The sequence below is a fragment of the Zingiber officinale genome, chromosome 5B (assembly GCF_018446385.1).
Source record: "Zingiber officinale cultivar Zhangliang chromosome 5B, Zo_v1.1, whole genome shotgun sequence".
Taxonomy (NCBI): domain Eukaryota; kingdom Viridiplantae; phylum Streptophyta; class Magnoliopsida; order Zingiberales; family Zingiberaceae; genus Zingiber; species Zingiber officinale.
In genome coordinates this window covers 67,325,851-67,397,939 of record NC_055995.1, presented here as the reverse complement: position 1 = coordinate 67,397,939, position 72,089 = coordinate 67,325,851, and positions in this window count along the sequence as shown.

Below are 72,089 nucleotides of genomic sequence, written 5' to 3'. Positions count from 1 at the left end.
TGTCTATCTGTCTGCGGATGGAAAGCTGTACTGAATCGGAGCTGAGTGCCCAAGGCCTGCTGCAGACTCTGCCAGAAACGAGATGTGAACCGGGGGTCTCTATCCGAAATAATACACAAAGGAACACCATGTAATCCGATGATCTCTCGGCAATATCGATCTGCCAATCGATCCAGAGAATCAGTCTTCCGGATCGCTAAGAAGTGCGCAGATTTGGTTAATCGATCGACGATTACCCAAATCGCGTCATGGCCTCGTCGTGTCCTCGGCAAACCCACCACAAAGTCCATAGTAATATGTTCTCATTTCCACTCGGGAATAGGAATCCGCTGAAGTAAGCCGGCAGGTCTCTGGTGTTCAGCCTTCGCCTGCTAACAAACAAGACATCTAGCTACAAAATCCGCGATGTCTTCCTTTATGTCGTTCCACCAATAGAAACATCTCCAATCTCGGTACATACGGGTACCGTCTGGGTGGACAACAAATCATGAGCGATGAGCCTCTGGAAGTAACTCCTATAAGACCGGATGAGACTGAAGTACGCATAATCTGCCTCGGAAGTGTATAACACCCTCCTCGTCTCGTGTGAACTCGGTCTGCTGCCCGGAAGCAATCTGGCTGCAAATAAATTGTAAATACAGCAACCTAGGGCTCTCGGATTCTCGTCCTGATTGACGACTGAGCAACCATGGTAACCAGAGTACCCTGCTCTGTCTATCCTTATCCCTCAAGGCCCAACTCGGAGAAACCTTGAATCAAGTCTGTGACCACAACTCGGTGGCAAGCTAAAGTCCCTCTGGACTTCCTGCTAAGTGCATCGACAACCACATTAGCTCTCCCTGAGTGATAGCTAATGGTACAATTAAAATCCTTCAGGAACTCCATCCATCTCCTCTGTCGGAGATTAAGTTCCTTCTAAGTAAAACAGATATTTGAGACTCTTATGGTCAGTGAGAATCTCAAATGTAACGCCATATAAATAATGTCGCCAAATCTTCATGGAAAAAAATAATGGCGACTAGCTCCAGATCATGTACAAGGTAGTTCTTCTCCTTCTCCTTCAACCGATGAGAAGCATAGGAGACTACTCTATCGTGCTACATCAGAACAGCGCTCAAACCTTGAATAGATGCGTCGGTGTAGAGGACATATCCGTCCTCTCCAGAAGGTAAAACCAAAATCGGAGCCGACACTAGTCTCCACTTCAGCTCCTAGAAGTTGGTCTTACAATCCTCAGTCCAAGTGAACTTCACGTCTTTCCTGGTCAGGCGTGTAAGTAGCATAGCAATCCGTGAGAAACCCTCAACGTATCTCCGGAAATATCGAGCCAAATAAAGGAAGTTGCGAGCCTCTTCTATAGACTCCGTCTACTCCCAACGGTAACAACCTCGATCTCCTGTGGAACCACGGTATACTCCTACTGGTCACCATGTGTTCCAAAAAATCTCACAGAATACAATCCCAAAATGCACCACTGAACTTTGCATATAGATGTTCCCATCGAAACATATCTAGAACTATGCAAAATCGTGTGCGTGACTCACCGCGGATCCGAAATAGATCACAACATCGTCAACAAAGACAATGGAAACCGATCCAAACATTCTGGGAATACCAAAATCATCAAGTCTCTGAAAACATCTAAGGCTCCGCAGGCCCTAATGGTAAAACCGAGACACATAATTTCCGTATCACAGACATTCCTAACCATAAGATCTCTGATAATAAATCGGAAATCTAATCACCAACAACATAAATCACCTAAGAATAGATCCTCTAGTGTGAGAGCAACGCTCCATCACACAAAATACCACATATATGGGAGCAACGCTCTACCACAAGAAATCCTCCATATGTGGGAGCAACGCTCAACCACAAATAATCTGAAATAGGTATCTGTAATAAATATGGGAGCAATGCTCCGCTACAAACAATCCGCAATATGTGGGAGCAACGCTCCACCACAAACAATCCATAACATGTGTGGGAGCAACGCTCCACCACAACCAATACATAATATGTGGGAGCTACGCTCCACCACAAACGATCCATAAGTGCTCAGGACACCTAACTATCTAGCTAGAGACTGCGTGAGGTCACTCTATCACAGATCACTGTGGGCAGCCAAGGGTATAACACCCTAATAAGCAAATCAAATCCATCGTCAACTGTATCATCATCCTAGTGGGTCGGCCACCCACTAATAGGAGAATTAATTGACAGGGTAATACAACCAATAACATAATATAGACACTCACATTCTACATTCAACATAGGTAGAATCATCATGATGCTACCAATCATACACCCGGCACACGTGCACACACAACATATGTATAATCGACATAATCCTCCAACTAGTACACAACAAACATACTCACAACATAGGTATAAATCATCGTGATACCTCCAATGATGCATACCAAACCCGTGTGCACATATCAATATAGGTATAATCGACAATACACCTCAAACAACATTCACTTGACATATATACACCTATGCCAAGAGTATAATCAACATATACTTCCAGTAAAGCATACTAAACTCAGGTGCACTCACAAATCAAACCTAATCAACAAGATACTTCCAATAAGACACTCACACCCATGTGCACATACCACAACACAGATTTAAATCGATAAGATACCTCCAATAAAACAATAAGACACGGGTAAAATCTACTAGAAACCCACAACAATCAGAACTGGAAAAGTATACCCACAATAATCATCATCTGGACAAATATACACCCATTACATGCAATTTAAACCGTCCATCATAACACTCCTACAACACATAATAATCATATGTACACCACATAGATATGCAGAATCAGCATATTTAATCCAATCAACCTGATATTCCATATGCTACCTTCTATGTTATCCAACTAGGTGCATACAGTCTAAAATAAAAATCCACATGGAATAGGATACATCGATCCTCTATAGACTGACCAAACCGATAATGGTATACGGCTAATTCAGTCTTTTCCACGTCAGTACGAGTCATGTACCCAAATGTACTCTAGATATCTAACTAAGCACAAATAATCAAAAGATTCGAACCTCTAAAAATAGAGTATGACTGTCTTCTACTGATCAAACCAACAAAACTAAATCAGTCATCTACTAACTAATCAAGAATACCTTAATCCTCCACAAGCAACTAAGGTATATCAATATACGACTACCCAAATCAACAAGTGTAAATCAGACTTCTACTGACCAATCTAACAAGAGTAAACCAATATTTACTGATGAAATTAACTAAGATAACATGGTATACTACTGGCTAGGTCAACATAAAGATATAGATACTATCCACTACCCAGCTAATAATAGTAGAGGCTGGTATGTGCCTCAATCTGCTAACCAACTAGTAATAACAGAAGCTAAAAACTACTGGTGTATGATATGATAAATCACCAGAAACTGTAACCCTTAATCTCTATTAAGGTCGATCATCATCAGGGTTTTACCTAATACATAAAATATATGCTATCTCAACTAGGCAGGTACTAGTAAAGAGTGCTAATACATGCCATAAATTGTAATAGTCAACGGTGCATATACTAACAAAAAGGTAGGATAAAAGTATACCGACATACCTCCTATAGCTTGGAGATGTCTTGCCGCTGCCAGGTCCCAAAATCCGAAAAGTCACATCGAGAAAACCAAAACACGAAATCCGAAACACCGAAAATAAGACTCGTAATCTGAGCTCTGATACCAAATAAATTAGTATCAGATAAATCTGAAAATCCAGAACACATAGCAAGTATCGTATACCTGCTCTGATACCACGAAATTGTCACGCCCCGGGAAAGTCCCTGTCCGAAGAAATTTCGGCAGCACCTCCCCTGTATGGGTGACAATCTGAAGCATTTCTACAATCATAATATACATCAGCCACAGGCGACTGGAATATACACACAACCACATAGTTATATATATATCATCAGCCCACACGGTTGGAACAAAACCAACACAACAGAAAATGACAGAAACCCAATACAAACCAAAGCACAAAAACTGCTAGCTGACTAGGCTTACACAACCAACAACCAATATAAAATATCACATAACAACATCAACACTCCAAAAACAAAACCGGAGTACAGAGCTAAACAAAATGATACATAAACAAACAAAACATAAGTGAAACCGATAAGTCTTCTGATGTGACGTGGGGACCAGCAGACAGGAACATCATAATACCTGAAAAATATAGTGTACACGGGGGTGAGTTCAACAACTCAACAGATACCTAGTTGACATGTATAGTAAACTATAACAAATAGTAAAAACTATGGAGTACAGTCTCCTGAACAAAAGAAGGTAATGCATAATAGAAAAGGCTGAAAAGTACTGTACTCACCAGGGCCACCTATCAGAATAATCAGGTCGTCAGACCGGAAGTGTTATAAATCCTGTATGCATGTCAAACATATGCATCCATCCAAATGTAGCATATAAGTGCAGAAAACACAAGCAGTAAATACATAAATGCGTATGATGCCAATGATGCGTCCTGGTCACCCCTGACGCCAGTCAGTCATCTCACACACAATGGTGAGACTGAGTGGGTAGGGCTGTGACAACCGTGCACTCTACCATCACTACACCTAATGAGTGACTGAGTGGACGGGATGCTGTCGGAGTACTCCTATCGTCTGACCCCAAATCATAAATGGGGGAGCTCAATGCTCTCATCTCCCGGTACATGATGACGGGGAGGTATCTCTGCCGGCTACCACGCTGAGTCACTTGACCAACGGAGCCAAATAGAGTCCACCGTCTGTCGGCTACCACACTGCTACACTAAATACCGTGAGCCAAACAGAGCGGAATCGCCACGGCTACCACCACACGACCAATAGATCTAAGCAGAACCTCCACAGACCGATATACCACTAATCCATGAGTGGTGGTGTGTGCAGATACATGTATGATGTGCTCAACCATAGTGGAGCCGACAATCACGCAGCATGCAATCATGATGCATGACACTAAGCATAGCAATAAACTGATCAGCATAACCATATCCATATATATAAAATGAGTACCATAATATCGATGGTCAAATACGAAGATCTAAAGTACACAGGTCAGATAGGATATCAAAAACCTAAGTCCTGAATATAACAAGCATGGTATGTCACTACCTCTCTGAGCATATATATATATAATCATATGGGTACTAGCATAAAATGCATATCAGGTGAGCAAACAAGCATGTAACAGGTATCCGGTAGTGACGTACCGAAACAAGGACGAACATAATTATTACTAAAGGCTATAACCTACTAGACATATCAACATGACATATCAAAAAGATAAGTCAAGGTACCCGCCTCCGATAAGAGGATCGTATCCGAATAGATCCCTCTTCGAGACACCGTCTCGAATCAACGTCCTGTAATAAATCGTACAGTTTAGCTAAGTTCTATTTTAACAAAATAGCTAAACAAAGAATCCTATTAAAAAAAAAATAACAATTGATTAGCTAATCCCTCTTGCTAACATCATGAGTCGGATCTAACCCAAACTTAGGTTAGATTCCACATTTCAACCACAATTACCTCCTCTGAATCAGTTATCCCATACCATACAACATTAATTCATAGTAAACTAAATCAGAAATGAATTTCCAGCCCTTACCCTAGTGCAATGTCGTCCCTGTGGACACATGGTTAGGAGATGCAGATGCTGGACAATGCTAGCCGACTGCCACAAACTCGTTGTCGACACTACAGAGAAACCATTACTCTCTATGTCAAACATCCACAATCAACACCTACTGGACAGAAACAACAACCTACTGACCTTACCTGAAATGGAGCCCCTCGTTCCCTCTACTGGCAACAGGTAGATGAGAAAAAAAAATATATCGGCCCGATGATGAGTCTAGGGCACGGAAGGTGAGACTAGGGCTCGGCTCCTTCGTGTAGAAGGGGAGATTGCTCTAAACCCTAACTCGACGCCGGTGATCTACGTTGAGATCCTTTGATGGTGCGGCCGCAACTCACGAAGAGGGAGAGGCTCGGCAGTGGCACGACTGTGGTGTTAGGGCACAGGGGAGGGTCGGCCACTGGAATCTCCCCGGCGAGTGGTGACGGCAGCAGCACAGTGGAGATCGGAGAGGGCGTCGGCGTCGGTGGCACCTAGGGCAAATCGGATGATGTGTGGACTCGCCTTGGTCGATCACCTTGTACACGAGAGAGAAGGTGGTGTTGCGGCGCCTGTTGGGAAGGGAGGTTAGGGCACGGGTGAGGAGTTGGGAGGAGAAACGGCGAAGAAAAAGAAAAGCAGGTGGGGAAGAAAAAAAATAAGAATAAAAGAAAAAGAGAATAAAAAGGGAAAGAAAAATAACTTTTCCTCGCTTAAATGGGGTAGCCTAAACAGGCTTTCCCGGACCCAGTTTTTTTTATCCCCGTAACCGAAGCCATACGGTCTCCGAAAAATTTCCAGAAAATTTCCAAAAATTCCGAAAACTTCCCTTATCATTATTCACCATTTTTTGGTATTTTACAGTATTACATTGATTATACTCTTGGCATAGGTGTATATATGTTAGGTGAGTGTTGTTTGAGGTGTATTTTCGATTATACCCACGTTGATATATACACACGGGTTCAGAATGTATTTTTGGAGGTATCACACTGATTTATACCTGTGTTATGAGTATGTTTGGTGTGTACTAATTGGAGGATTATGTCGGTCATACCTATGTTGTGTGGGCACATGTGTCAGGTGTATTGTGGATAGCATCATGATGATTCTACTTATGCGGAGTGTCTACATTATGTTATTTGTTGTATTGCCTTGTCAACTAATTCTCCTATTAGTGGGTGACCCACTACAGTGTTGATAGAGTTGACGATGGATTTGATTTTCTTACTGGATTGTGATACCCTTGGTTGCTCACAGTGATATGTGGTAGCGTGATTCGTGCAGTCACTAGTTGGATAGTTAGATGTCTTGATCACATATTATGGATTGATAGTGGTGGAGCATTGGTCCCACATATATTAGATGGTTGTGGTGGAGTGTTGCTCCCACATATTTTGGGTTGTTTGTGGTGGAGCGTTGCTCCCACATGTTATGGATTGTCTGTGGTGGAGCGTTGCTCCCACATGTTATGGATTGTTTGTGGTGAAGCGTTACTCCTACATATTTTGGATTGTGGTGGTAGAGCATTGCTCCCATATATTTTGGATTGTTGTGTTGGAGCGCTGCTCCCATATAGGTTGCCTTGTTGGTGGTAGAGCGTTGCTCCCACATATATAGTATTTCTTGTGATGGAGCGTTGCTCTCACATGAGATGATCTATTCTTTGGTGATTTGTAGTTAGTGATCAGATCTCGGACTTGTTATCGGGGATCTCTAGTTAAGAATGTTTGTTGTACAGACATTATGAGTTTTTGGGTAATGCCATTTGGGCTTACCGATGTTCCAGCGGTATTTATGGTTTTGATGAACCACATCTTTATGGCGTATCTAGATCAGTTCGTTGTTGTTTTCATCGACGACATAATGATCTACTCGTGTTCCAAGGAGGAACATGCACAACATCTTCGCATAGACTTGGAGATTCTTCGACGACATCAGCTATACGCGAAGTTCAGTAAATGTGCTTTCTGGCTATCTTCAGTCGGTTTTCTAGGTCATGCATGTGGTCTCTAGCCGAGGTATTTCGGTAGACCCTCAGAAGATCGAGGCTGTCACCAGTTGGGAGCAGCCGAAATCAGTGCAGGAGATCCGCAGTTCTTGGGATTGGCAGGAAATTATAGACCTTTCGTCGAGAGTTTCTTCCGTCTAGCTATTACGAATACGAAACGCGTGAAAGCCACGAGCGCTATTCAACCCCCCCCCCTCCCCCTCTAGCGCGATCTCGATCCAACACATTGATGGGGAAAGGATGGAGTTTGTTGCTTATCACATATAAGGCCATAGCACCACTTGGTGGAAGGTGCAGAAGATGACATTCAGGGAACAAAGGATTACTTAGTGATTATTTTGAGAGGCTTTTAAGAGATAGAGCTTCTCTACCTCCTTTTTGTATAGCTCATCGTTAAGAGTTCCTTAACTTTAAGTAGAGCAACCATAGAATAATTGATTTCAAGGCAGAGTTTAGTCAACTCGCCGAATGTGAGCCCCACTTAATAGCTCAAGACTATGTACTCTTGAGGCAAACCTAGTTAAAGAAGACCTATTCATGGAAGCAAATTGATCATGATTTATGCTTCATCCGAAAGGTACTTTCATGCATCAAGACCTAAAATGCTCCTACTGATGGAACGATATAAAGAACCTTGCTGACTTTATAGCTCGTCAATAAGTGAAGGTAGAACATCATAGTGATGCACCAGAAGTATTGTGGGCCATAACCCACAAAGAGCGTTAGAGACTAGCAGGCTTAGTTCGGAAGATTTTTATACCGAAGTGGAAAGGGAAATATAGTATGATGGATTTTAGAGGGTGCATGATTTAAATTGGATTATCATTGATCAATTAAATAAGTTTGACCATCTTCTACTAACATGCTAGACTGACTCTTTGGATCACTTGGTGGAGTTTCCAATGAGTCATGTGTACAGAACTTCATTTTTATTCAAAATTTTAGATAGACATACGAAGCACACTATTCACTAACTAGAGGACTTATTTCGAACATCCGCAAGGGACTTTGGAGGCAGCTAGAAGATCATTTATACCTAGTGGATATCATCCACAACGGTTAGTTAGACAGGAATGTGGGAGTAGCGGAAGTATGATGGGTTCATAACCCATAGAATGATGATTGTTTACTTTAGTAGTAGATTAGGTAGTATATTAGGGATCCTAGATTGTTATAGACTTTTTGAGATTCTAGAATGAACTAGTATAGGGGTGTACTGCATAGTTGTTATCATTAGATGAAAATACCTTAGTATTATAGCTTCAGTAGCAAATTTAGGGATCAAATTTTTATTAGTGAGGGAGAATATAATGTTGGAACCCCAAGATTATTTTGATGTGATCAAACAAGTTAAGTTAGGTCATGTTTGATTTAACCCTTGTGTCTAAGTGTGCAAGAGCTTAGGAGCACAGGAGGTCGAGTGGAAGACACGGCTAGCGAGAAGGACGACACGGGGAGAGAGCCGATGGGCTCGGTGTGTCCAAGGGACGAGGTGCCGCGGAAGAGTACACCGGTGGACGAGAAGAACGTACATGACGTTCGAGGGATGAGAAACCGGAAAGGAATGCTGCTCGAGGAGAAGGCCGAAACTTGGGTTCGGGTGAGCCCTATTCCGAATGGCTGAGATCACCCAAGCTAGCGGAGCAGGAGTGGAAGACCCAGATCGAGGCGAGCTGAATTGGAGCAGAGGGCCCGAATGGAAAAAGTCAACTCTGTTGACTTTCTTGGTTCGGGCGCTCGGAACCATTCCAGGCGTCCTGGACTGGGACCAGTCCGGGGCGCCCAGAACCCTTTCGGGCGCCCGAACCTATGTTTTATCCAAATCACGATCAAACATGATTTATATGAAAAGGGATAAAGTTTTATCCCCTCCCAGGCGTTTGGAACCCTTCCAGGCACCCCGACCAAGGCTATAAATATAGCCTTGGTCCAAGAAGCTGAACAACAACTTGTAATCCATTTATGTGTGTTCTACTTTTGTTTGTGTGCTGTTAACGCTGTAAGAGGATACTCCGCCCGAAAGAGATCTTTAGATAGTGCGCTTCATTCTCCTTGGATTAGCAATCTTCTGATTGCAAACCAAGTAACTCCTTTGTGTCTATTTCATGTTTAAATTAGTCTCTTTATTTTTTATTACAAGTATTCTTAATTTAGTTATAAGTCGAGAAAGGGTTGATTAATTTTTTTAGGGCAATTCACCCTTCCCCTCTTGTCGGCCTCCAAAGGGACCAACAAGTGGTATCAGAGCAAGGATGCTTCAGAAGGACTAACCGCCGACCGAAGCAAAGCAACCAATGGCCGGACCAAGCATCGTTCCACCAAAATTTGAGGGAGACTTCGCACACTGTAAGCTTCGTATGGAGGTATTTCTGAATATAGATTTTGAAATTCGTTTAATAATAAAATATGGTTTTGTAGCTCCTAATCAAAATGGAGAAGAAAAAGAAGAAAGTCTTTGGATGAAGAAAGAACAAAATGATTCCGTAGCAAATAACCGAGCAAAATATCACTTACTGAGCGTGTTGCCGCCTCAAGAAGTCAACCGCATCGGAAGCTACTCATCGGCCAAAGAACTCTGGGAAAAATTCCTGGAACTCCACGATACGTCTGGAAAAAGGTGAGAAGGTAGCCGATCTACACGCAAAGGTAAACATCCGTCTGGAAAAAGGTGAGAAGGTAGTCGATCTACACGCAAAGGTAAAAGAACTAATCACCAGACTCGAAAACCTCGGAGAAACATTAACCAACCGGGACACGATACGCTACGCACTCAATGCCTTTCCCAGGACTCCAGATTGGACCTCAATAATCGACGCTTACTACTTCTCAAAAGACCTGGAGGTAAGTACCCTAGAGGAACTTTTTTTCACTTTAGAATTACATGAAACCAGATGTGCAGGGACAACAAAAGAATCAAGTCAGATTATGACGCTAACTGCAATCAAGAAGGATGAACCCGAGTCAGACTCAGAAGAAGATCAAGAAGCTTATATGGTAAGGAATTTCAAAAAAATCTTTAGATCTAATAAATTTAAAGAAATGCAGAATAAGAAAAAATACAAGAAATAGAAGAAGGGTTTGTTGCTACCAGTGTCAAAAGGAAGAACACTTAAAAGAGGATTGCCTAGAACTCAAGAAGGATAAAGTCAAGATACCCAAGAAGCACAAGAATCTAAAAGCTACTTGGGACGACAGTTCATCATCTGAGTCCGAAATACAAGAATATGCCGGACTAGCACTGATGGCAAGCTATGAAGGGCAATGTACATTAGAAGCCAACATCGATGAAGGAGGAGCGACTTCAGATGAGTGTAGCGAAGTAGGGGGAGAGTCAGGCTTCAAGTCTGATATGGTAAGTGAGGTATGCCTCTTATCTCCTGATCAACTTTATTTTGAAATTAAGTCTATGGCAAAATCTATGTACAAATTAAAAAGTAAAAATAATAAATTAAAGAATGAAAACTTAGAAATAAAAAGAATTTTAGCAAAATCATGTTTGATAGAAGATTTTGATAAAGTAAGACTTGAAAATGATAAATTAAAAGAAGAAATAGAAAAGTTGAGAAATTCTACTTATTCAAATATTTCTACTTTTAGAAACTATAGAGGATTAAACTGGTACTATAGGTTTCACAAAAGTCAGATTAGAAAAATATCAAAGGCTTATATACCTAGAAAATACCTGATTAACCCTGTAGGACGGAACCTATATTAGGTTCCAAAAACTTGTTTAAATTGAAAATGAAATTAGACTTAGGGCTTTCATGTAGAAAATTGAATATTTGAATTCATTAAAAGGCTTTGTCTAGAAGTGGTTGATGATCCAATAACTAAGAAGGCCTAGTGCCTCGCCACAGCCTAGAAGCCAATTTCTGAATTAAATATTTAATTGACAAACTGATAAGCATAAAATAATTAATTGCTTTCAATATTTGTCAATGGTTTAACACTTATTAAAATTTCTTCTAAAAATTCACTTAGAAAAATTTAAATTTAAAATATTTCTGTTAATTTTTTTGTTATTTATTCCATTGCACAAAATTTTTTATTAAAAATTCTTACTTAGAAATTGTGTTACTTAGAAATTTTTCTGCCTAAAAATTTTTTCCCACTTAGAATTTTTTTTAGCACTTAAAATTTTCTAATTTATTGCATTTTTTTAAAAATAACCTTAGACTTATTAAGGAACCCCATCTTTTATGTGATCAAAGGGAGAGAAGGATATATTAACTCTAGGGGAGGTGGTATAATCTAATTTTAACTGAAAAATCTATTTGCACTTATTTTTAAAATTAATTATCTTTACATTGCATTTGTTTACCCTAGCTTAACTTGGGCTGCTCACATCAAAAAGGGGGAGATTGTTGGAATCCCAAAATTGTTTTGATGTGATCAAACAAGTTAAGTTAGGTCCTGTTTGGTTTAACCCTTGTGTCTAAGTGTGCAGGAGCTTAGGAGCACAGGAAGTCGAGCGGAAGACGCGGCTAGCGAGAAGGATGACACGGGGAGAGAGCCGATGAGCTCGGTGTATCCAAGGGACGAGATACCGCGGAAGAGTACACCGGTGCACAAGAAGAACGTACGCGACGTTCGAGGGACGAGAAACTGGGGAGGAAGGCTGCTCGAGGAGAAGGCCGAAACTTGGGTTCGGGTGAGCCCTATTCCGGATGGCCGAGATCACCCAAGTTAGCAGAGCTGAAGTGGAAGACCCAGACCAAGGCGAGCTGAACCGAAGCAGAGGGCCCGGACCAAAAAAAGTCAACTCTATTGACTTTCTTGGTCAGAGCGCCCGGAACCATTCCGGGAGCTCGGACCAGTCCGGGGCGCTCGGAACCCTTCCGAGCGGCCGGACAGTTCGGGGTGCGCCTAGACCTGTGTTTTATCTAGATCACGGTCAAACATGATCTATGTGAAAAGGGATAAAGTTTTATCCCCTCCCGAGCGCCTGGAACCCTTCCAGGCACCCCGACCAAGACTATAATGTTATAAATATAGCCTTCCACTACAAGAAAAACCCTTATAGACATCGGTGGAACAATAGTGATTTTAAGCAAATTTCGGTGCCTTTGAGTATTTTACACCGTTTTTTCCAAAAATCGGTGTCTATGAGCGCAGATTTTCGCTCATAGACATCGATTTTTTTAGCCGATGTCTATGAACACCTTTTTTTCGTTAATAGACATCGATTTTAACAGTGGTTTTTAAAACCCAATGTCTATGATAGCTTCCTTGTTCTATCTACGAAATCGCATAGTAAAAAACCATTGTTAAAAGTGGTATTAATGAACCAAAATAAAATAATTTAATTTTCCCACCAATACTTAGTCAAAATTTGCAACAATTCACTCTTCCCTCCAAACCTAAACCTATATCGCGTCGTCCACCGTATACCATCACGATGCCACCACCACTTTCCTCCAACTACGCATGACGCCCTTGCTTCTCCGTCCATCGTACACACACACGACGCCCTTGCTTCTCCGTCCAACTACACCGTGCACACGATGCCCTTGCTTCTCTGTCCAACCACACCGCATCTCCTCCAACTCCTCCCTTTGGGTGAGAAGAGGAGCCCTTCTTCGCATTCCGTTAGTTTTTCCTTCATCCATCTCTGGTCCAGCATTCACTGCCACCGCTAGAGTCCTTCACATTCCAGTAATTTTTCCTTTATCCATCGTCGCTACTGAGGTCCTTCCTCATCTTCGACAGTTTCATCTTCTTGATCTCTTGATTGCAAGTATTAATTGATTGATGCATGCAATGTGTTTGATGAATTTCCTCAAACACTACCCTAAGTTGATTTTATCATTTTGTTTGCTAGATTGAGGAGTTGTTATTTCCTGTTGCTAAGTTGGTTTTATGTATTCCTTGAACTATCAAGTTTCTTTTATGTCTATGTTAATTCTTTTCACTGATATGCCATGTTTTCTGGTTTATAAATTTACCTCTTTTTGTTGTTGTTGTTTCTATAGGATTTTATGAATTTCTGAATCCATCTGAATAGTTCCTAATACAGTTTAGGGTTTAGGTGATGATTCATGAATGACTCATAGTTTATTTATTGGTATAATGATGAAGTGCAAATTTTGTTTGTCATACTAAGTTAATTGTTTCTTTTGAAAATATGAAATAGTATGTAATATGGCTCATTGTTGTAATTGTCTTGATATTTTTGATTGATTTTAGATTCATTAGTACAACAAAATGGACAAAGCATGGATGGCAAAGGATAGATTATCACATGAGTTTGAACTTGGACTAGAATCTTTCTTGCAATTTGTTCTGCAACATGCTACTAATCCTACTAGTATACCTTGTCCTTGTACGGAATGTGGCAATCTATGGAACAATAATATTAACAGCATAAGGGCACATGTGTACTGTAATGGTATAGACTTAACATACAAAAAATGGATATGGCATGGGGAAGAAGCTGTATTAGGAGATTTAAAGAAAGAGAATGATGCAGCTGGAGAAAGTGAAAACTATTTTGCTGATAAACCTGTAGATATGGTACACGCTGCATATGAAAGTTCAGAGAATCTAGATCAATTTATAAAATTACTTGAGGATGCTGAGAAACCTCTGTATACTGGGTGTACTAAATTTACAAAGTTATCTGTAATTGTGCAATTATATAACTTGAAAGTGAAATACAGCTGGAGTGATAATAGTTTTACTGAACTACTTGTCTTGTTTGGAGAAATGCTTCCCGTTGACAATGAATTGCCTTTATCTTTATATGATGCAAAGAAAAGCTTATGTGCAATGGGGATGACTTATAAGAAAAATACATGCTTGCCCTAATGATTGTGTCTTATACTGGAAGGAGTATGAGGATTTTACCGATTGTCCTACTTGTGGATTGTCAAGGTGGAAGTTGGCCAAGAATTTTAGGATAATTGAAGGATTCCCTGCAAAGATTTTATGGTACTTCCTCCTATTCCTAGATTTCAAAGAATGTTTCGGAGCAACGAAATATCTAAGGAGTTAACTTGGCATGCTAATAAAAGAGTATGTGATGCCTATATGCTACATCCAGCTGATGCACCTTGTTGGAGACTTGTGGATCATAATTGGCCAGATTTTACTTCTGAGACAAGAAATCTAAGATTGGCCATAGCAGCTGATGGGATCAATCCTCATAGTTTGATGAGTTCTACATATAGTTGTCGGCCAGTTATAATGATCACCTATAATCTTCCTCCATGGTTGTGTATGAAGAGAAAATATATGATGCTCACGTTGTTGATTTCTGGTCCTAAATAGCTGGGAAATGACATTGATGTGTACTTGGCGCCTTTGATTAATGATTTAAAAGAATTATGGGAAGTTGGTGTTGAAGCATATGATGCACACCGAGAAGAAAGATTCTTGCTTAGAGCTGTCCTATTGTGGACAATTAATGATTTTCCGGCATATGGAAACCTGGCAGGATGCACTGTAAAAGGATATCAAGCATGCCCTATCTGTGGTGAGAAAACTTGTGCAAAAAGGTTGAAGCACAGTAAAAAAATATCATTTGCAGGTCATAGACGATTTCTTCGTAGAGATAATCCTTATCGAAGGTAGAAGAAGGCATTTGATGGGACACAAGACTTTATTATGACCCCAAAACCACTAAGCGGCGATGAAGTTTTAAAAAAAGTAGAAGGAATTACATGCCGATGGGGAAAAATGAGAGCAAATCTTCAATCAAAGGAAAATGATGGTAATTCCTGTTGGAAAAAGAAATCGATATTCTTTGAACTTGAGTATTGGAAAGATCTACATGTTCGACATGTTCTTGATGTGATGCACATAGAGGAAAACGTTTGCGAAAGTTTGATTGGTACATTACTTGATATGCCAGGAAAGACAAAGGATGGAATTGCAGCAAGAAACGACCTAGTGGAGATGAAAATTAAGGGAGAATTAGCACCACAAAAAGGGGAGAAAAGGACATTTTTGCCCCTAGCATGTTATACATTAAGCAAGGATGAGAAAAGAAGACTTTGTAATTCATTGTTCGGAATTAAGGTTCCCACAGGTTACTCCTCCAACATCAAAAACCTTGTCTCAATGAAGGATCTAAAACTGGTTGGTCTTAAATCACATGACTGCCACACCTTAATTCAACTGTAACACCCCAAATTTCATTGTTTGGAGTTCTAAAAGTGCTTATAAATATTTAGAAATGCTTTAGGAATATTCTAGAGATTTTTAGGAATTTTTAGAGTATTTTTATGAAATATTTGAAGTTCATTTGGTATTTTTACCAAAAGAAAGAAGTTGTAAAAAATAAAGAGGTTCGACCGAGGTTCGAACCCGCGACCTCCGACCTGATCCAAGACTTAAACGAAGTACGATAGCCAAGCGCTCAAGCAAGTGTTTCATGATCAAAGTGATGGCGAAATAAATTTAAGTAATAACTGAAACCGAGAATACCCATTGGTATAAAAAGGAATCGGGTTATTTCCTCACGACAAAACCCTCTCATCCTCTCCTCTCTCGCGTGCGATGGCGCTGCTCGGGCGAAAACAAAGCCAAAGCTAGGGCTTCGTCTCTGGCGGCCGACCAAGGGGTAATTCCGTGAGCTCTTCACAGATTCGAGACCCTCTCGTTGAGGAGAACCCGTAGGCACGAAGAAGAGGCCGAGATTTCAAGCCCTCTGAAACCCTAGAAGCTTCTCTTCTCGGCTGTAAGTTCAAGAACACATAGGTAAGTGCTCTCGCCTGCAGTAGGAGTAGTTTTCGGATCTTTGTTCCCATCTTTAGTTTGAGTTTTTCAATAGACAATTAATAGAAGTCTAATTCCAGCAAGTTTAGATTTTCTTTTGCTATTTATGGGGTACGAACAACCCCTTACCCTTAGCACGTTAGTTGAGTTTTCTTGCTTCTTGATTATGCATGTTAGTATTTCAGTTTTTAGTTTTGTTACTTGATTAGCGAGCATTAACAACCTGTGTTTTAAGTATACCATGTTGGTTTGCTCTGTTACTGCAATGAATAAGAACAACTTTATTTGAACCATGCCGTTTAGACCTTTTCTGCATTCCAACTAGCACAGACAGCCTTACCTACGCTCCAGCATGTAGTTTTAGATGTTCCTTTAGCATCCTAGTTTGCTTGTTTTTAGTTTATGTTGAGATATTGAGCATGAACAGATCACATATTTGAGTAGTTATAAGTAAGAAAAGACCAAGGATTTAATTTAATCCCAAATTCCAGAACTTGAGATCAAACATACACCAAGTGTTTGTAGAAATGCTGAGGCACTTCATTTTAGGAGTATTTAAAGATAATATGTATTTTATTTGAAAAGGCTAGTACCCGACTTCTGAGGTTGTCGTTAAATAAATCCAGACGACCAATTCCGAGGTCTTGGCCCTGGTAAGACCAAGGTCTTTACCCTCATAGGACTGGTGGCTCGCTACCTCAGTTTCTATTAGGGAGCGCGCAATGGTACTAAGTCTGGGCCCAAAAGATTATTATTTTGAAGTATAAGAGTATAAGTTTGGGAATAAATGAAATAAGCTTCACAAAGGTTTAAAAACCAGCAAGTTTAGCTCTTTTATTCTAGCATGCTGTTTAGACTTTCTCACTGCTATTTGCAAGCATGAGCAGCAACCTTACATGTTTAGCATTTCAGTCTGTTTTGATTCCTCTGTTAGCTTAACAGGTATGACCAGCCGGTCCTTTAGCTTTGCAGTATTGATTTCTTTGTTTTCGGTTCCTTTGCTATTAGATGAGCATGAGCAACGTTTCTTTTAAAGCATTCAGTTTCTAGATTCCTTTTTGTACACAAGCATATCCGAGTTTTGCGAGTTAGATAGCACTTACTAAACATCCGCTTATAGTTGCATTTCCTCTTACTGCAGATAAAGAAAAAGGAAAGCTACAGTGAAGGAAGCCGACAAGGAGGTGTGGGATGGATGTGTGATGTCTGGACTATGGAAGCCTTGGGACCTTGCTAAAGAATTTATTAAGATTAATTCCTTATTTAAGTTGATAAGAAAATTTTGGAATCGGATTTTCTATTTCGTACTGCTAGGGGATTCATTGATTAGTTAACTATTTTCATTATTGTTAGCTAAGGTTGCCCAGAAATTTTAATATGACACAGTCATTACACTTGAATTGCATGCATTAGTTGTTATAAGTTACATGTTCTGTTCTTATTTTTCGGATCAGTTAAAGGGGGTTAAGTGTTACTATCTTTAGAGTAAGTAATATCAGTTAAGTAGAATGAGTAGTTAAGTAGCGTCCACCCTTAGAGAGTAGTAGTAAGGAGGGTGGTCGTTACAGGTTGGTATCAGAGCAGTCCCCATTCTCCAGCATCACACACACATCAGCATCAGCCTTGCCGTCTTCAAGTAAGAAAGTGCTTAATTTTTTTATTTATTATGGCTTTCCTTATTAATTGCAGTATAGAGAAATCCTTAGAAGTATTTGCTTATATGTGTTTAAGTAAGATAAAAGTTCTTATTTTTGTTTTCTTTCTATGTTTATATATATATATATGTATAGGGAGTATAGGGACGATTTCAAGTTTTCTCTCTCTGCATGACTAGATGGCAAGAAGAGGGCGTCCCCGTACCGCTCGTACTGAGGATCGAGCTCAGAAGAACGAAGAGCCCAGAACAACTGAGCCTAATCTCTCTGAAGTTGTTGCTCAACTCCAGAGACAAGTAGTAGAGCAGCAACAAGTAATCGCCAATCTGATGGCAAATCAGCAGCCAGTTCCTCCCCCTCCCCCAACTATCAATGTGGAGACCCCAGTGGTGGCTGAGGTTTCACCAGCTGTCCTGGAAGGCACCACAACACCTAAACGACAAGAAGCATACCTAATACAGTGGCTGAAGTTGAAGCCAGAAAGTTTCTCAAGCACGACTGAGCCCTGGGATGCCCAGGCTTGGTTCAAGATACTAGAGAGCACAATGGAGCTTCTTGACTGGCCAGAAGTCGAGAAATTCAAGTGTGCCTCCTTTTGTCTATCTGGAGATGCTCGTATGTGGTGGGAGAGAGTTAAGAGCAAGAGAGCAGCCAACCAGATGAGCTGGGCTGACTTTGAGACAGAGTTTTACGAAGAATTCTTCCGCCAATGGATCACCAATAAACATTATGAGGAGTTTATAGAATTCAGACAAGGTGACCTGCCAATAGAAGAAGCAGTCAAAAGATTCAATAGGCTAGCTAGGCTTTGCCTAGAGTTAGTGAGTGCAAAGAAGGAACGAGTCAGACTGATGCTCTGAATACTTAGACCAGAAATAGCACTTAATGTGAGTAGTGGAACTCACCGGCCACAGACTGGTGAAGAGTTGGTCAGCAGGGCATTAGTCACTGAGCACTATCTGAACAGCATCAAGGCACAACAAACGCAACTCAAGCCAATCAAGATAGAGGACAAGACAGCAGGGAGTCAGAAACCCCAGGCAAGTAAGCAGAACAAGAAGGGCATGGATAACAAAAGGAAATGATGGAATACAGGAGGCAGCCAAAAGGGAGGTCCAGTAGACAAGCAGGCCAAGTTCCCTCCCTGCCCTAAATGTGGGAGACTACAACCAGGTGCCTGTCTTTTGGGTATGACTGGATGTTATTCGTGTGGTCAAGAAGGACACCTGGCTAAGGCATGTCCTAACAAGCTCAAAGCACCTCAGCAACAGGCAGCGCCATACGGGAGCAAGCCTCAGTTACACTACATGCCTGCAACTCTGGACGGACCTCAGCTCAGTCAAGGAAGGTTGGAAGCCCCACCAGTTCCAGCCAGTGCCAGAGTATTCTCCCTCACTAAAGAGGAAGCTGCTAGTACCTCCACGGTCGTAACAGGTCAAGTAGTTATTTTTCAGCATTTGGCTACGGTACTATTTTATACTGGGGCGACCCATTCTTTTATATCAGTGGCCTTTGCCAAGGAATTTCAGGTGCCTACAGAGAGCATGAACTCCAAGTTCTTGACAACCCTACCTTTTGGGGAGGTCATGGAGTCCAACCAGTGGCTTTGGGCTGTACCAGTCAAAATTTCAGACTGAGAGCTATATGTTAATTTAGTAGTACTTGCGATGCAGGATTTTGATGTTACTCTGGGTATGGATTTCCTCAGCAAGTACAGTGCTTCGGTGGACTACCGCAGAAGGAAAGTGATCTTCAGGCCAGAGGGCAAACTACCCTTTGAATTCATGGGAGTCCCAAAGAGGAGGACTAAGAAGTTCCTATCTTCTTTAATAGCCCAGCAAATGTTAGCTAAAGGGTGTGCTGGCTTTCTTGCGTACATTGTGAATACAGAAGGACAAAAAGGACCCAAGCAGAAAGATGTTCGAGTAGTCTGTGAGTATCCAGAGGTATTTCCAGAAGAGCTACCTGGACTACCTCCCAACAGAGAAGTGGAGTTTGAAATTGAGTTGGTTCCTAGCACCGGTCCAATTTCAAAAGCTCCGTACTGAATGTCTCCAGCAGAGCTAAAAGAGTTACAAGAACAACTTCAGGAGCTACTTGACAAGGGTTTCATCCGCCCTAGTCATTCACCCTGGGGAGCTCCAGTGTTGTTCGTTAAGAAGAAAGACGGATCTCTGTGGATGTGCATAGATTATAGAGCGCTGAACAAAGTAACAGTTAAGAACAAGTACTCTCTTCCCAGAATAGATGATCTATTTGATCAGTTAAAGGGGGCAACAGTGTTCTCTAAGATAGACCTGCGCTCTGGGTACCATCAGTTGAAAGTGAAAGAAAGTGATATACCCAGAACAGTTTTCAGGACCAGATATGGATACTACGAGTTTGTAGTCATGCCTTTTGGTGTGACTAATGCACCTGCGGTCTTCATAGATTTAATGAACAGAGTGTTCAGAGAATACCTCAACAAATTCATCATTGTTTTCAACGACGACATTCTGATTTATTCAAGAACCCTAGAGAAGTATGACACGTACTTGAGAATTGTACTGCAGACCCTTCAGCAAAAAATAGCTTTATGCCAAATTCTCAAAGTGCGATTTCTGGTTGTAGCAGGTGGCGTTTCTAGGTCACATCATTTCTAAAGAAGGTATCCAGGTAGATCCTGTCAAATAGAGGCGGTCAACCACTGGAGTAGACCCAAGAACGCCAGGGAGATCATAAGCTTCCTTGGTTTAGCTAGGTATTATAGGAAATTCGTGGAGGACTTTTCCAAAATAGCCTCTCCACTAACATCCCTAACTAGGAAGAACAAGAAGTTTGAATGGTCAGATAAATGTGAGCAAAGTTTCGAAGCATTGAAGAAAAGATTGACCAGTGCTCCCATTTTGACTTTTCCAGAGAGTGACAAGAGTTTTGACATATACAGTGATGCTTCCAAGATGGGCCTTGGAGCTGTTCTCATGCAAGAGGGGAAGGTTATAGCTTATGCTTCCAGACAACTCAAAGACTATGAGAAAAACTACCCCACTCATGATCTTGAGCTGGTAGCTGTGGTCTTTGCACTAAAACTCTGGCGACATTATTTGTATGGAGTTCAGTGCAGAATCTTCACCGACCATCAGAGCTTGAAGTATTTCTTTACCCAGAAAGACTTAAACATGAGACAACGCAGGTGGCTAGAGTTGGTTAAAGATTATGACTGTGAAATCCTCTACCACCCAGGTAAAGCTAACAAAGTAGCGAGTGCACTAAGCTGAAAATCAAGTGCAGCCTTGATGCCCTTTTTATCATTAACACTGCCACTGCAGAATGAATTGTCAGACTTTGGAGTTGAAATTATTTATGGGCAACTCTCGGCATTGACCTTAGAGTCAACCCTACTTGAGGATATACAGAGAAAGCAAAGTGAAGATCCAGATATCCAAAAGATCAAGTAAGGGATATAAAAAGGAGAAAAATCAGAGTTTCGAGTATCAGACAGTGGAATCCTCTATCAGGGGAACCGCCTTTGTGTCCCCAACGATGAGGAATTGAGAAAGAAGATTCTAGAAGAAGCTCTTAGTACACCGTACTCCATGCATCCTGGTTCCACCAAGATGTATCAAGATTTGAAACAGAGATTCTGGTGGTCTGGACTCAAGAGAGATGTTTCAAAATGTGTCATTACCTGCCTGACATGCCAGAGAGTCAAAGCAGAGCACCAGAGACCAGGAGGAGTCCTACAGCCTCTCCCAATACCAGAGTGGAAGTGGGAAGAAATATCCATGGACTTTATAACAGGTCTTCCAAGGACCACTAATGGGTACGATGCGATATGGGTGATAGTGGATAGGTTGACAAGGTCTACCCATTTTCTAGCCATCAAGGTGTCTCACTCTATAGAGCAGTTGGTACAACTATATGTTAAGGAAGTGATCTGACTTCATGAAGTTCCGAAGTCGATTGTTTCTGATAGGGATAGACGCTTCACCTCCCATTTTTGGGAGTGTGTTCAGAATGCATTAGGCACCAAACTCAAGTTCAGCACAGCCTTCCATCCCCAGACTGATGGACAGACAGAGCGAGTAAATCAAATTTTAGAAGACATGCTCCGGGCTTGTACATTAGATTTTAAGGGCGGTTGGTGCAAGTATTTGTATTTAGTTGAATTCGCCTACAACAATAGCTACCAGACCACTATCAAGATGGCACCTTACGAGGCACTGTATGGCCAAAAGTGCAGATCACCGATTTGCTGGCAAGAAGTAGGTGAAAGGAAAGAAATGGAAGTGGAGTTGGGCATTCAGACAGAGATGATGGATGAGACCACTCAGGCTATCCAGAAGATCAGACATAGAATTGAGACTGCCCAGAGCAGATAGAAAAGTTATGCTGACACACGCTGTAGGCCACTTGAGTTCCATGTAGGAGATTCAGTCTTTCTCAAGGTCGCTCCTATGGAGGGAGTGATGAGATTTGGCAAAAAGGGCAAGTTAAGTCCTCGCTACGTAGGACCCTACCTGATCACAGCGAGGATTGGGATGGTAGCTTACAATTTGGACTTACCACAAGATATGTCAGCAATACACAATGTATTTCATGTCTCCATGCTAAAGAAGTGCCTCCACGACCCTAGCCAAGTGATTCAACCTCAGTCAGTACAAATCCGGAGGATCTTAGCTATGAGAGCAGACCTACACAGATAGTGGACAGAGGAGTTAAGAGACTAAGAAACAGAGAAGTGCCACTAGTGAAAGTCATCTGGCAGAACCAGAAGCATGAGGAAGTTACTTGGGAGCGTGAGGACAGTATGAGACAGAAATATCCAGAATTATTCTAAATTCGAGGACGAACTTTTTCTAAGGTATGGAGAATTGTAACATCCCAAATTTCATTGTTTGGAGTTCTAAAAGTGCTTATAAATATTTAGAAATACTTTATGAATATTCTAGAGATTTTTAGAAATTTTTAGAGTATTTTTATGAAATTTTCGGAGTTCGTTTGGTATTTTTACCAAAACAAAGAAGTTGCAAAAATAAAGAGGTTCGACCGAGGTTCGAACCCCAACCTCTGACCTGATCCAAGACTTAAGCGAAGTGCGATAGCCAAGCGCTCAAGCAAGTGTTTCGTGATCAAAGTGACGGCGAAATAAATTTAAGTAATAACTGAAACCGAGAATACCCATTGGTATAAAAAGGAATCGGGTTATTTCCTCACGACCAAAACCCTCTCATCCTCTCCTCTCTCGTGTGCGACGGCGCTGCTCGGGCGAAAACGAAGTCGAAGCTAGGGTATCGTCTTCGACGGCCGGCCAAGGGGTAATTCCGTGAGCTCTTCACAGATTCGAGACCCTCTCGTCGAGGAGAACCCATAGGCACGAAGAAGAGGCCGAGATTTCAAGCCCTCTGAAACCCTAGAAGCTTCTCTTCTCGGCTGTAAGTTCAAGAACACATAGGTAAGTGCTCTCACCTGCAGTAGGAGTAGTTTTCGGATCTTTGTTTCCTTCTTTAGTTTGTGTTTTTCAATAGACAATTAATAGAAGTCTAATTCCAGCAAGTTTAGATTTTCTTTTGCTATTTATAGGGTACGAACAACCCCTTACCCATAGCACGTTAGTTGAGTTTTCTTGCTTCTTGATTGTGCATGTTAGTATTTCAGTTTTTAGTTTTGTTACTGGGTTAGGGAGCATGAACAACCTGTGTTTTAAGTATACCATGTTGGTTTGCTCTGTTACTGCAATGAATAAGAACAGCTTTATTTGTGCCATGCCGTTGACCTTTTCTGCTTTCCAATTAACACGGACAGCCTTACCTACGCTCCAGCATGTAGTTTTAGATGTTCCTTTAGCATCCCAGTTTGCTTGTTTTTAATTTGTGTTGAGTTATTGAGCATGAATAGATCACATATTTGAGTAGTTATAAGTAAGAAAAGACCAAGGATTTAATTTAATCCTAAATTCCAGAATTTGAGATCAAACATACACCAAGTGTTTAAAGAAATGCCGAGGCACATCATTTTAGGAGTATTTAAAGATAATATGTATTTTATTTTAAAAGGAAAGTACCTGTCTTCCGAGGTTGTCGTTAAATAATTCCAGACGACCAATTCCAAGGTCTTGGCCCTGGTAAGACCAAGGTCTTTACCCTCGTAGGATTGGTGGCTCGCTACCTCAGTTTCTATTAGGGAGCGCGCAATGGTACTAAGCCTGGGCCCAAGAGATTATTATTTTGAAGTATAAGAGTATAAGTTTGGGAATAAATGAAATAAGCTTCACATAGGTTTAAAAACCAGCAAGTTTAGCTCTTTTATTCTAGCATGCTGTTTAGACTTTCTTACTGCTATTTGCAAGCATGAGCAGCCTTACATGTTTAGCATTTCAGTTTGTTTTGATTCCTCTGTTAGCTTAACAGGTATGACCAACCGGTCCTTTAGCTTTGCAGTATTGATTTCTTTGATTTCGGTTCCTTTGCTATAAGATGAGCATGAGCAACTTTTCTTTTAAAGCATTCATTTTCTAGATTCCTTTTTGTACACATGCATATCCGAGTTTTGCGAGTTAGATAGCGCTTACTAAGCATCCTCTTATAGTTGCATTTCCTCTTACTGCAGATAAAGGAAAAGGAAAGCTACAGTGAAGGAAGGTGACAAGGAGGTGTGAGATGGATGTGTGATGTTTGGACTATGGAAGCCTTGGGACCTTGCTAAAGAATTTATTAAGATTAATTCCTTATTTAAGTTGATAAGAAAATTTTTGAATCGGATTTTCTATTTCGTACTGCTAGGGGATTCATTGATTAGTTAACTATTTTCCTTATTGTTAGCTAAAGTTGCCTAGAAATTTTAATATGATACAGTCATTACACTTGAATTGCATGCATTAGTTGCTATAAGTTACATGTTCTGTTCTTATTTTTCGGATCAGTTAAAGGGGGTTAAGTGTTACTATCTTTAGAGTAAGCAATATCAGTTAAGTAGAATGAGTAGTTAAGTAGCGTCCACCCTTAGAGATTAGTAGTAAGGAGGGTGGTCGTTACAGGTTGGTATTAGAGCAGTCCCCATTCTCCAGCATCACACTCACATCAGCATCAACCTTGCCGTCTTCAAGTAAGAAAGTACTTAATTTTTTTTATTTATTATGCCTTTCCTTATTAATTGCAGTATAGAGAAATCCTTAGAAGTATTTGCTTATATGTGTTTAAGTAAGATAAAAGTTCTTATTTTTGTTTTCTTTCTATGTTTATATATATATATGTCTAGGGAGTATAGGGATGATTTCAAGTTTTCTCTCTCTGCATGACTAGATGGCAAGAAGTGGGCGTCCCCGTACCGCTCGTACTGAGGACCGAGCTCAGGAGAACGAAGAGCCCAGAACAACTGAGCCTAATCTCTCTGAAGTTGTTGCTCAACTCCAGAGACAAGTAGCAGAGCAGCAACAAGTAATCGCCAATCTGATGGCAAATCAGCAGCCAGTTCCTCCCCCTCCCCCAACAATCAATGTGGAGACCCCAGTGGTGGCTGAGGTTCCACTAGTTGTCCTGGAAGGCGCCACAGCACCTAAACGACAATTAGCATACCTGATATAGTGGCTGAAGTTGAAGCCAGAAAGTTTCTCAGGCATGACTGAGCCCTGGGATGCCCAGGCTTGGTTCAAGACACTAGAAAGCACAATGGAGCTTCTTGACTGGCCAGAAGTCAAGAAAGTCAAGTGTGCCTCCTTCTGCCTATCTGGAGATGCTCGTATGTGGTGGGAGAGAGTTAAGATCAAGAGAGCAGCCAACCAGATGAGCTGGGCTGACTTTGAGACAGAGTTTTACGAAGAATTCTTCCGCCAACGGATCACCAATAAACATTATGAGGAGTTTATAGAATTTAGACAAGGTGACCTGCCAATAGAAGAAGCAGTCAAAAGATTCAATAGGCTAGCTCGGCTTTGCCTAGAGTTAGTGAGTGCAGAGGAGGAACGAGTCAGACTGATGCTCTGAATGCTGAGACCAGAAATAGCACTTAATGTGAGTAGTGGAACTCACCGGCCACAGACTGGTGAAGAGCTGGTCAGTAGGGCATTAGTCGCTGAGCACTATCTGAACTGCATCAAGGCACAACAAACGCAACTCAAGCCAGTCAAGATAGAGGACAAGACAGCAGGGAGTCAGAAACCCCAGGCAAGTAAGCTGAACTGGAAGGGCAAGGATAACAAAAGGAAACGATGGAATACAGGAGGCAGCCAAAAGGGAGGTCCAGTAGACAAGCAGGCCAAGTTTCCTCCCTGCCCTAAATGTGGGAGACTACATCCAGGAGACTGTCTTTTGGGTATGACTGGATGTTATTCGTGTGGTCAAGAAGGACACCTGGCTAAGGCATGTCCTAACAAGCTCAAAGCACCTCAGCAACAGGCAGCGCCATACGGGAGCAAGCCTCAGTTACACTACATGCCTGCAACTCTGGACGGACCTCAGCTCAGTCAAGGAAGGTTGGAAGCCCCACTAGTTCCAGCCAGTGCCAAAGTATTCTCCCTCACTAAAGAGGAAGCTGCTAGTGCCTCCACGGTCGTAACAGGTCAAGTAGTTATTTTTCAGCATTTAGCTACGGTACTATTTTATACTGGGGCGACCCATTCTTTTATATCAGTGCCCTTTACCAAGGAATTTCAGGTGCCTACAGAGAGCATGAACTCCAAGTTCTTGACAACCCTACCTTCTGGGGAGGTCATGGAGTCCAACCAGTGGCTTCAGGCTGTACCAGTCAAAATTTCAGACCGAGAGCTATATGTTAATTTAGTAGTACTTGCGATGCAGGATTTTGATGTTATTCTGGGTATGGATTTCCTCAACAAGTATAGTGCTTCGGTGGACTGCCGCAGAAGGAAAGTGATCTTCAGCCCAGAGCGCGAACCACCCTTTGAATTCATGGGAGTCCCAAAGAGGAGGACTAAGAAGTTCCTATCTTCTTTAACAGCCCACCAAATGTTAGCTAAAGGGTGTGCTGGCTTTCTTGCGTACATTGTGAATACAGAAGCACAAAAAGGACCCAAGCAGGAAGATGTTCGAGTAGTCTGTGAGTATCCAGAGGTATTTCCAAAAGAGCTACCTGGATTACCTCCCAACAGAGAAGTGGAGTTTGAAATTGAGTTGGTTCCTAGCATCGGTCCCATTTTAAAAGATCTGTACCGAATGTCTCCAGCAGAGCTAAAAGAATTACAAGAACAACTTCAGGAGCTAGTTGACAAGGGTTTCATCCGCCCTAGTCATTCACCCTGGGGAGCTCCAGTGTTGTTCGTTAAGAAGAAAGATTGATCTCTGCGGATGTGCATAGATTATAGTGCGCTGAATAAAGTAATAGTTAAGAACAAGTACTCTCTTCCCAGAATAGATGATCTATTTGATCAGTTAAAGGGGGCAACAGTGTTCTCTAAGATAGACCTGCGCTCTGGGTACCATCAGTTGAAAGTGAAAGAAAGTGATATACCCAGAACAGGTTCAGGACCAGATATGGACACTACGAGTTTGTAGTCATGCCTTTTGGTGTGACTAATGCACCTGCGGTTTTCATGGACTTAATGATAAGAGTGTTCAAAGAATACCTCGACAAATTTGTCATTGTTTTCATCGACGACATTCTGATTTATTCAAGAACCCTAGAGAAGCATGACACGCACTTGAGAATTGTACTGCACACCCTTCAGCAAAAAATAGCTTTATGCCAAATTCTCAAAGTGCGAGTTCTGGTTGGAGCAGGTGGTGTTTCTAGGTCACATCATTTCTAAAGAAGGTATCCAGGAGGATCTTGTCAAAATAGAGGCGGTCAACCACTGGTGTAGACCCAAGAACGCCAGGGAGATAATAAGCTTCCTTGGTTTAGCTGGGTATTACAGGAAATTCATGGAGGACTTTTCCAAGATAGCCTCTCAACTAACATCCCTAACCAGGAAGAACAAGAAGTTTGAATGGTCAGACAAATATGAGCAAAGTTTCGAAGCATTGAAGAAAAGATTGACCAGTGCTCCCATTCTGACTGTTCCAGAGAGTGACAAGAGTTTTGATATATACAGTGATGCTTCCAAGATGGGCCTTGGAGCTGTTCTCATGCAAGAGTGGAAGGTTATAGCTTATGCTTCCAGGCAACTCAAAGACTATGAGAAGAACTACCCCACTCATGATCTTGAGCTGGAAGCTGTAGTCTTTACACTAAAACTCTGGCGACATTATTTGTATGGAGTTCAGTGCAGAATCTTCACCGACCATCAGAGCTTGAAGTATTTCTTTACCCCGAAAGACTTAAACATGAGACAACGCAGGTGGCTAGAGTTGGTTAAAGATTATGACTGTGAAATCCTCTACCACCCAGGTAAAGCTAACAAAGTGGCGGATGCACTAAGCCGAAAATCCAGTGCAACCCTGATGCCCTTGTCATCATTAGCACTGCCACTGCAGAAGGAATTGTCAGACTTTGGAGTTGAAATTATTTATGGGCAACTCTCGGCATTGACCTTAGAGTCAACCCTGCTTGAGGATATACAGAGAAAGCAAAGTGAAGATCCAGATATCCAAAAGATCAAGTAAGGGATACAAAAAGGAGAAAATTCAGAGTTTCGAGTATCAGACAGTGGAATCCTCTATCAGGGGAACCGCCTTTGTGTCCCAAACGATGAGGAATTGAGAAAGAAGATTCTAGAAGAAGCTCATAGTACACCATATTCCTTGCATCCTGGTTCCACCAAGATGTATCAAGATTTGAAACAGAGATTCTGGTGGTCTGGACTCAAGAGAGATGTTTCAAAATATGTCAGTAGCTGCCTGACATGCCAGAGAGTCAAAGCAGAGCACCAGAGACCAGGAGGAGTCCTACAGCCTCTCCCAATACCAGAGTGGAAGTGGGAAGAAATATCCATGGACTTTATAACAGGTCTTCCAAGGACCACTAATGGGTACGATGCGATATGGGTGATAGTGGACAGGTTGACAAAGTCTGCCCATTTTCTAGCCATCAAGGTGTCTCACTCTATAGAGCAGTTAGCACAGCTATATGTTAAGGAAGTGATCTGACTTCATGAAGTTCCGAAGTTGATTGTTTCTGATAGTGATGGACGCTTCACCTCCCATTTTTGGGAGTGTGTTCAAAATGCATTAGGCACCAAACTCAAGTTCAGCACAGCCTTCCATCCCCAGACTGATGGACAGACAGAGCGAGTAAATCAGATTTTAGAAGACATGCTCTAGGCTTATGCATTAGATTTTAAGGGCAGTTGGTGCAAGTATATGTATTTTGCTGAATTCGCCTACAACAATAGCTACCAGGCCACTATCAAGATGGAACCTTATGAGGCATTATATGGTCGAAAGTGCAGATCACCGATTTGCTGGCAAGAAGTAGGTGAAAGGAAAGAAATGGAAGTGGAGTTGGGCACTCAGACAGAGATGATGGATGAGACCACTCAGGCTATCCAGAAGATCAGACAGAGAATTGAGACTACCCAGAGCAGACAGAAAAGTTATGCTGACACACGCCGTAGGCCACTTGAGTTCCAAGTAGGGGATTCAGTCTTTCTCAAGGTCGCTCCTATGGAGGGAGTGATGAGATTTGACAAAAAGGGCAAGTTAAGTCCTCGCTACATAGGACCCTACCTGATCACAGAGAGGATTGGGAAGGTAGCTTACAAGCTGGACTTACCACAAGATATGTCAGCAATACACAATGTATTTCATGTCTCCATGCTAAAGAAGTACCTCCACGACCCTAGCCAAGTGATTCAACCTCAGTCAGTATAGATCCATGAGGATCTTAGCTATGAGAGCAGACCTACACAGATAGTGGATAGAGGAGTTAAGAGACTAAGAAACAGAGAAGTGTCACTAGTGAAAGTCATCTAGCAGAACCAGAAGCACGAGGAAGTTACTTGGGAGCGTGAGGACAGTATGAGACAGAAATATCCAGAATTATTCTAAGTTCGAGGGCGAACTCTTTATATGGTATGAAGAATTGTAACACCCCAAATTTCATTGTTTGGAGTTCTAAAAGTGCTTATAAATATTTAGAAATGCTTTATGAATATTCTAGAGATTTTTAGGAATTTTTAGAGTATTTTTATGAAATTTTCGGAGTTCGTTTGGTATTTTTACCAAAAGAAAGAAGTTACAAAAAATAAAGAGGTTCGACCGAGGTTCGAACCCGCGACCTCCGACCCGATCCAAGACTTAAGCGAAGTGCGATAGCCAAGCGCTCAAGCAAGTGTTTCGTGATCAAAGTGACGGCGAAATAAATTTAAGTAATAACTGAAACCGTGAATACCCATTGGTATAAAAAGGAATCGGGTTATTTCCTCACGACCAAAACCCTCTCATCCTCTCCTCTCTCGCGTGCGACGGCGCTGCTCGGGCGAAAACGAAGCCGAAGCTAGGGCTTCGTCTCCGGCGGCCGACCAAGGGGTAATTCCGTGAGCTCTTCACAAATTTGAGACCCTCTCGTCGAGGAGAACTCATAGGCATGAAGAAGAGGCCGAGATTTCAAGCCCTCTAAAACCCTAGAAGCTTCTCTTCTCGGCTGTAAGTTCAAGAACACATAGGTAAGTGCTCTCGCCTGCAGTAGGAGTAGTTTTCGGATCTTTGTTTCTTCTTTAGTTTGAGTTTTTCAATAGACAATTAATAGAAGTCTAATTCCAGCAAGTTTAGATTTTCTTTTGCTATTTATGGGGTATGAACAACCCCTTACCCTTAGCACGTTAGTTGAGTTTTCTTGCTTCTTGATTGTGCATGTTAGTATTTCAGTTTTTAGTTTTGTTACTGGGTTAGGGAGCATGAACAACCTGTGTTTTAAGTATACCATGTTGGTTTGCTCTGTTACTGCAATGAATAAGAACAACTTTATTTGAACCATGCCATTTAGACCTTTTCTGCTTTCCAATTAGCACGGACAGCCTTACCTACGCTCTAGCATGCAGTTTTAGATGTTCCTTTAGTATCCCAATTTGCTTGTTTTTAGTTCGTGTTGAGTTATTGAGCATGAACAGATCACATATTTGAGTAGTTATAAGTAAGAAAAGACCAAGGATTTAATTTAATCCCAAATTCCAGAATTTGAGATCAAACATACACCAAGTGTTTGAAGAAATGACGAGGCACTTCATTTTAGGAGTATTTAAAGATAATATGTATTTTATTTGAAAATGCTAGTACCCGACTTCCGAGGTTGTCGTTAAATAAATCCAGGCGACCAATTTCGAGGTCTTGGCCCTGGTAAGACCAAGGTCTTTACCCTCGTAGGATTGGTGACTCGCTACCTCAGTTTCTATTAGGGAGCGTGCAATGGTACTAAGCCTGGGCCCAAGAGATTATTATTTTGAAGTATAAGAGTATAAGTTTGGGAATAAATGAAATAAGCTTCACATAGGTTTAAAAACTAGCAAGTTTAGTTCTTTTATTCTAGCTTGCTGTTTAGACTTTCTTACTGCTATTTGCAAGCATGAGCAGCCTTACATGTTTAGCATTTCAGTTTGTTTTAATTCCTCTATTAGCTTAACAGGTATGACCAGCCGGTCCTTTAGCTTTGCAGTATTGATTTCTTTGATTTCGGTTCCTTTGCTATTAGATGAGCATGAGCAGCTTTTCTTTTAAAGCATTCAGTTTCTAGATTCCTTTTTGTACACATGCATATCCGAGTTTCGCGAGTTAGATAGCGCTTACTAAGCATCCGCTTATAGTTGCATTTCCTCTTACTGCAGATAAAGAAAAAGGAAAGCTATAGTGAAGGAAGGCGACAAGGAGGTGTGGGATGGATGTGTGATGTCTAGACTATACACTAGTAGAATTTTGTCTTTTTACTTCGTATATTCACCGAAGTCATAGATAGATAATTACCGAAGTAGACGCACGTGAAGTAATAGGGTACTATTTTACTTCATTCTATTACCAAAGTCGTATCCAGGAAAAAAGCGAAGTCTTTGACCGGTTCAAGGAGGCAAAAATCGGTTCAAAGTTGGACCGATGCTGAAGTAAAAAAACATCTTTTACTTCGTTTGTTTTGTAAAGTACCGAAGTAAAAAATGATATATAACTGCATGATTTAAATGGATTGCCGAAGTAAAATAATATCTTTTACTTCATCGGTTATGTAATGTGCTGAAATAATAGATGATATGTAACGTCACAGTTTATATTGATTGGCGAAGTAAATATAATCTATAACTTCACCATATTTTTTATTAATTGAAGTAGTTGGTATTATGTTACTTCATAGTTTATATTTATTAACAAAGTAATTGATTGTCAAGACTTCATTGTTTTGTATTATACTGAAGTAATTGATAAGATACGACTTCGTAATTATTAAACTGTGGTGAAGTAAATGTTACCTTTGACTTCGACGCAATTTTAATGTGACAAAGTAAAAATATATTTTTCACTTCATCAAAATTAAACAATATATATATATATATAACAAAATGAAAAATACCATAACAATCCAGACATTTATCCATCAATCCACAAGTATATATATATCCATAACTCCACAAGCATAACGAAAAAATACATCCACAAACCAAAAGTGTATCCACAGTATGTCCAAAAATCCATAATGTAAAATAAAATATTTATCCTAACCTACACGACCCATTTGGGCAACTAGATACGAGTAGATGAATTCACTCCATTCACTTCTGACTTCATCATATTGAGATTGGTTGTAATATTGATTCTTGATTGTTCCTGCAAACTATTATGTAAAAAAAAAATACAAAAATGCATTAGATCTATAAAATCTACAAAAATGCTTTAGATTTATAAAATCATTACATTCATTATATATCATAAAGAAGAAACTCACCATCTTCTCCAACTGTGGATTTTCACATTCAACTATCTCTTTCATGTACCTCATCGCACAATATTCACATTCAACAGAACCACTTTGTTTTAGATTACCCTATAATGTAATCAAAAAAGTTATGCAACAATTACAATCCAAATAATAAGAACTATCCATTCATGTGTTAATATATATGTACAATACATACCGTCAATTGCTTAAAACCTGGTGCTTTAGCAATACCCTTTGAGACATTGTACATCTTGACCCCACTACATTTGAAAAAGTAAAAAAGTTATATTTTTCATATTTATAAGTGAATGCATTCAAAATCAACACAATCTACTACCTACTTGGTCACCATAGTTTTCCATGCATCATCTCGGTTCCTATTAGACATAGAGTCCAATAAATATATCATATTTTTATCTTCATTAACAATAGTCAAGATCCAATGGTACCTGTAAAAATAAAAAATATAACATTGACTAATGTGTAGTAAGAATCGATAAATAATTAAAATATTACCCAGTGTTGTATGGGATGAGGCAGATGTTGTCTCTACACACTACTTCCAACTGATCGGCAATATGTTGTGATATGTCACGACCATCTTTACCAAGTGGGCATGTAGGTATGTTGCCGGGATCCACAAATGAAACATAATCAGCCCTGTCTTCATCACTCAAATATTTATAGAGGTAACTGCACTCAAAGATTATATAACTTGGTTAGAAATGTTTCAAAGTGTGGGCAAGTTCCAAATAAAATATTAAAATGCAAACAAACATTGTAAGTTAGACATAACATACCTCATGTAAATCAAAATTTGTCTGACACCTATCTCTCTCATCTCCATAAAGCACAAGATATCTTCTCTTAGCAACCGTATACTTTTAGGGCGTCCAAACATAGTGTCTTAAACTTTATGTATATGGTCTCTGATTCATTCATCAATTTAACAACATGTGAGTAGATATACTTGCATGCCATGGGTAATGTCTTTTCAATATCCTTGAACTTGTCACGATGACCAAGAACATCACGATGACCAAGAACATTCGATAGAGCAAATGGTTGAGGTTTTCCCTTCTTCTAGAATTTAGAATATTCATACAAGTTTTATAAACTAAACCATTGTCCAAGCAACGTATATAAAAACTGCAAACACAAAATCAAGTGAAACTTAAAGGACCTTTGTTATTGGAAAAATTACCAACTTTTTACGCCAACCAACAATGACTCCAACTGCATCTTTGATGATTCATGGTCCAAACTTAATTGGGATTGGAAGCTCTGCTTCTTCATCTAAGACAACATCAACAGATATCTAGAAAAAATTTAAAGGTCTGCCTCCTTCTGATATTATTGTGCCATACGCCATCACATTTTCAAGTTGTTTTACAGCTAGGTGGCATTTCTTTCCCTATTAAGAATAAAAAGATATTATATATATATAGGGAAAAATAGTAATTTGACTAGAAATCAAGAAATATAGAACCTTTGTATTTGAAATGTCGCATTCATAAAATTCTTCCACATCATCTAACACCTTTGAATCTTTCATATTTGAGCACTTGTTCGATACTGCATTCTCAGAACTTCGATCATTGATGACTGGCATAACACTAGCAAGTTGAGCTTTCAATTTCTCCAATTCAGCCTTTAACCTCTTAGTCTCTTCCAATTGTTCTTTGATGTTTTTGACCATAGTGTTTGGGATTGATTCCCTCTTCTTCCTTGGAGTTTTAAAGTAGACTTGAGGTTTTACGAACCCTCCCACACCTCGAACCCTTCCATAATGTTCTTGGCTTCCTAAGGCAGTGGTTAGCACATCATTCATTCCAGAAGATTTAAACTCTCCTTTCTCTTTCTTTTCCAACAAGTCATCCTACAATTAAAGACATAACAAATCAATCCAAAAACTACATTTTTATTTATCTAGGTAATATGGATATTGAATAAAACTAAACATTTGCAATTTTTTCTGCAACTTCTGACGTCTCCACATTTGTTATGTTGCCAGATTTGTCTTCCCGGGCTTTACGCCAAAGCACTGATCTATTAACTTCCTCGTCTTCAGCAATTATATTATTCTCTCTCTACAATTCAAAATTCATCAGCTTAAGAACATGAAAAACTTACTTAACATGCCAAATAGAATACTCCATAGCTTACCAGTTCAACCTCCAAGCCGATGTAACCCTTATGAGACATTCTGTGGTGATATTTACAATGCATGGTCCATTCTTTTTGTTTTTCATGAATAACCTACATCATTATGTTCTTTATTTAAGTATGGAAATTAATAGTTCTTAAAAGAAACATGACAATTTATAAATTATACCTCCCATGATGGATCCAGTCTCGCATCCACAAATGCTTTCCAATTTGTTATTGGGAGTTGATACTGACTTGGTGGAGAAATTAACTTTTCAGGATTTTTCCTATTCAGCCATACAAATCTGCTGGTCAATTTGCTTTTGAAATCTCACCACTTTTGAGTTGCTGAACTCATTACAGCAGACTCACTTTGTGGAGCTAGTTCGAAGACATTCTGCAAAAAAAAATATATATTAGTTTGTACTATTAAGACATGCTAAATTCTACTGAATTCTGCTAGTAATTCTACTAAAATAAATATTACAACAGACTCACAAGTATTACAGTAGGTAATTAAGACATGCTGAAATCTGTATATAGATAATGAAGATTTGTATAACAAGCATTACAGAGATGTTGATACAATTGCAGAGTTATATAATAAGCATTACAGTATAACAAGCATTACATGTTGATACAATTACAGATTTGTATAACTCTATGTACACTAATTAATATTGATTTGCATCTAAACACTTGTTGTTATATACACTTTATGTATAAACTGGATTAACAAATTTAAATGAACAGTATATAAAATCTAATCTTATACTTACAGAGATCTCTTCCCAAACTTTTTATTTTATGTTTTCTGGAACATCAGGCCAGGACTTTATATTAATTGACACCATGGATCTAGCAATAGAGCCAATGTATGATTGTAAAGCCCTTCCATTTGCATTGTATGTTGGCCTTCCCATGTTATCATAATCAATCTTTGCTTTTTTGCCCCATCTTGCAGCTGCAGTTAGTTTACCCATCAATGTAGATCCTCTCTTCTTCTTTTGCACATCTACAAGACCTCCTTCTTCATTAGTGAGTCCATGTTGCTCTGCATCAATACCTTCATGCAGCTTATCTTCATTTAATCCTTGTAGCTCTTCAACTGTAGGTTTTTTCCCCTCCTTTTTGCGACCCATTATGCTCTTTCCTGCAATAGAACATAAATGAAACCAATATTAAAATCTACACAATAACGTGGATAATTAAAATATCACAGACATAAACATAACATAAATAATAACAATAACATAAACATAAATATGACATAAATAATAACAATAAGACAAATATATATAAACATTACATAAATAATAACAATAAAAACATGATAAAAGTGCATAACATAATTTTTTTTAAGTAGATAAAGTGTCTTTTCTTATTCATAACATAAACATGACATAAAAGTATAAATCATCATTTTTTCTTGTTCGTTTCCCAAACACCCTCATTTTTTGATCTAAAGTATCTTTGATGAGCAGGAATGTAATGAGTATCAACATCATCAATTGGTCGAGACTCTGGAATACTAGTACAACCATCATCCTCTCCCTCATAGCATCTATTTGGCACTTGTAGCACAATTGACCATCCTTTTTTAATGGATCATCAATATAAAAGACTTGATTAACTTGACTTGCAAGGATAAATTCATCATTCTTGTGACCTCGTTTGTTCATGTTGACCAAGGTGAAGCCACATTCATCATTGGTGATTACTCCTTTGTCATTTACAAAGGATCCTCACCAGGATTTTCCTCTGCCTGGCTTCACTCACCAGGACTTGCACCTAGCTTCACTCACTAGGGTTTTCCTTGTTGGTGCAACATCCCTCAGGTCAAGGTTGACCTGGTTAACCAAGCTGAGTCTTGGTTTGGGTTTAGATGTTTGACAATAAGATATTGATCGAAGAAGAGTCAAGTAGGTCAAGGTTGACCGGATACTTGACTGGGAAGTCCAAACTGGCAAGTTAGGCAGAAGGAAGTCCTAGTGAGTGAAGCTAGGCAGAAGGAAATCCTGGTGAGTGAAGCCAGGTGAAAGTCCTAGTGAGTGAAGCTAGGCAGATGGAAAACCCTAGTGAGTGAAGCTAGGTGGAAGTCCTAGTGAGTGAAGCTAGGCAGAAGGAAATCCTGGTGAGTGAAGCCAGGTGAAAGTCCTAGTGAGTGAAGCTAGGCAGATGGAAAACCCTAGTGAGTGAAGCTAGGTGAAAGTCTTGGTGAGTGAAGCCAGACAAAGGAAATCCAGATGGATCAAGGATGATCGGACATCTGGTGTTGGGAAGTCCGAGTAGGTCAAAGGATTGACTGGATACTTGGCAAGGAAGGAAATCCAGATGGGTCAAGGTTGACCAGACATCTGGTGGAAGTCCAAGTAGGTCAAAGGATTGGCTGGATACTTGGCAAGGAAGGAAATCCAGATGGATCAAGGATGATCGGACATCTGGTGTTGGGAAGTCCAAGTAGGTCAAGGGAGTGACCGGATACTTGGCACGACGAGTAAAAGTCCAAGTGGGTCAAAGGGATTGACCGGACACTTGGTGGGGAGTCCTGGCAGGTCAAGGGAGTGACCAGATGCTAGGCATGATGTACCAACAGGTCAAGGTTGACCGGATGTTGGTTAGGGAGGTTTGGGACTTGGTTTTGGGCAAAAACCAAGTGCTGGATCGATCCGTGGATCGATCCAGGCTCTGGATCGATCAGTGGATCGATCCAGTTAAGCTTCTGGATCGATCAGTGGATCGATCCAGAGGTCCTGATCGATCAGCCGATCGATCGGGACGATGCTGCTTCGCGCGATAAGCGCTGGATCGATCCGTGGATCGATCCAGGCGCGTTTCCAGAGCACAGAGGCGCTCTGGATCGATCCGTGGATCGATCCAAAGCCTCCCCGATCGATTCGGAACATTTGAATCGATCGGGATCCGACCGTTGGCGTCGTTTATAGCTGCAGGCGTGCGATGGCTGCGGGCAGAACTTCACCGATTCATTCCAGCTCTTCACCAGCTTCTCCACAGCTCTCTACAAGCACGTGATCGCCAGTTCTTGAAGGTTCTTGGAGGCTTTCCAAGTCAAGAGGCGGATCCATTGCAAGAGGAAGAAGTTAGGGTTAGGGTTTTTCACTGTATTTCTTGTAAGCTTTTACTTAATCTTTACTACCCTTTCTTCTTCTTGTACTGAGAGTCTTGTAGGGCTTCTCCGCCCTCGGTAGTTACCAAAAAGGAGTGTTTCATAGTGGAGGGTGCGTGCGTGGTGTGGATCCTTGGATTAGTCACCTCCTTTGGAGGTGGATACCAAGTAAAATCCTAGTGTTAGCGTGGTTGTATTTGTTTCTGTATTTTCCGCTGCATATCCTTGAAGAAACAAGCAACGCCAAGCGACGAGCACGCGACGAGCTATTCACCCCCCTCTAGCTATTTTTGGTCCTAACAAGTGGTATCAGAGCGAGGCCGCTCTTCACCGGAATCATCGCCGGAAGGGTCAAGCATAACAAGAAAAGCTAGAGGGTGAAGAAGTTGGAGCAAATTCTTCAAGTTCAAGACTTTATCAAGCTCAACTTCAAGATGCAATTCCAAGATGGGCTTGGATTTGACACAAGGGTGGCTCCACCATACACTTCTACGAGTTTCGATTCTTGGAAATCAAGAATCGAAAATTTTCTTATGATGGAGATAGAGCAATGGTTTGCTCTAATGGAAGGCTTCAAGGCTCCAAGAAATTCAAAGGGCAAAGTTCTAAAGAAAAGCAAATGGAGCCCGGAGCAAGTCCAAAGGTGCGAGGCAAATGACAAAGTGACCAAGCTTTTGGTCAATTTATTGCCAAGCACCATCCTTTGCAAAATTGGAGAATTTGAAGTTGCAAAGGACTTATGGAGCAAATTGGTCAAGCTTCATGAAGAGATCCCTTCCACTGTACAAGAGCAAGCAGAATCCAGAGAGGGTGACTCTTTGGAGCAAGACCAAGAGGAGGATTCCGAGGTTGAGAGATGCTCAACCTCCGAAGAAGAGGAAATCCAAGAAGCTTCATCCTCAAGGGAATGCAACGAAGGGAACAAGGAGGGAGCATACTCCTTGTTTCATATTCAAGATGATGAAGCCTCCACCTCTAGGATTGAGGGGGAGCAATCCTTGGTGACACCGGATCAAGAAGAAGGAGAAGCTTCTACATCCGGGTCAAGAGAAGAAGAGGAGGAAGAAGCTTCTACCTCCACAAGTCAAGAAAAATCAAATGGAGGAGAATCAAGGTCCGATCAAGAGGAAGCTTCTACCTCCGGATCCAAAGAAAAAGATGCCACCCCTACAAGCAAAGGTATAAATAATTCAATTAATAATAAAAATCATATTATATGCTTTGAATGTAGGGAACATGGGCACTACAAGAGCAAGTGCCCTAAATTAGCCAAGAAGAAGGGCCAAGTGGCATAAAAGGGCAAGGTGAAGCCCAAGGAGACCATCCCCAACACAAAGAAGAGCAAGGAGCATATTATATGCTTCTCTTGCAATCAAAAGGGGCATTATCGTAGTCAATGCCCCAAGGGGAAGAAGAGGGTCAAGGCTCAAGGAGGCACTAGTCAAGGGGGAGCCTCCAAGGTAAAGAAGAAGGTAACATTTATTGAGCCTACTCCTTTACATTATGGTAAAAAGCATGATAGGTCTAACTTTTATCATTTTAATGCAATTTACCATAAGAATAGAAAGCATGAGGGCTTTAAGGAAAAGCATGTGGCCCTACATGCTAAGACTATCACTCCTAGGGTTAGGAATGTAGGTAAAAGTCTAGGCAATAACTCTAAGGATTTTAGATACAAGCCTAGAAACCAAAATGCTCATGGACTTAATGAAAAACCAAATTCTAAGGATTTAATGATAGAAAATCAAGTCTTGAGATCAAGACTTGATAAAATGGAAAAGACCCTAAAAAGGATGGAAAATATCCTAAAAGGGCAAAATGAGCAAAACCTAGGGCTAGGAAAGTCAAAGCCATCAAATAGCCATAGAGGTTTGGGATACAAACCAAAGGCTAAGAAGGATGTGCCTAGTTATCATAGGGTTCCATATAGTTATGGAACAAACCCTAGGTTTAGTGGTCAAGTCAAGAATACTAGGGAAGTCATCCCTAAGAGTATTTTTGCAACCAAAGTGACTAAGACTTCTAAGAAGTCTAAGAAAGTCACCAACAAGGTCACAAGGGAGGCTATCCCTAGGGTTGACCTAGAAAATGTGACCAAGGCTTCTAAGAAGCCCAACAAGGTCACTAGGAAGGTATCTAGGGAAGTTATCCCTAGTGAGTACCTAGAGCATCCAAGGAGCACCAATAGGTGTTGGGTTCCTAGGAGCATCTTCTCTATCCCATAAATGGGTTAGAGAGTGTCAACTCCAATTAGAAGGGTAGTTAACCCAACTTTGAGGAAATTGACACTCAAGGAGCATTTTCAAGGTTTTTGTTAACCTTTGAAAATGAAATGGAACTATTATTTACTCCTTGAAAGAGTAAAATGTGCCTAGTGGTGAAAATTTGATTTTAATCTTAAAAGGCACATATTGGGAAATTCATAAGAGCTACCAAGTTGGGATTTTGGTATGTTCTTAGAAAATTAAAGGAAATTGAAGCCTTATGTTGAAGTGCTACTCTTGTGGAAAAATGAAATATGCCAACATTTGAGGATATGCTTAATTTCGACTGGCATAAATTAATCAAGGGAATTAGAAATGCCAATTTAGGCTTTGACATTTTCTTGAAGCACTTTAGGGCAATCTAGGTTTAAGTTGTAAGTTTAGCTAAGGTTTTAAGGATACTTAGATAGTTAATCTAGGTATATTTTATTTATGCTAAATCTTGCCATGATTGTTTGCCCATCATATGTCATGACATCATGTCTATTTTTGCATTCATGTTTTATTATGAAAAATCCAAAAATACCATGTCATGACATTCATACATCATGTAATTATAGGATATTTTCTTTTGAAAATTATTTTCTTTTGATGTATGTCATAACATTATCATGCATTAAGTTTAATTCCTTGTAATTAAGGACAAAAGGCATTTAACAACACTTATTAACAAGTGACATCCTAGGTGGGTGTCTAATATCTCCAAAATGCCTAGATAGATATGCATGATCCCTAGATTAGGGCAAAACCAAAATCTACATCTCACAAAGACCTATAAGATGACTTGTATGTGTTTTAGTGCACATCAGATACAAGTGAGATGTTAGGAAGATGAACAAAACTCAAAATGTTGATTTAGTGCATTCTTTTGAGTTTTAGGTTCATCAAAACACATAGTTATGTGTTTTCCCATCATTGGGAAAGCTAATGTACAAGTCATGTGCATTAAGCCCAAGGAATATGGTGGGATATTGGTTTTAAAAATTTTTTCAAAATGATTTTGGAAAACCTTGGTGAAGGCTATCTTTTGATAGTAATCACCATTGAATAGTTAGACACAAACTTGAAGAAAACACTAAAGTTTTTGCAAGTTTTCAAGTTTGTGTCAATCTTTGAAAAGATGATGTATTTTCATAGAAAACTATTTTTCCTTGATAATATATGCCCTAAACAATGTCTACACGAAATTTCATAATTTTTGGATTTTTGTAGAATTTTCTAGGGGTTTCTGAAGTTGACTGAAATGGAATTTCAGCAACTATCAGAGCTCCGATCGATCCATGGATCGATTGGAGTGCCTGAATCGATCCATGGATCGATTCAAAAGGCAAATCTCGCGAGCAGTAGCTCGTTGGATCGATCAGCCGATCGATCCAGGTAGTCTGAATCGATCAGTGGATCGATTCAGAAAGGTTCAATCGATTGGAACCCAACTCCAATCGATCCAAGTTGCTGATTTTGGCTGGGAAAGCCTGATTTCAGCACTTTAAACCTATTTTAGTCTAGGTAACCATTCCAAACCCTTAAAATACATTTGTATACATAAAAAGGGTGTTTTCGTGTTGAAAACAAGGATGGAATGGTTAAGGAAGACTTCATTGAAGTTTAGGTTGAGGTTTGCTTCAAATTTTGAACATTTGAACCTCAAAACTTCTAAATCTGGGTTTCCTAAAGGTTTAGGGATTCCAAGTCATTGTTGGTGCAATGACAGAAGTTACCACCATATCTTTAGGGGGAGGGACTCTTTAAAGACATGAAATTTTTTTTTTTTTTTCATGAACCTTGGAAGGTGGTTAACCTTCTGTTTGAAAATGCTCAAGGTTGAGCGATTGAACTTTAATGGGGAGTGGATATCCTCATTGTTCAAGTGTTTTCAAAGGATAATGCTCAAGGATGGGCATTTACCTACATTGGGGGAGAATGTAGGGTGAGGATAATGAAGGGTATGGGACCTTCAGTATCGTGTTGATCACAATAAGTGATGTTGTGAACAACGATGAGCAACTCTTCAGGGGGAGAGTTTTTCAACAATGGATTTGTTGAAGTGTGCCCAAAATTGGAGCATCGGTTGATGTGTGTCCAAAGATGGGTTGATGTGTTTTATTAGTAAGGGGTTGATGTGTGCCAATAGGGGGAGAATGAAAGGGCTTGTGAAAGGGAGTAAGTTAGGCTTTCATTACCTAGAGGGAGTTTGCCCTCTTAGGGGGAGAATGAAGAGCTTAACTTATGCTTTCATTACCTAGTGGCATGAAGAATGAGGCTATGGGATTAGCCTAACTTACATGTGGTATTGTAAGTGTGATTGTAGTATTGTCAAACATCAAAAAGGGGGAGATTGTTGGTGCAACATCCCTCAGGTCAAGGTTGACCTGGTTAACCAAGCTGAGTCTTGGTTTGAGTTTAGATGTTTGACAATAAGATATTGATCGAAGAAGAGTCAAGTAGGTCAAGGTTGACCGGATACTTGACTGGAAAGTCCAAACTGGCAAGTTAGGCAGAAGGAAGTCCTAGTGAGTGAAGCTAGGCAGAAGGAAATCCTGGTGAGTGAAGCCAGGTGAAAATCCTAGTGAGTGAAGCTAGGCAGATGGAAAACCCTAGTGAGTGAAGCTAGGTGGAAGTCCTAGTGAGTGAAGCTAGGCAGAAGGAAATCCTGGTGAGTGAAGCCAGGTGAAAGTCCTAGTGAGTGAAGCTAGGCAGATGGAAAACCCTAGTGAGTGAAGTAGGTCAAAGGATTGACTGGATACTTGGCAAGGAAGGAAATCCAGATGGGTCAAGGTTGACCAGACATCTGGTGGAAGTCCAAGTAGGTCAAAGGATTGACTGGATACTTGGCAAGGAAGGAAATCCAGATGGGTCAAGGTTGACCAGACATCTGGTGGAAGTCCAAGTAGGTCAAAGGATTGGCTGGATACTTGGCAAGGAAGGAAATCCAGATGGATCAAGGATGATCGGACATCTGGTGTTGGGAAGTCCAAGTAGGTCAAGGGAGTGACCGGATACTTGGCACGACGAGTAAAAGTCCAAGTGGGTCAAAGGGATTGACCGGACACTTGGTGGGGAGTCCTGGCAGGTCAAGGGAGTGACCAGATGCTAGGCATGATGTACCAACAGGTCAAGGTTGACCGGATGTTGGTTAGGGAGGTTTGGGACTTGGTTTTGGGCAAAAACCAAGTGCTGGATCGATCCGTGGATCGATCCAGAGGTCCCGAGAGATTCTTCCCAGCGAACAGAGCTTCGGATCGATCGGTGGATCGATCCAGAGGTCCTGATCGATCAGCCGATCGATCGGGACGATGCTGCTTCGCGCGATAAGCGCCGGATCGATCCGTGGATCGATCCAGCGCATTTCCGAGCACGAGGCGCTCTGGATCGATCCGTGGATCGATCAGCCTCCCGATCGATTCGAACATTTGAATCGATCGGGATCCGACCGTTGGCGTCGTTTATAGCTGCAGGCGTGCGATGGCTGCGGGTAGAACTTCACCGATTCATTCCAGCTCTTCACCAGCTTCTCCACAGCTCTCTACAAGCACGTGATCGCCAGTTCTTGAAGGTTCTTGGAGGCTTTCCAAGTCAAGAGGCGGATCCATTGCAAGAGGAAGAAGTTAGGGTTAGGGTTTTTCACTGCATTTCTTGTAAGCTTTTACTTAATCTTTACTACCCTTTCTTCTTCTTGTACTGAGAGTCTTGTAGGGCTTCTCCGCCCTCGGTAGTTACCGAAAAGGAGTGTTTCATAGTGGAGGGTGCGTGCGTGGTGTGGATCCTTGGATTAGTCACCTCCTTTGGAGGTGGATACCAAGTAAAATCCTAGTGTTAGCGTGGTTGTATTTGTTTCTGTATTTTCCGCTGCATATCCTTGAAGAAACAAGCAACGCCAAGCGACGAGCACGCGACGAGCTATTCACCCCCCTCCTCTAGCTACTTTTGGTCCTAACATTCCTCTGCCTGGCTTCACTCACCAGGACTTTACTTCTGCCTGGCTTCACTCACCAGGACTTTCACCTAGCTTCACTTACTAGGATTTCCAGTCAAGTATCCAGTCAACCTTGACCTACTTGACTCTCCTTCACAATCTCCCCACATGAACAATTGCACCTGCAATCTTCATGTGTTGTCTACATGTATTGTCAAACATTGAAACCCAAACATCATGACTCAAGCTTGACTCAATTCAAGCTCAGTCAACCCGGTCAACCTTGACCTAGGAAATATTGCACCAACACAATTCCCATATTTCTTCAATCACTCCATAGAAAGTCACGTCTACCAATAAGGGAAGGTTATCTTTTGCACTACAAACAAGCATGGTGTTGGCAACTAGAGAAACCCCACTGTTTTGCAAACTCTCTCATCATCCCGTGCCTTTGTTTGGTATAAATTACCATTTATCACATAACTACTATACTTAATGACGTGTGCACGTGGTCTATGAGCCAACCATGTCAATGTTGATGTCATTCCACCATTGCAATTGTCTATTTCAACAGCCACCTGACATGAATTCAATTTGAATAGAGTGATTAAAATAGTAGCTACAACTTGTTCAATGCAAAATTTATGAAAAAGATTTTTGCATTCACCTTTGCACGCAACCAGTTACTGAATCTCTTGTTGTGAGCATCTTGTATCCACCTTTCATCAGACTCTTTTTTTGGAAACATTGACTTAAGGAAGGTTTTATGTTCACTATTAGAAATATATATATATATATATATATATATATATTTATTAGATAGTAGATATAGGCAATCACAGTGTGAGAAATAATAAATTAATATGGTACACTTATAATATGTAGGGAGATACTTCTTCCGTATTTTCCAACACGGTTAAATGCGCTTGTAGTAGATTAACTTGTTGCACTAAAATTGGTGTTTTGAATGCTAAGAAACCAGGAATATTTGCTTTGGGGTCTCGATTTGATTGAGGGACCCCAACAGGATAAAGGTCATTGAGGTACTCTGAACAAAACTCAATTGCTTCTTCGGCTGAATATCTCTGAACAATGAAACCTTCAGGATGTTTTCGACTACCTACATAATTCTTAAGCACCTTCATGTATCTTTCAAATGGATACATATATCGGAAGTAAACTGGTCCACATAATCGAACTTCTCGAACAAGATGGAATGTTAAGTGAAGCATGACATCAAAGAAGGAAAGGGGAAAATATTGCTCCAATAGGCATAGCGTAACAACCAAGTTAGATTGTAGCTTATCTAACTTGGCTACATCTATAACCTTACAACAAATATCTTTGAAAAGGAAGTATAATCTTATGATGGTGTATCTAACATGTTTTGATAGTGCATCACGTATGAGTATTAGCAGAAAATGTTGCATTAGAATATGACAATCATGAGATTTCAATCCAGTCAACTTCAGCTCAGACATGCACACAAGTTTCTTCATGTTCGATGAGAAACCTTCCGGAACTTTTATATCCATTAACGACTGACACACTTGTAACTTTTCTTTTTTTGTGAATGAGCATGCAGCAGGAGGAAGATATATTTTTTATCACCAAATTTAGGGGCCAATTCCATTAACGACTGACACACTTGTAACTTTTATTTTTTTGTGAATGAGCATGCAGCAGGAGGAAGATATATTTTTTATCACCAAATTTAGGGGCCAATTCCGGTCTAACTCCCATTTGAACCATGTCCAACCTAGCTTCCATATTGTCCTTAGTTTTTCCTTTAACATTCATCAAAGTATTAATGAGGGATTCGAAGACATTTTTCTCAATGTGCATCACATCGAGACAATGCCTAACATGCAAGTGTTTCCAATAAGGAAGATTGAAAAAAATTGACTTCTTCTTCCAACATTTTCTGAAATCTGTTACTCTGAAATCTTTTTCTTCTTTACTGTCTTTCACATTATTCTCCTTTGCATTTTTTTTTCCTTTTACCTGTTACACTAATCTTCTTTCCAAATTCACACCTTATGTCTGAAAGCTTGTTAAACAAGGTAACCCCAGATAATGGTGTAGAAGCTTCTCCATATTCTTTCATGCTATTGAACTCCTTCATTTGCCTTCGATAGGGATGAAACCGCGGTAGGAATCGCCTATGACCAACAAATGACATTTTCTTCCCATTTTCCAAATACTTTGCATAAGTATCTTCTCCGCATAGTGGGCATGCATAATAACCATGTGTAGTACATCCACTAAGGTTACCATAGGCTGGAAAGTCATTGATGGTCCATAATAAGACTTCTTTAAGAGTGAAAAACTCTCTTCGATAAGCATCATATACACTATCAACTCCTTCCCACAATCATTGCAAATCTTCAACTAACACCTCGAGATAGACATCTATATCATTTCCTGACTATTTAGGCCCTGAAATGAGCATAGTGAGCATAATGAATTTCCTCTTCATACACATGTTGGGAGGCAGATTATAGGTGACCAACATCCAACATGATTGGCCAACAACTGTACCGACTACTAAGGTTGCTATAAGGATTAATGCCATCAGCTGCAAGTGCTAAGTGAAGATTTCTTGGCTCACTTTCGAAGTCGGGCCACATATGATCCACCAACTTCCAAGATGGTGAATCAGCTGGATGACGTAACTGACCAACAACTCCTCTAGTGTCTGCATGTCATGTTAAATTTTTTGAGGTCTCTAAAGATTTAAACATGCACTTAAATCTTGGTATGGGAGGGAAATACCACACCACTTTGGCAAGAACACCTTTTTTCTCAACATTATTCTTAGTTAGCTTCCACCGTGACAAGCCACATTTAGGGAAGCTTACGTAGTCTTTATATAGCTTCCTATAAAGGATGCAATCATTAGAACAAGCATGGATCTTTTCATAACTCAATGTAAAACAACTCAATGTCTATTTTACATCATACATTTTTTATAGCAGATTATGATTATCTGGCAGCATATCCCCGAAATCCATTAGTAGATATGAAAATAGAGCATCACTCATCCCATGCCTTGCTTCGTATTGTACAGTTTCACAAGTGCACTCAACTTTGTGTAACGTTTACACCCATTGTACAACGGTTTCTATGCTTCCTCCAAAAATTCCATAAATACTTCTGGATTTTCTGTATAGTTATCATATGCTGCCTCACATATATTAGCGGTTTGAAAGTCGTCATGATAATTATCAAATGGCTCTTGGTTGGTACTCAAATTTACTCTATCTTTTTCAGTAGACTCACCATGCCAAATCCAATTCACATAATTTTGACTAAAACCATGGAAATAAAGATGCTCTTGAATGGACTTAACCGATCCTTTTTTAAGATTTATACATTTGCAACAAGGACAATGAATTAAATTGGGATCAATCTGAGGATTCTGTAAACAATAGCTAATGAAATGTTCAACACCCTCTTCATATTGTTTGGACCTTCTATCCGATTGAATCCAAGATTTATCCATTTCAATACAAGCAAAATCCCAAAAAATTGTAATGAAGGTCTTCTTCAAACTACTTCAAGGACTTTACCTTTCTTCAATGTGAATTTGAACAAAACCTAAAAAAATATTATAGTAAAAAAGCAATAGTTTTATAGTTTTTTATACTAAAAAAATACTGCATAAAACTATAGAATCCAACACTTAGGAGATCATAAAACATAATCAATTCAATAATATGCTTAAATCATGTATTTATTTGATGGTAGAACAATATTGTTTATTTTTGTAAAAAAATAAAGGTAAAAGATCATCCGATCAAATCAAATCAAAAGTATTATTCACAAGAATGCATATGATGCTATTTTATTATACAACTTACTAACTCTTTCAAAGAAGATGAAATAAAAAATTATAGAATTTTAATGAACTGCATTATCAGAGAAAACCAAAAATGAAGCCCAATCAAAATGAGAACATGCATGTGTTAATTCCCATACACAATAATGAATGAAAATTTACAGACACATATATAACATGCATGTGTTAATTCCAATACACAATAATGAATGAAGATTTGTAGACATATATATAAATAGGAAAAGTCATGCATATTGAAGGTAGATATTTAGTGGAAGAAAACCATGAATCATGTGACAGAACCTAGCAGCAACCGCAGTAAAAACCAACAATATCCTATACAAGCTAATAATAAACTTATGAGAAGACATAGAAGTGAATTGCCATGATATGAAATTAAGATATTAGGAACTTCAACAAGCATATATCTTTGCCATTGACTACCTATTATTTGAACAAAATTGTAATCAACAGAAGGAATCAATTTTTTTTTTAAAAAAAATTATCGTCTAGTTTTACTGGAATTGATTTACTGCAAAATTTATCAATTAGCATAAATTTGCAAATAACTTTATGCCAAGAAGGTTTATCTTTCATCTAGCACTTATGAAGGATTCTATGTTTATCCTCAATTTAGTTCATTATTAAGAAAGTCAAGATTATGATGTGAACTGTAGGATCTTGACCTGACCTAATTAGTTCATTATTATCCTCAATTTGTTTATCCTCGATACCTTGAACATCTTTTTAATCCCTTTGTTAAATCTTCCATACTGAAAAAGGTATATCAACAATCAAATTCCTAAATAATCCCTCAAAATTTCAACGATCACTGATTTCTTGAGAATAGAAGACGATGAACTAGAAATCAGTCAAAGTAAGACCTTAGAAAGCAGATTTCTATAAGCATCAAACTAGATCCAAGAGAGGGCGGTAGAAGACTGACCCTATATAATGCAAGACTGAAGACGCAAAAATGGTGGACGGAGACGCACGACTGGAGATAGGGGTGAGCATTCGGTTAATTCGGTCCATAAATTAACCGAATTAACCGAAAACTGATTTAGTGTTGCCTAACCGAATCAAATCAAAGTTTTACTACAACTGAATTAACCAAATTAGTTATTTCAGTTAACACCGAATTAACTAAATTTGTTTAAAATAATAATAAAAAGAATTTATACAAAATTAATATCAAATTAACCGAATTAACCGAATGCTCACCCCTAGCTGGAGACGCAAAAAACAAAGGATGTAGGAGCCCAAAGCTGGAGACGCAGGCTGGAGACGCGGAGAACGGAGATGCAAAGCTTGAGGCGTGGAGGATGGAGACGCAAGCTGGAGATGAGAAAACGGAGGCGTGGTTGGAGACGCGGAGGAAGAAGATGCAAGCTCGATCGAGATGGAAAAACGACGAGGGGCGGTAGAAGGCTGGAGACGCACACACGAGTAGTTTCTAGGGCTTGGAATTACTTTTTGGCGTGGTTATTTATTAACAAGATTATAATTTTAATTAAGACTTGTAAAAATTAGAAGTGAGATGGGAAATTAGAAGTCTAATTAATTCCTATCTGGTTCATCTTTTTACTTCACAAAAAGGAATTATATATATATTTGAAACTTTTTTACTTTATCAAAATTAATATACCGAAGTAAAATGTTATTAAAATTAATAGTAAAGCCCTTGTTTTTAAAATTCTGTAGTAAAAAATAATATTTTACTTCGCTAATATTACTAACGAAGTTGATTGTTATATATTACTTCGTAATTAATAATCGCCGAAGTAAAGAGTGCCGAAGTACAAAGCTAAAATTCTACTAGTGATATGGAAGCCTTGGGATCTTGCTAAATAATTTATTAAGATTAATTCCTTATTTAAGTTGATAAGAAAATTTTGGAATCGGATTTTCTATTTTGTACTGCTAGGGGATTCATTGATGAGTTAACTATTTTTCTTGTTGTTAGCTAAGGGGGCCTAGAAATTTTAATATGATATAGTCATTACACTTGAATTGCATGCATTAGTTGCTGTAAGTTACATGTTCTGTTCTTATTTTCCGGATCAGTTAAAGGGGGTTAAGTGTTACTATCTTTAGAGTAAGCAATATCAGTTAAGTAGAATGAGTAGTTAAGTAGCGTCCACCCTTAGAGAGTAGTAGTAAGGAGGGTGGTCGTTACAGCAACAGTTGCTTCCAATTGCCGTCCGTGGTGTTTTGCCCAAGCATGTCAGAAATGCTATCACAATGTTTTGTTTCTTCTTCAATGTGTTATGTAACAAAGTAATAGATGTCTTGAAGTTGGATAATGTACAAATAGAAATTGTGACGACGTTGTGTCTGTTTGAAAAGTATTTTCCACCTTCATTTTTTGATATAATGGTTCACTTAACAGTCCATCTCGTGTATGAGGTCAAGTTGTGTGGACCAGTTTAGTATAGTTGGATGTTTCCATTTGAAAGATATATGAGAACATTGAAAGGTTATGTGCGGAATAGAAATCAATCAAAAGGATGCATGGCTGAATGTTATATTGCTGAAGAAGCTGTAGAGTTTTGCTCAGAATTTCTATCTAATATGAACACGATAGGGATTCCATCAAAGCATCGTGAAACAGTACTCACTAAGTCCTTGTCAGGTGCCAAGGTGCACTTCTGTTGTCACGATGAGTGGGAACAAGCACATCGTTATGTATTGGAAAATGACGCTGAGGTTGATCCTTACATTGTGTAAGCCCTCTAGTTCAGTAATAATCCCATGAAATTGTTAACAAAAATATCTTATTAATCTCTTCAAAATTTTTTGATTAGGGAACATATGACACACTTGGAGCAAAAATTTCCTATTAAAGGTGCAAAGTGGTTACGAGATAAGCACCACAGAAGCTTTATTTCTTGGTTCCATGAACATGTAAGTACCATAAATATTAGCATGTTTATTATTGAACACAAGAACTTTAATAAATTTAATAATTAAACCCCCTTATGATGAATTGTAGGTCACAAATACAACATCCTCTTCCTCCAATCAATTATCAGAAAAAGTGAAGCTGTTGGCGAATAGACCTAGCAAGCAAGTGCTAAAATACTCTAGTTATATGATCGATGGGGTCACTTATTACATGAAAGAACGTGATAATGCACGAGTTGTTCAAAACTCAAGTGTAAGCTTGCTCGCACAAACAATGCAAGTTGCAAGTTCAAAGGATAAAGATCCAATTATAATAGACATGATGTATTATGGTGTGATACAAGAAATATGGGAGCTCAATTGCCATGATTTTCGAGTTCCAATGTTTAAGTGTGATTGGGTAGAGAATAACACTGGTATTAGAGTAGATGATAATGGTTTCACCTTTGTAAATCATAAGAGAATGGGATTCAAATTTGACCCATTTATCTTGGGCACTCAAGCGAAGCAAGTATTTTATGTAGAAGCCCTCAAGATCCCACATGGTTTGTTGTACTTTCAACTACAAATAGAGAGTATTTTGAATACATCACTGATGATAAGTTGGGAGATCCTTCAATCCACTACCAATGCTTCACAAAATGGATACCATCAATGGATATTGACGAAACTGATGATAATGAACCACCCTGTATTTGTGGAGATTGTGATGGGATTTGGGTTAACAATGAGAATTTTTAGTTTGGTAACTTTATTTATGGTTTATAAATGTGACTATTTACTTTATTTTGGTAACTTTGGTTCATTGTTTGGTAGTAGTTTTTTTTTAAATATACGAATGTTTACTTTGTTGTGATTTTGAATGATATGCTCTACTCTATTTCAAATTCCCACTGTTATGACTAGGTTTTGGACACTATGAACACTAGAAAAAAGGTCATCACGTGATGATGAGATAGTTGAACAGGATAAGAATTCACAAAAAAATGTTGAGGATAGCCAGGACATAGGATCAGACGGGATGACCCAAACAACAAGATCAAAATGAGGTCATACACAAATGAATAAGCTTGTTGTTCAAAGGGTTCAGGGGGTTAAACAAAGTGTGAGATTTAATGAGTATGGACAGCCAGTGGGTCAAAAGGCTTCTGAATTGCAGAGTTTTATTGGTGTGCTTGCTCGGGAAAAAGTTAATATTAATTACCACTCTTGGAAGCAGGTGCCGAATGAAGTTAAGAACATGATATGGGAATCTGTCAATGTAAGTAACATGATACTTTCTTATGTGATACATTTTTTTTCCTTTCTTTTATTTATTTACTTAAGATATTTGTTTGTGTAGTTGACATACCAACTAGATCCAAAATGGAGGAATGGATGTTTGAGCTTTGCAAGTTCAAAGTGGCATCAGTATAAAACTCACCTCACCAGGACATTCATTCAACCAAATAGAAATAATCTGAAGCTTCATAACAAGGTACCTCAAGGGCATTGCATTTCACCTGAAGATTGGAGTAGTTTTGTGATTAATCGGATGTCTAAAGACTTTATAGTAAGTTGTTTAAGGTGGTCTTTTTTAACTCTAGTTGATATATGTGGTTATATTTCATCTATCACTTTGTAGAAAAAAGTGAACTACAAAGTCAAAGAAGCAAGGCAAACTTATAGACTCACCGTCTTTCTCAAAAAGGATATGCGGGTTTGTCTGAAGAAATAGTAAGTATTTAGTAAACAAAAATATCTTATTAAATTCCTACTTATGGTTGTTGAAGTTGGTGTTGAGTATGTTGACTTCATGTGATTTTTTGCTTACAGTCTAGTGTTTTATGTGATGACGATGTGATAAGTAGAGCCATCCTCTGGAAGAGAGGGCGACTCAACGAAGCAGGGGAATTTGTTGGCGATGAGTTGAAGCAAACAGTGAATAAGATTGTAAGCAAAAGTATACATAAATTGCTTGTTTGTACATATATGATATATGTATATATTTAAAGTTATTGTATTTGGATGCATGACAGGATGATTATATTGTCCAAAAGAAGGATGGTAAGCTGTCCTTTACCAAACCATTTGAAGATATTCTCACGAAGGCCTTGAATTCTAATGAACATGGTGGGCGTGTGAGAGGCATAGGAGCAAATGTCACTCCATCATCCTTCTTCAAAGTTGCTAGAGGGAAGATGCAAATTGATAAGGATGCCTATGATAGGCAACAGAAAGAGTTTAAGGAGGTAAAAGCTATGCTTTCTGAGCAAGGTGAAAGAATAGAAAAATTGGAAGCAATGGTGTTTAAAATATCTGGTCGAGAATTTGAGAGTGAGGAGAAGGGTAGCTGCTCAGTCAAACCGCAATGCCTCCTCAATATAAAACCTGAAGTTGAACTTCAAAGGCGCCTCTCAAATGAAGGCCTAGATGAACATGATGATGATGATGTGAAATTTATTGAGAAGGATTCGGCTTTATAGGTTAAATATATATTTCACTTTGATATTATTATCCCATCATTAGTATCTAATGAGGCTTGTAAAGCACTATATGTTGATGATTCATGAATTGTTTGTCTTATAGGGAAAAGCAGTGATGTTATTATTGCAGCCTAACAACAAGACTGTTGTATATGGGGCAATTGTCTCTGTTAATGGACCTGGCAACTTTATTGATGATGTTCTATTACCCGTGAATTGCATGAGGATCGCCATTGATAAAGCAATTGATCAATCAGCACCACTGCCTGTTGCAATCCCAGCTGCATGTCAGAGTATTGGGGATGCTGTAGGTGGCATTTGGCTTGGCCTGTACACTTGATCAACATGCGGGATGAGGTAAATGTGATAAAGTGTTGTCTAAATTTTGTGTACATTTAAAGTATGTCACATATCTAATATATATGGTTGCATCTACATATGTAGAAGACTAGGAAGAAAAAAGTTGACAACAGAAAAGAGAAGTCTAAGTTACAATCGTCCAATGTGCCAAGACCCTTACACATCTTATATAGTTATTTTCAGCGTCTTAATGAAACAGAGAATGTGATTTTGGAATTAGTTCTTGATGTATTTGGCATGGAGTGCACAGTCCATGTTAACTGCGATGACATAATTCCCTTTTGTGAATTGAAGCCAAGCACAGACACTTTCATAGTTGTGTATATGTGGTAAGCTTTCAATCGAATTGGACTTTATTTATGTGTTTCATTAATTTAGATTTCATCATTTTTTGGGGATATTTCCAATTGTAGGCATCTATATAGAAAGATGCAGGAAAAGATGTTACTGCAGGATTTCAGATTGGTGGATCCAGTGCCTGTGGAGTATGTACCATCAAGAAATCAGAATAAAAATTTCATCCAATAACAGTTGAATAAAAGGGCTTCTTACTTAAGCAGTAGGCTAATTGGTACCTCACCTGGCCAATTGGTTGTTGTGCCATGCAATGTTGGGTGAGTAATAAAAACATTATATATCACTCTCACTTGCATATTTTGATAACTTGCAGGATGCATATATACACTGATTATATTTCTTTGTGTAGTTTTCACTAGATTTTGACTATCATCAATGTTGAGGAGATTATTTTTTTGTTGGATCCACTTAGTCACCACATTCGTGATCAAGATTGGAAATATGTTGTCAACATGTAAGTTTTTTGGCTTCTTTTCCTACCTTTGTTGAAACATAGATGTATTTTGATGTGGAAATACAATTCCCATGGGTTATATGCATGAAGGGCCTTGAAAATGTATAATGCGGAGGAGGGAAGGAAAAGGAAAAAATAACCAACATGAGTAGTTGTCAAGGTATGTCCTTTTGATTAGCAACTGTTTCACTATCCTCGAAGGAGTTATTCCAATATTTCTTTTCTAACATAGGCTCCTCAACAACCGGATGCGGAGCAATGTGATTTTTATATCATGCGATATATGAAAGATATAATTGAAAATTTTGGAGTTGACCACAAGGATTCACTTCCAGCAATGGTAATAATACATATCTTCCATTTTGCATATAAGCCCTATAGAAAATTTGTTGTATTTTCCAACACTGCTTCAGTATCATAATTGATTTGATATAAAACAAACTCATATTTGATTTGGTTGATTATGAACTTCTCTTAGCTTTTCCCTCATTATATCAGATCTTGCTGCAGCTATGCTTTTCCCCTGGTGCTTGATGTGTTTCTATGTAGTCTTTGAACTTCTCTTATGTGAGATGAACAAGTAGATAGATCCCTTTTAGATATTTGTTGCTCCAGTTGTTGCGGTTGGGGTTTATGATATGATCTTTCATTTGATTTCCTCTAGTTCTACACAGTTTTTGTCTGGTTGAAAGAACAATCTTGAATTTGTCAAGTTTGTTCTTAGAAATTAGTCATCTTGTTGCTTGGTGCTCTTACTGCTTTTTCAACTATGATTTTTGGTCTTGGTTTACTAATATACTATTTATGTGTTTTTACAGTTTACAAATCTCAAGTACTCTAGAGTTAAAATTGATGAAGTCTGGTTCGAGTGGGTTGAATGCATGCTAGATTACATTTGAGTAGGAAAGGTATTTGATTTTTGAAAACTTTGGATGATGCATGCATTTGCATGGCATGTAAATTGTGGATACTATCTTGATGTTGTAAAAAGAATATTATGTGTATTTTATGGATACTGACTTGATGTGTACATGTCTATTACCTTTTGATGTTGTAAGAAGAATATTTGTGTAATTTGTGGATACGGACTTGATGTGTTCAATATCTATTATCTTTTTATGTTGTAAGAATAATATTTATGTGTTGGTTACATGGATATTGACTTGGTGTGTTTAGCTACACCGATGTATAATAAAATTAACTAAATTTTGTACTATTAAAATGTTGTATAATATCAAGTTTTCACTGTTTCAGAAATTGAATCGGTGTTGTTAAACAATACTGATATTACATCGATTTTCCACCGTTGCCAAAACCAGTGTCATTAACTGATATTACATCAGTTTTACATCGTTGATGGAATTGGTGTTGTTAATATTACATCGTTCATAAACCGCTGCCAAAACTGGTGTTATTAACATATATTACAATAGTTTTACACCGTTGCTGAAATGGTGTTGTTAAGTGATACTACACCGATTCATAACCGATTCGAAAACCGATGTCGTTAAGTGATACTACATCGGTTATAACCCGATGTCTAAAATGACAGACCTTTTACATCGTCTTCATAGACATCGATCGATTTTGTAATAGACAACGGTGGAAAATCGATGACTATGAGGGTTTTTCTTGTAGTATTGGTCCAAGAAGCTGAACAACAACTTGTAATCCATTTCTGTGTGTTCTTCTTTTCTTTGTGTGTTGTTAACGCTATAAGAGGCTACTCCGTCCGAAGGAGATCTTCAGATAGTGCGCTTCATTCTCCTTGGATTAGCAATTTTCTGATTGCAAACTAAGTAACTCCTTTGTGTCTATTTCCTATTTAAATTAGTCTCTTTATTTTTTATTACAAGTATTCTTAATTTAGTTATAAGTCGATAAAGGGTTGATTTATTTTTTCAAGGAAATTCACCCCTCCCCTCTTGCCGGCCTTCAAAGGGACCAACATGTAATATACCAAAAATATATATAAGGGTTTAAATGGTTAAAATTTAAGATAACTAAATTTATTTAGGAAAATAATTAATAATTAATAAGAAAATAAATTTATAAATTTTTTTATAGATTTTTTAGAATTTGATATGAATATTTTTATATTTTATGAGGATAAAGGAGTAAAAGGAAATCTGTTTGAGAATATCCTATTTAAGGTGAGAGTTGATTGGATTAATTTTCCTATGTTATTTTCATAAATCGAAGTTTAATTTCTGCTGCCTGTCTCCCTCTCCCATGTGTGCGACAGTAGGCTACCGCTGAGCACTCGATGCCGATGTCGCCTGCAAACCGACTAGTGAGGTCTCCTGAGCACTGACTACCGACGTCACTAGCTCGCCAACTCTAGTGCCACTTCTCTACCCACGCGGGGGCAGCGACCATCTCCTCCTCCTTCCTTTTTCCCTTGCCTTGCGATGTAGCACCATAAAATTTGTGGCTACAATCTCACCGTCGGCCAAGGGGAGAGCTGCCATCACCTTCAAACCTTGCCGTCGAGCAACCACAGATGTTGTCTCCTCTTCTGTGTGCTATTGTCTCAGTGCTTGACGTTGCCGCCTCCACGAGTCACTGCTAAGTGTTGCCGTCGACTAGTAGCCAACCCCTCCTCATGCCTGCCTTCGCTGTGTTTTGTTGTCGTTCTTACCGGTCACCAGCCTCTGCCCATGACTTCATTCCCCATCTGACTGTCAGGCCATTATGAACGCGCCGCCATTGGAGAAGAAGAACATGCCTGATATAGGGTAACAAATTAATTAGTGTTAATTTGATTATAGTAATTAACTAAGGTGGATTAATTGAAATGTTATATTAGACTACCATGATAATGGAATTAGAGTTATATAAAAAAATAAAAATGATAACCCCAGTTAGACTCATTAACTATCTCTGGGGCTGACTGGCCTGGTCCCTCAGAATTTTTCCACCAGCCACCAGGGTAAATCGGGAAGCGCACGTAGCGGCCAACCCAAGAGCCCAACATCTTTTAATTGCACCCCTCATTTGAAGAAAAAATTCTTATAAATATGCCATAGCTGGGGATCAAACCGCGGGTACCTAGGTGACAATCTAGATATCCTACCATGACATCATAATCCCAGGGACAAAGTCATATGACTAAAGCATGTCCACAACGAGGTTTAATTGAACCTATCATTGAGAATTAATTCAGTTTGATATATTGATTAATTGAAGGATTAATTAGGTTTCCTGAATATTGATTAATTTACTTGGTTATTAATGTATTGACTAACTAATTAATTAGTATTGATTAATTATTTGATTAATTAATTTATAGTTTAATTGAGAAGTTGATTAATTCAGATTGATTAATTAATAGATTTATTAACTATTAATCCAGAGTATGAGATGATTAATCAATGTTATTTGATTAATTTAAATGATAGCTAGAGAGGTAATGGGGTTAGTTTAAATGATTCATTAATTGAGATTAATGAATAGATTAGATGTTTAATAATTAATTATTACTTGATGTTACTTGGTTAAATTAATAGAGTAATGCTTAATCGATTAAGGAATAGATTGATGAATAATTATTGAATTGATTAATTAATTAATTAGTAGACGATTAATTAATAAATAGGTTGATTAATAGGTTAATTTTTGGTATACCTTACATGTAGATTTGAGCTCAAGACATGCTCTTTGATTTGAAGATATCAAGAGACATTCTATGTTGAGAGGTGGGTAGTTCTTGCTTTGATCTCTGTATTTTTTTTATTTTAGTGCATGATTATTTAGTATTGTTTATTGATTAGACAACAATTACTACTTACCTTGACTCCACTCTATTTACTTCTTGAGTTGATATTTTATTGCTTATCCTTACATTTAGTCTATTTGATATCCATGCAGTCTTATTGCTATGCATGCCATTTATTGTTATTTATACTTGTGTCATTATGTTTGTGATTTCATAGTGTAGCTTGTAGAGTCCTATCTTTGGATGTGATTATTTCAGCTAGTTTGGTTATTATTGTGTATACACATTTACCTCTGGACTACCCATTAGGCCAGATAGTAGTAGCGTGTATTATCGCCCGTAGTCCATAGCTAAATAGCTACACGTCTTGTCTGCCCACTAGATTAGGTAGTGGTAGCATGTATTATCAGCCACAGACAATGACATTTCTATGCTTTGATTACCCATTGGACCAGTTGGTGGTGGCGTGTATTGTCGTTCACAGTCAGTAGCAGAGTAGCTAGATAGCTACCTCATCCTATTTGCTCACTAGACCAGATGGTGGTAGTATGTATTGTCACCCATAGATAGTGGATACCTTGACTGCCCACGAGACCCATTCGTAGTAGCATGTTATTACGTGCAGTCAGGACTTGTTATATGTTTGTTATATGCTTGTTATGTGCTGAGTTTATGCAGGTGGTTTTTGAAAGTAGTGTATGTACTCCCGATTTATTAGCTATACCTGGTGGAGTAGGTCAATGAAAGGTTAAGGTGTTGGTTATGTTTTGTTAAGTAGATAATTTTATGTCGGTATGCTTACTTTTGTAGTAAGTATTTATTACCTGAGACTTCATCCTTTGAGCTCCTTACATTATATTATTCATGCACTATCTTCTTATTCCCATTGAGTTGTACTCATTACCCTTTGCTTTTCCTCTATTTCGAGGTTAGCAAGTAGAGGATGTGTCTTTTCGCTCAGAGGTCCTAGCTATTAGTCCTACTCGAATTTAGATTTCTGTTAGGTTGCTTGGTGTATTTTTCTGCTGCTTGTAGTTTTGGTTTTCTTTTCATATTGAATGTTTATGTTGTTGATTATGTTTTGGTTAATTTAATATATATGTTCATATGTAGATGCATATATATACACATCATTTTATGAGTTTAATGATTTTATATTGCATCGGTGTTGTATTGGCAAGAAATAGTTTGATATCAATTATTTTGTGAATAGTCACTAGGGGGTATTGTTGGTGCAGTTTGCACTAACGGTCTAACCCGTGTTTTGATAAGTGACAAGGAAGTTAAGTTAGGTTCTGTTGTGATCTAACCACTTTATTAAGTGTGTAGGAAATCTAGCTAGTTCAACGGACCGACCGGATAGTTGGTACGAAAATCCAACTAGGTCGACGGACCAACTGGATAGCTGGTACGAAATCCACCTAGGTCGACGGGTTGACCAGATAGATGGTACAAAGTCCAGATAGGTCAACGGGCCAACTAGATATCTAGCAAGAAGTCCAGCTAGGTTAATGGGCTGACTGGATAGCTGGCAAGAAGTCCAGCTAAGTCAATGGGCTGACTGGATACCTAGCATGAAGTCCAGACGGGTCGACGGGCTGACTGGATGCTGGCAAACTGGTAAGTTAAGATAAGTCAATGGAGGAGAGTGACCAAGTGAGGATGCATCCCAGTTGAAGGGACAGTAGGCGTCGGTTCAATTTAAGTCCATTTGGGATCCCTAAGCTGAGACATTGATTAGTTCTTGGTCCTGGGAGGACAAGAACTAATTACTACACTTTATTATTCTTAAATTGTCCTAATACTTGTTTTGCAGGGTATTTTGGACAAACATTGTTTTGCATGGCAAAGAGAAGAAAATTGCCTTCGGATGAACATTGTCTAAAGACACCTTCAAGCAGTGAAGGTGTCTTCTCACTGTTCATAGAAGGCACCTTCCATAGCCATAGAAGGTGCCTTCCGCAGGATAAACTCGATGCCATCGTGGATAAGAGTTGAGCCGTTTGGGATAGAGTTTGACCAGTTGAAGGTGCCTTCCACGCCTATGGAAGACACCTTCCACAGCCTATATGAAGCAGGCTCGACCAAGCAAACAATAATAATACATATTCGAGCTATTACGGGTCCTTTTGAGGTTCCAACTGCTTTGGGCTCTTGCTATGACTTTATTGCAAAGCTACTGTGCCCAACGACTGCTTCGAGAACTTTCGATTGTGGCCGATAGATCGATATTGACATGAGTGTTCCCACTTTGATCTTTAAGTGTCGGTAATTTTTATTTTGTAATTAATTATTGCAAAAGGACAAGTGCATGTGTTGCACTTGTTCAATCTTCTTGTACTCAATTCTCTTTTCCGGAGGTACCAAAAAAGGTATTTAGTGGATTACCCATCGATAGATCCACGGGACCTGGGCCTTGGAGTAGGAGTCGTCGAAGGCTCCGAACTAAGTAAACTGATCGTGTCTGTTTCTATTTCGCTTAATTGTCCCTTTGTTTTCTATTTTTATTTTCTGTTGTGTTCATACTCGTGATTTCAAAACCAAGAAGAACAAGTTTTTGAAAATCACGTGATTCACCCCCTCTCTCACGTACGTAATCGATCCAACAAGTGGTATTAGAGCGGGTTCTGCTCTGAATTGGTGCAACCACCAATCAAGCCAGGGGAATCGTTTTTAGATTTCTTTGTTTTTTACATTGTATTTGAATTGGTAAAACTTTACCTGCTCATATATTTTTTTTCGTTTGATTTTAATTTGAGATTGGCGCAACACCTCTCAAAATTTTCTGCATTTTTAAATATATCTCAAACACTGCTAATCCAAGACCAAGTCTTGGTACCTCATTTTAGTTTTTTTTCTACAACTGTGAAATGACACAACTTGAAAGGTACAACACCATTCGTCCTCCCCTATTCAACGGTAACGACTTTCTGTACTGGAAGAAGCAGATGGAGGTGTACCTAAAGACTAATTTCGACCAATGGTTCATCATCGCCAGAGGCTACAAAGCTCCCGTCAACAATGCCAGAATTCTAATGGATCCGGAACATTAGAATCCGGAAATGAAGAAAAAGGCGCAGATCAATTTCAAAGCTCTCAACACAATTCAGTGTGAGCTAAAAAAAGAAGAGCTGAACCACGTCAGCCCACATGAAAACGCAAAGGAACTTTGGGACAAGCTCATAGTACTGCACGAGGGAACCAACGACGCTAAGGTAACAAAGAGAAACTTATTTTTAAATAAATTATTTAATGTCAAAATGCAGGAAGGTGAGACTGCCAGTCAGCTTCACGCGAGGATAAATGGCATCCTCAACAGACTCTATACAATCGACCACCAATTAGAGAATCGGGATATGATAAGGTATGCCTTAAACGTATTTCCTCGAAATGCACTATGGGCATCCATCGTGGATGCCTATAAGATTTTAAGGAACTTGTCAAAATTAAAACTAGATGAATTATTCTGTGAACTAGAACTGCATGAACAGATTAACACCAAATCCAAGAATGGTCTTACTCTTATTGCAGGGTCATCAAAATACAAGTCCAAATCCAAATCGGAACCTGAAGTCAAGTCTGACCCAGACTTAGATGATGAAGAATACCTGGTGAACCTGGTAAGAAAAATGTTCACCAAGAGAAAGAAGAACTTCACCAACAAGGACTTATAGAAGATCAACTCCACCTCCAACTCTAACAATAGGAATGTGACCTATTTTGGATGCAACAAGAAGGGGCACTACAAGATCGAGTACCCGAATCTGAAAAAGAAGAAGGCTCTTAAAGTGACGTGGGACGAATCATTAGGGGAAGATTCAGACAGTGAAGAAACGAAGCACTCCAACTACCTCGCATTGATGGCTTACATACCAGAATCGAAAAGTGAATCAGAAGATGGGTCCGAACCCGAATCAAGCCATGAGTCTACACTCGTTTCCAAAGGTTATGATAAGTGATCCTGTCCGAACCAGAAGTCAACAGATGCTGGGCACGTGGCGCTCTCTGGCTCGCTGATGTAGATCTCCTACTGGTGGCACGATGCTCCTGCTAACCTGCACAGAAGTCGAGCTGGGAAGGGGTTCCCGGCGGCGACCCTCCGACGCTCAAGTCAGGTAATCTTACGATGAACAAAGTGGCTTCCAAAATCTCGGTCAACAGGGAGCTCGGTCAACATCATATTCAAGAAGGCGTTCGAGCAGTTGCAAATTGATCGTGCCGAGCTGCTGCCCATGACGACCCCGCTCTACGGGTTTACGGGCAACGAAGTTCAGCCGGTCGGACAGATCCGGCTGGCTACCTCGCTGGGAGACTCTCCTTCGTCCTACAACGTCATTCTGGGACGACCGGCGCTCGGCGAATTCCGAGCGGTTGTCTCAACCTTCCACCAGAAGATAAAGTTCTCCGTGGAGGACAAAGTAGGAGAAGTACGTGGAGATCAGCTAGCAGCTCGGCGGTGATATATAGAGATGGTTCGAGCAGAAGCTTGTTCCGCTCGGAAGGCGCCCCGAATCGAGGTACGTATTCGGAGATTTTGGAAGCCACTTTGTTCATCGTAAGATTACCTGACTTGAGCGTCGGAGGGTCGCCGCCGGGAACCCCTTCCCAGCTCGACTTCTGTGTAGGTTAGCAGGAGCATCGTGCCACCAGTAGGAGATCTACATCAGCGAGCCAGAGAGCGCCACGTGCCCAGCGTCTGTTGACTTCTGGTTCGGACAGGATCAATTTGGCGCCGTCTGTGGGAATGCTCCTGCATTCGAACAAGAACAATGGACGAGGCTGGACGACAACACACGGTGGCGCTTTCAACAGAAGAACTCGATGCTCTGGTCGAGATGAGGGCCGCCAAACTTATGGAGCAAAGACAAAAAGCATCAGCCGAGCGGCCGGAGCAACAAGCAACATCTGCGTCTGGTGGCCGGGCGGAAGCACCTCAAGCCACCGTCGCATTCCATCAGGCCTTATTTCGCATCCCGGAAGCCGTACCAGCCCGAAGAGATAGAGGATCTTCTTCAGACGAAATGCCAAGGCGGGATGACAGGAATGGGAAAGCTCCCCGGGCGGACTCATCTCCCGAGCGGATCAATCGCCAATTTTCGGAGCCTATTCTACGAGACCCTTTGCCCAAGCACTACGTGGCTCCGACGATCGGCGAGTACAATGGAACAACAGACCCGGATGATCATCTGGGTAAGTTCGATAACACAGCTACGCTCCATCAGTATACAGATGGAGTAAAGTGCCGAGTTTTTCTTACCACTCTCTCGGGATCGGCTCAACGGTGGTTTCGGAGGTTGCCGGACGGATCCATCACTAGCTTCAAGGATTTCCGAACGGCCTTCCTCCACCACTTCGCCCGGCGTTATCGGAAGACAAGTGTCACTTGTTTGCCATCAAGCAAGAGACGAGAGAGCCGCTTACATCCAGCGATTCAACCAAGAGGCGATGGATATCCCAACGCCACATCGGAGGCGATGATGAATGCCTTCACACAAGGCCTTGTAGATGGGGACTTCTTCCGGTCGCTCATCAAGCCGCCCGAGATTATGATCACATGTTGACGGGCAAACGAGTACATAAATGTGGAAGAAGCGCAGCCGCCGGAAAAGGAAACTCAATGCGTGCACTGCTCATGCCGAGCGAGCCCACCAGAGGACCGAGGGTCAAGCAATTCGATCCCCGCGGATCGCACGTGGGAAGTGGCCGCCGACCCAAGCCAAAGAAGAGGTGGACCCCTATGTTCTCCTCCCAGACGGATACGCATAACACGAGGGATTGTCGAAGTTTTCCCTTCGTGGAATGTCGAACGGCGGTCTCCTCCCATCGACAGAGACAAAGGGCCCATGAAGCCGACCGGACCGCACCGTGACATCAGACACCGACGGCACCGATCTCCGAGGAGAATCGGGGCGTCCGAGATGTGACCGTCCACTCGGAAGAGGAAAATAGGAGCAATACTTCCGGGCGAGATCAGCGTTATTCCGGAGGACCGACGAGGAGACTCAGAAGGCGGGATGTGATCCACGGGTCCAAGAGCGGGCAAGTGGACCGGAAATCACTTTCAGTCCCGGAGACTTGGAAGGAGTAGAAGTGTCCCACAGACGGCGCCAAATTGATCCTGTCCGAACCAGAAGTCAACAGACGCTGGGCACGTGGCGCTCTCTGGCTCGCTGATGTAGATCTCCTACTGGTGGCACGATGCTCCTGCTAACCTGCACAGAAGTCGAGCTGGGAAGGGGTTCCCGGCGGCGACCCTCCGACGCTCAAGTCAGGTAATCTTACGATGAACAAAGTGGCTTCCAAAATCTCCGAATACGTACCTCACCGGCGAAACCTGAGGTTCTTTATATAGAGCTATGAAGAGTCTGGGCACGCGTACCTAGGTGCATACGTGTCCTCTCTCCTTTCCTAGGTAAGCGGCTGTCAGAAAACTTACCTGACCCATATCGCTACAGTCAAAGCATGCCCTCGATGGGACAGCAGAATCCCCTGTCACAAGATTTGGAGCATGGCACACACGTGAAACCTACCGGTTGTCAGAGGAGAAATCCTCGGGTCTTTTCCTTGCTCCAAACTTGTCGTCCGAGCGGACAGCTCCCTCAACATCCGACCGGACATACGCAGTGGTTTACTTGTGCTTTGTGGAGACTAATAAACAGGGGCGCTTTATGACTGTGGTCGGTCAAAAGGTCAGCTCGGTCCGTGACCTTTTTATCTGAGCGTCGGAACCCCGATTTGACCGGGTGTCTTCCAACCATAAGTGCGAGCCGGCCGGGCCCCTCCGGGTATTCGATTTCCTTGGCCGGCCAGAAGTCCGGTCGGACCGCACTCTCCCCGGATGGGCGGCTGCTCCGGTGACTTTCACTTGGCGTTGACTTTGCAAGAGGGGGGGCCCGCTCTTACTACCGGATCAATAAGGTATATTTTAGTTTAAATAAAAAGTTCTTTAAAATCATTGCATGCTTAAATAGGAAATTAACTACTTATGAAAATCAAATAAATGAACTAACAAAAGAAAATGATAAACTTAATGAACAATTAAAATTGAACTTAACAACTGAACCAATTCAAGCTAAAATCCCAACTTAAGTTGCAAAACTTGAGGAGGATAATTTCATATTAAAAAAATGGAACAGTTAAACTAAAGGAATTACTTGAAAAATTCACAACCAGATCCAAGTACCTTGACATGATACTTGGATCACAAAGAGCTGTGTACAACAAGTCCGGACTCGGATATAAGCCCAGCTTAACCAACAAATCCTTTATATCTTTAGTTAACCAAAATAAAAATCAAAGTAAAGCTTAAATTCTGAAAGCGTGTCTAACCACGCAAGTAGGACTCAATCAATATTATATACCTAAAGATAAAATTTATTATATAAATCAAAAGACTCTCCCTTAAACTCTAAAGTTAGATCTTCAAAAATAGATACAAAATAAAAGAAAACCCCTAAGTTATTTAAACCTAACTTAAATAAAAATAATATAAACAAAAACTATAACCAAGTATACTACAACTATAAAACTTATCAACGTAAACCCAAAACTTAATCTAAAAGATTTAATAATTCAGGGGGAGGCTCCAAATTAGTTGCCACCTCCAAAATTAATGACTTACCCAGATGGGTATTTAGGAATAGTCAAAATAGGGATAATAGTTTAACTTAAGAAAAGTACTGGTGAAGTTTTAGATGATAGTAGGTTAGAGAAACTATGTCTATGCATATCTAGGAATATATGGCTTCGACCTGGTGCATTTGTCTTAGTGGAACTAACTGAAGCTACCCCTTTTGAATCCTAACTAGTTAGACTAAGGTTTTGTACTAAGTTCAGTGGATATGACTATTTGGAAAACCTCGAAGACATAGTTACTCTAATAATGTCCAAGTGACTCACCATAGCACAGAATTTTATCCAAAAAATGTTTATTTGTTGAGCCCAAAGCTAAACTTAAATCTAACACAAAGTTAAACTCAATCCTAAAATTAAACTTAATTCATCTCACAAAATCATAAGATTCCCTGATTAAAAATATAGCTCAGGTGAGATGACTAAGGAAATTAAAATTAAACCTAGAATTTAAAAGTAAAAGTAAAAGTAAATTTAGAATTTAAATTTAAAATTAAACTTAGAATTTAAAATTAAATTAAATTAAAAGTAAAAACAAAACTTAGAATTTAAAATTAAATTAAATTAAAAGTAAAAAACAAAACTTAGAATTTAAAATTAAATTAAAATTTAAAATTAAACTTAGAATTTTAAATTAAATTAAATTAAATTAAAAAATTAAACTTTAAAATTAAATTAATTTAAAAATTAAACTTAAACTTTAAATTAAAAATTAAAATTAAACTTAAAGTAAGCTCAATCTAAATTGATATTAACTCCTACTTATTGTAGGAAACTAAGTGGATATTGGACAATGGTTGCTCCATACACATGACGGGGATCACACCAAGTTCACTCAATTAACATACAAAAGCTTAGGAGCAGTTGACTTTGAAAACAATGGCAAACTCAAGGTAATTGGGGTAGGTAATATTAAACTTAAAAATGATTTTATTGTTAAGAAAGTATTACTTGTTGAAAATCTCAAATATAGGTTCCTATCCTCTGAATGCCTAATTAATCACTTAGATAACTCTTCTATAAGTCTAAAAGGGTTTAGAAAAGACAATATCTATACAATTAACCTAACCACTTCCTCACTCAAGTGTTACTTAACACAAAAGGAAGAAGCTTGGATATGGCATAGAAGAATGTCACACACAACCTTTAGAAATTTAAGTAAATTAAATGGATTAATTAGAGACTTACCAAAATTACCTAACTTAGACTCAATAATTTATAATGCCTATCAACAAGGAAAACAAACAAAGTCTACTCACAAATCAACTAATCAACTTCAAACAAATTCAATATTAGAACTGTTGCACTTAGACCTATTTAACTCCCATGGGATCAAATCAATAAATGGAAGCCTATATTGCCTAGTAATAATAGATTATTACCCTAGATTTACCTAGGTAAAATTCTTAAACAATAAGGATGAAATATTTGAAATCTTTAGTAATTTTTGTAAACAAATTGAAAATGAAAAAGACAAAAAACTAAAAGAATCAGAAGTGACAACGGAGGTGAATTTAGAAATCACAACTTTAATCAATTCTGCCTTGAAAATGGTTATCATCACGAATATTCATGACCTAAAACACCCTAATAAAATGGAATAATAGAAAGAAAGAACATAACTCTACTTGAAGCCTCTAGGACAATGCTAAATGAGTATAACCTACCAAAATACTTTTGGGCAGAAGCTGTTAGCACAGTCTGCTATGTACAAAACAAGACCACTATACACAATACTCATAATAAAACATCATTTGAACTCTATTATAATAAACAACCTAATATTAAATACTTTAAAGTATTTGGATGCCCAGTCTATATACTAAATACAAGAGAATACTTACGAAAATTTACCACAAAGATAGAAAATGAAATCTTTTTAGGATACTCATTAAATAGTAGAGGTTATAGAGTATATAGCAAAGTTACACTAAGAATTGAAGAAACCTCAAATGTAAAATTTGAAGAGTCCAACCAAAACCTAGAATAAACCCAGAATCAAACAATCGAATTTGTTTGAGGTACCACTAGTCAAGGGGGAGCAAATGAAAACCTGAGTCACGAAGAAGAAGATCAACTTCAACTAAGTGAACCTAATAGAACCATAAGAGTAAACCCAAATCATCCAATTGACCAAATAATTGGTGACTCGGACCTAAGAGTTTAGACTAGGTCATCCATTAGAAATTTAAGTCAAATATCCTTGATCTAAAAAATTGAACCCAAAATGATAGAAGAATCCTTACTTGACCCAGACTGGATCATAGCCATGCAGGAAGAACTAGCCCAATTTGAAAGAAACAAAGTCTGGGACTTAGTACCACCACCTAACAATAAAAAGGTAATAGAAACAAAATGGGTATTCAGAAATAAACTAAGTGAAAATGGGAAAATTATTAGAAATAAGGCTAGACTAGTGGCTAAAGGGTTTAGTCAAATTGAGGGACTTGACTATGATGAAACCTATGCCCCAGTAGCTAGGCTTGAATCTATTATAATGCTACTTAGCTATGCAACCCATAAAGGATTTAAACTTTATCAAATGGATATTAAATCCACCTTTTTAAATGGGCTAATAAAAGAAGAAGTGTATATAGGTCAACCACCTAGATTTGAGAGTCTAGATCATCCTAACTATGTCTTTAAGCTTAAGAAAGCCTTGTGTGGTCTTAAACAAGCACCTAGAGCCTAGTATGAATGGTTGACCTCCTACCTAATTTCCAAAAGGTTCAGTCAAGGACAGATTGACCCAACCTTATTTGTAAAGTTAATCAAACAAGATATATTTATAGCCTAAGTATATGTAGACGACATAATCTTTGGTTCAACTAATTCAGAATTCTTACAAGAATTCATACCCTTAATGGAACAAGAATTAGAAATGAATTTAGTAGGTAAACTAACTTACTTTTTAGGTCTACAAATTAAACAAACTAATGAAGAAAATTATGTCTACCAACAAAAATATATTAAGGAATTACTTAAAAAATTTGGAATGGAAAATACCAAAGAAATAAAAACTCCAAAGGCCACAAACACAACCTTAGATAATGACCCAAATGGAAAACCAGTTGACCTAAAATATTATAGAAGTGCTATAGGTAGCCTTCTATACTTAACTTCAAGTCGACTTGATATTTTTTTTTGTAGTTAGTATGTGTGCTAGATACCAAACCTACGCTAAAGAATCCTATTTAACTAACGTAAAAAGAATTTTCAAATATCTAAAAGGAACTTCAAATGTAGGAATTTGGTATCCTAGAACATCCAATTTTGAACTCATAGGCTATTCTGACTCAGATTATGCTGGCTGTAAACTAGACCGTAAAAGTACAAGTGGTGGATGTCAGTTACTTGGCCCATCACTTGTCAGCTGGTTTAGTAGAAAGCAACACTGTGTTGCCTTATCTATTACTGAGACAGAATATATAGCAATAGGAGAATGTGTTGCCCAACTGCTATGGATGATGCACACACTACCAGATTTTAACTTAAATTTAACAAATACAAAAGTAATGATTGACAATATTAGTTGAATTAATCTAACAAAAATCTAGTGCATCATTCAAGAACCAAACATATCAAGATTAGGCACCACTTTATCAAAGATCATGTAGCTAAGGGCAATATTCAACTCACTTACATTGAGTCCAAGTTAAACTTAGCTGACATATTTACCAATCCTCCCCCTGAAAGTGAGTTTAGTAATTTACGTCAGCAACTAGGAATGTGTTTCATAGACTAGGACCATCATTTTCAAAATTACTTTAAAATTTTTTCAAATTCTAGGGTAAAATTCTTTATTTATTTTGTCAAAATTCCCTTATTTTTAGAATTTTCAAAATCAATTTTAGCCTTAGTCTAGATCGAACCCATAGAAAGCATGCTCTTATAGATTTAGAACTTGAGCATCTCACCAACACATTAGGGTTGCCTTGTTTGTGCGTTCTAAAATTAGAAAGGGGTGAAATGCATAGACAGCTTGCCTGGACTTAAGATACTTATATCAGTGCATCAACATAAGTCTAGGCGTTAAATACCAAATTTATAGTGATTGGGTTAAGTAATCCAGGTTAGCCAAACACTAACTGAATAAAAAGACTTAACCTAACTAACTAAGTGAATACTGTTATCTTCTAATAGTTAGTTAGTAACCAACTGTTAAACAATTAAGGATAATTTATAGTTGATTATTTTGAAATAATCTTAGGTTCAGGAGGAGGATTAATAAGTCAACAAAAATTTGAAAACATTCCTTTTTACTTTTTCAAAAAAATCCATCTTTAAAATTATTGCATGTTTTGAAATTTTTTTTTAAAAACTCTTTCAATCTTTCCAAAATACTTTAAACTAATTTTAAATGTTCCAGCACTTAGCATTTTAATTTTTTGTTTTAAAACTTTTAAAGTTTTTTTAGAGAACTTAGCATTTTCAAAATTCTTTTTGGCAAACCTTAAAGTTTCCAAAGTTAGTAGATTTAAAAGTATTTTTAACTTTATTAGTCTTGTGAAAATACTAATATACAGTGTTTTTTTTAAAAAAATGTCTTTAAAAGTTCTTTAAATATGCTTTACAAGATGTCTTGAAAAGACTTTAAAAAAGTTTTTGAAAAGAATCTTTTCAAAACTTAGTTTTAAAATTTTACAATTGTTAATAAGTTGTTTTTAAAATATGCTAAGGGGTTTCAAAACTATCTTTGAACATATTTTAACATATGTTATCAATTTTTTTACTTAAATATCATGGTTATCACATTTTTTCCTCCCTCAAAGTAATCCTGAAAATTATTTTATTATAAATGTTTTTGTTTACTTTCCCTAGCAAATTTTTTTACTTAAATATCTATTCATTTTTTTTATGAATGCCAAAGGGGGAGGGTTAAGGAGTTAAGTTGATTAAGTTAGCAAACTCTGAAACGAATCAAAAAATGAATAACTTAAACCATATTCTTTGTCTATTTTCTTTCTGAACTTAACTCAAGTTGTTATTGCATCAAAAAGGGGGAGATTGTTGGTGCGGTTTGCACTAACGGTCTAACCCAGATTTTGATGAATGACAAGTAAGTTAAGTTAGGTTCTGTTGTGATCTAACCACTTGATTAAGTGTGAAGGAAATCCAGCTAGGTCAACGGGCTAACCGGATAGCTGGTATGAAAATTCAGCTAGGTCGATGGGTCGATCGGATAGCTGGTACAAAATCTAGCTAGGTCGGCGACCTGATCAGATAGCTGGTATAAAGTCCAAATAGGTCGACGAGTCGACTGGATATCTAGCAAGAAGTCTAGCTAGGTCAACGGGCTGACCAGATAGCTGGCAAGAAGTCCAGCTAGGTCAATGGGCCCACTGCATAGTTGGCATGAAGTCCAGACGGGTCGTTGGGCTGACCGAATGTCTGGCAAACTGGTAAGTTAAGGTAAGTCACTAGAGGAGAGTAACCAAGTGAGGACTCATCCTGATTGAAGGGACAGTAGGCGTTGGTCTAGTTTAGGTCCATTTGGGATCCCTAAGCTGAGACCTTGATTAGTTCCTGGTCCTGGGAGGACAGGAACTAATTACAACTCTTTATTATTAAATTATCCTGGTACTTGTTTTGCAAGGTATTTTGGACTAATATTGTTTTACAGGACAAAGAGAAGAAAATTGCCTTCTGATGAACAATGTCCGAAGGCACCTTCAAGCAGTGAAGACGCCTTTTCTCACTATTCATAGAAGGCGCCTTCCATGGCCATGGAAGGTGTCTTCCATAGGATAAACTTGGACATCATGGTGGATAAGAGCTGAGCCATTCAGGATAGAGTTTGACCAGTTGAAGGTGCTTTCCACACCTATGGAAGGTGACTTCCACAGCCTATATAAGACAGGCTCGACCAAGCAACCAATAACAACACATATTCGAGATACTACGCGTCCTTTTGAGGTTTTGACTACTCCGGGGTCCTGTTATGACTTTGTTGCAAAGTTGCTGCACCTGATGACTACTCCGAGGACTTCTAATTATGACCGATAGACCGACATTGACATGAGCACTCCCACTTTGATCTTTAAGTGTCGATAA